The 63,213-nt window shown below is 54.8% G+C and overlaps 4 protein-coding genes and 1 pseudogene across 5 annotated transcripts; 2 read left to right on the forward strand and 3 right to left on the reverse strand.

Annotated features, from left to right (window-relative positions):
• The first annotated feature begins 9,944 nt into the window (after positions 1-9,944).
• Positions 9,945-25,350, forward strand: MRPS18A (mitochondrial ribosomal protein S18A). 2 transcript variants are annotated; one of them, XM_056125972.1, is made up of 6 exons: positions 9,945-10,071; positions 17,400-17,431; positions 20,076-20,183; positions 22,862-22,985; positions 23,099-23,168; positions 25,144-25,350. In XM_056125972.1, the coding sequence occupies exons 1-6, from the start codon at positions 9,960-9,962 to the stop codon at positions 25,286-25,288; spliced, it is 591 nt and encodes a 196-aa protein (XP_055981947.1). In that variant the 5' UTR covers positions 9,945-9,959; the 3' UTR covers positions 25,289-25,350. The 2 variants fall into 2 exon arrangements, with proteins under 2 accessions (XP_055981947.1, XP_055981948.1); XM_056125973.1 differs by lacking the exons at positions 9,945-10,071; positions 17,400-17,431 and adding an exon at positions 19,142-19,191 and having other exon boundaries at positions 25,144-25,346.
• A 438-nt stretch (positions 25,351-25,788) lies between these two features.
• RSPH9 (radial spoke head component 9) lies at positions 25,789-38,285 on the reverse strand. Its single transcript, XM_056125971.1, has 5 exons — positions 37,955-38,285; positions 35,060-35,225; positions 30,561-30,690; positions 29,907-30,053; positions 25,789-25,949 (listed from the first exon to the last, which is right to left on the reverse strand). Exons 1-5 carry the CDS (start codon positions 38,179-38,181, stop codon positions 25,789-25,791), a joined length of 831 nt encoding a protein of 276 aa, XP_055981946.1. The 5' UTR covers positions 38,182-38,285.
• Positions 38,286-43,560: 5,275 nt separating this feature from the next.
• On the reverse strand, positions 43,561-47,470 carry MAD2L1BP (MAD2L1 binding protein). Its single transcript, XM_056125898.1, has 3 exons — positions 47,323-47,470; positions 46,723-46,991; positions 43,561-44,456 (listed from the first exon to the last, which is right to left on the reverse strand). The coding sequence occupies exons 1-3, from the start codon at positions 47,468-47,470 to the stop codon at positions 43,950-43,952; spliced, it is 924 nt and encodes a 307-aa protein (XP_055981873.1). The 3' UTR covers positions 43,561-43,949.
• On the reverse strand, positions 46,146-46,631 carry LOC130034676 (small nuclear ribonucleoprotein E-like; annotated as a pseudogene).
• Positions 47,471-52,277: 4,807 nt separating the features above from the next.
• GTPBP2 (GTP binding protein 2) lies at positions 52,278-59,880 on the forward strand. Its single transcript, XM_056125970.1, has 12 exons — positions 52,278-52,509; positions 54,393-54,419; positions 54,658-54,842; positions 55,550-55,658; positions 55,773-55,970; positions 56,219-56,393; positions 56,517-56,736; positions 57,008-57,143; positions 57,230-57,288; positions 57,674-57,845; positions 58,325-58,489; positions 58,684-59,880. The coding sequence occupies exons 1-12, from the start codon at positions 52,324-52,326 to the stop codon at positions 58,858-58,860; spliced, it is 1,809 nt and encodes a 602-aa protein (XP_055981945.1). The 5' UTR covers positions 52,278-52,323; the 3' UTR covers positions 58,861-59,880.
• Positions 59,881-63,213: the final 3,333 nt, after the last annotated feature.

The raw sequence follows: 63,213 nt of genomic DNA on the forward strand, positions 1-63,213 counted from the left end.
ATGAAGGAAGGAAAGAAGAAAGAAAGAAAGAAAGAAAGAAAGAAAGAAAGAAAGAAAGGAAGGAAGGAAGGAAGGGAGGGTGGAGCAATAATAAACCAAGAAGGGCATTTGCCCAGCATGTGGTTGACCTGGGTTCAATCCCTGGCATCCCATATGGTCCCCCGAGCGCCGCCAGGATTAATTTCTGAGTGCAGAGCCAGGAGTAACCCCTGAATATCACTAGGTGTGATCCAGAAAGGAGAAGGAAAGAAGGAAGGAGAGTGTGAGAGAGAGGGCGCTGAATGTGGGGTTTGGACCCTGGCCCCTGAAAGCCAGGGAGGGACAGCACTGACGTTGTTCAGGCACTGCAAGGAGGTGGCTGACAAGGCCACAGTCATTGTGTGCACTTTCACCACAACCGAACAGAAAGTGTATAGCCTCAGGAGCGGCGTGTGGCCAGGCAGTGTTGTGGCAGTGTTGGGAGGGTTGGATGAGGACCTGAAAGGGAGCTCAGGGGGAGGCAGTGAGAGACAGGGGCTGGACTCCCAGGATGGACCTGCTACTACAACCTGAAAATGTACTCTGGCCAAATGTGACCTTTTTCAGTTGGAGAAACTGAGGCACAAGGGCACGATGCCCAGCAGTAGACAGAGGTGTGGTTCATTCACTTGCTGTTGTGCACCCCGGGGGGGGGGTGCATGCAGTATCCCCTCAATGACGCTCTGTCCCCATTAGCAGAAATGCGCCAATGGTGCCAACATGTTCTAGGAGGAGTGATAGCACATCAGGAGGACACTTGCCTTGCATCTGGCTGACCTGGGCTCCATCTCCGGCATCCCATATGGTCCCTGAGCATTGCCAGGAGTAACTCCTGAGGGCAGGGCCAGGATTAACTCTTGAGCATCGCCAGGAGTGACCCAAAAGCAAGCAAACAAACATAAAAGTCCTGTCCTTATGCAGAACTGGATTTGGGCATCAGGAGAAGAAAACTGGGTCAATTTCCCATCTGATAGGGACAGGACCACCTCTCTGAGACTGGAGGAAACAGTGGGAAAGGTAACTCTGAGTGTAGAACCAGGAGTAACCCCTGAGCATCGCCAGGTGTGATCCAAAAAGCAAAAAAGAGAGAGGAGGAAGAGAAGAAAGGAAGGGAGGGAGAGAAGGAAGGAGAGAGGAAGAAAAGAAAGGAAGGAAGTGAGGGAGGAAGGAAGGAAATAAGGAAGGAAGGAAGGAAGGAAGGAAGGAAGGAAGGAAGGAAGGAAGGAAGGAAGGAAGGGGAAGAGAGAAGGAAGGAAAGGAAAGAGAGAAGGAAGGAAAGAAATTAGGAAGGAAGAAGGGAAGAGGGAAGGAAGGAAGGAAGGAAGGAAGGAAGGAAGGAAGGAAGGAAGGAAGGAAGGCCGGCCCAGTGAGTGCTTGGGTGAAGTCAATACCGGCCAAGCCCTGCGGGTTCCCACAAGGGCACACCCACTCAGGGGCGTCCGGCCTGTCCCTGTGGCATCACACCAAGGGTACAGTAGCCATCTCTGCTGCACAGACTCCTTTGGGGTCTCCTGTCCTGGGCCTTACTTCCCTGGAGGCCCCCAATGCTGCCTCTCACGAGTTCTGCTTCTTTTTTGTCATTTCTCCACACACACACACACACACACACACACACATCTGTATTGGGACTACAGCTTGCCATAGGGACCCAGCACAGGAATAAAACTCATCAGTTTTACCTTAGAATTATTTTTTATTTTTGCTTTTTGGGTCACACCTGGCGATGCTCAGGGTTATTCCTGGCTCTACACTCAGGAATTACTCCTGGCGGTGCTTGGGGGACCATATGGGATGCTGGGAATCGAACCCGGGTCGGCCTCATGCAAGGCAAACGCCCTACTCGCTGTGCCCCACCTAGCATTAAAGTTAGATGGGATGTTTTTTAAAATGCTTTGGGACTTTATGTTTGGCTTGGGGGCCACAAATGTCAGTGCTCAGGACTTACTCCTGGCGGTGCTCAGAGGCCCAGGGGGAACTGGGTCAGCTGTGAGCAGAGCAAGGGCCTTATTCACTCTCCAGCCTCAGGGTGTTTACATTTTCATGTTCTTGTTTCTGTGTTTGTGTTAACAAACTAAAGAAAGTTTGTTAAAGGGAAGGGCGGGGAGAGATGGAGAATGGAGAGGATGGAAATGAGAAAGAGAATAAATAAATCCTGGACAATCACCCAATGGATAAGCGACAAGCAGAGAGAGAGAGAGAGGGAGGAGGAAGGGAGGAGGGGAGAATTATCGTCTCCCTCCAGGGCAAGCATCTGGTTGATACATTGTTTCTTTTTCAGAATTGTATCCTAGAGCCCAGCTATGGATTTGCTTACAAAGGTACAAAGTATCTGCTCATGGCTACTTGTTAGAGACCCAAGTCAGTGAAGGGGCAGGAGACTGATGAATGAATGGGCAGGGAGGAGACCCAGGGTCCAAGCCCTAGTGACATAGGACCAGGAGACACTCTCGGTCAGGGCATCAGAGAGGCCATCAGAGAGACCATGGGAGTCTTTGTGCAAGCTCCACCCAGGCCCTGTGCTGGCAGCAGCTGCAGACAGACAGCACCTTTTACCCACGGACCGGAAAGCAGGGTGAGGAGCAGGGTGCCTGGGAGGGGGCCCCTCTCCTCCTTCCCCACAGCTGCACAAAGCCAGGGAGAGGGGCCTGGATGACTGGGACTAAACCCTCCTAGGAATACTCGGCCTACTGCCTGGTGCTGCCCAGCTGGGACTCGGCAGGAGGCCTGCAGGAAACCACATCAATGAGGAGAAAGCGAACCAGCCTGTCACTCACGTTGCTGGCCCTTTCTCCGGCGCTTCCCAGATCCGCTCAGTCTCCCGGTCTCTACTCAGGCTAACATCTGCAAGCCTCTTGGCTCTGACCCCCGCTTCCGGGTGAGGTGGGAGGAAAGCTGGAAGAGCACATTCATCACAGCTGGGACCAGAACTTCCCCAGACCCTCTGGGCAGCACCCCTCCCCACTGCCTGCCCTGGGTCGGTTTTCCTTGGCAATCTGGACACTCTGGATGAGTCTCCTGTGATTGGTCCCCTTCTCCAGGAACCTTTATCTGGAACTTGGTTGATCTGCAGGTTAAGTTCTCTCAGTCCAGAGGGGGAGGGAAGGAAGACTTCATTAAGCAGTGGGGTGGGAGGGAGGCGCAGAGCTCCTGCGAGGGGCTGCCTGGAAGCCTGTTTGGTGGGGGAAGGAGTGGTTTGCCGCCTCCCCTCCCTCACATCTGCGTTTCCAGGGTCACTGCAGCTCTCCATGCTCAGGATTGCTCTTGCAGCTGGAAATCGTCCTTCCACTGTCCAGAAGGACTGCCAACTGCCCCAGAAACTCGGCTTCTGCAAAGCCCTTCCCTCCCTGGCAGCTACTATTTTGTAGCTCCCAGATGAAGGCCCTTATTCCCTTAAATACCACAGTAGAGAGCTGTTCGTAACACACGCAGACATATGCGCGCACACACATACACACACACACACACACACACACATACTCCACTGAAGAGATACAGTGATTAGAGCACTTGCTTCGCTGCCTTGCATGTGACTGACCTGTGTTTGAGTCCCAACACCATACATGGTTCCCCCAAGCACTGCCAAGAATGTTCCCTAAGCACGGAGCCAGGAGGAAGCCCTGAGCACAGACAGATGTGGCCCCAAGTCCACACATACACACATACACACACACACACACACACACACACACACACACACACACAGAGTGCACAGAGCACCCAGCATATAAGACACACTGACAAAACAGATAGTGTGTATGTAAGGCTTGGAAAATGTGTTTCACGTCCTAGAGCACGAGACCACATTCGCTAACCCGCTGATGTGCCAAAAGTAGCACACATTTGTTTGGGTTTAACATACATGTTTATAATCTCGTATACCAGGGCTTAACTGACTCCAGGATGAAATACAACAAACTTCACACATCTTCCTCTTATACTGGTGGGAAGGTACATGGTGATGGGATTAGTGTTTGAATATTAACTGTAATGAGCTATTGTGAACAACTTTATAAAAGTAAAATTACATTTAAAAAATAGAAAAATAAAATACATTTCAGGGGCTGAAGGGAACAGTGGATAGGGCATTTGCCTTGCATGCAGCTGATCTGGGGTCAATCCCCAGTATCCCATTTGGTCCCCTGAGCACAGTCAGGAATAATTTATGAGTGCAGAGCTAGGTGTAAGCCCTGAGTATCACTGGATGTGGCTAAAAAATAAATAAAATAAAATATGTTTAAGGGTCTGGAGAGAGAGTACAGTGAATAGGGTGTTTGCCTTGTACACAGTTGACCCAGATTTGATCCCTAGCATCCCATATGGTCTTGCAAGCACCACCAGGAGTAATTCTGAGCACAGAGCCAGGAGTATCCCCTAAGAATCACTGGCTGTTTCCCAAAAACAAAGAAAAAAATAATTTGAACTTTCAGTGCCTTAAATTCCTAGCAACTGGATATTGATTAAGCATATTAAAGAAGAGCCAAACAAATAATACATAGCCTTTTTATTATTATTATTATTATTATTGCTTTTTGGGTCACACCTGGCGATGCACAGGGTTTACTCCTGGCTCTGCACTCAGGAATTACTTCTGGCAGTGCTCAGGGGACCATCTGGGATGCTGGGAATCGAACCCGGGTTGGCCGCGTGCAAGGCAAACGCCCTACCTACTATGCTGTTGCTCCAGCCCCAATAGATAGCCTTTTTAAACGGTGCTGGGGCTAAGGATATAGCACAGCACATAAGGCATTTGCCTTGCACACAGCTGACCTGAGTTTGATCCCTGGCACCCCATAAGGTCCCCTGAACCCACCAGGAGTGGTTCTCAGACACAAAGCCAGGAGTAAGCCCCAAGCACAAAAAATAGTGATGCTAAAGGACATAAAAAAGAGACCAATGAAATAAAATAGAATTTAAATAGATACACAACAGATAAATGCAACAAGGTGAAACATGGCATTTTTCATGCAAATGAAACAGGATTTATTAAATGTGTCTGGGTTTGTTTATTTGTTTAAGAATGAGTAAGGTATTTGCTGCATATGAACAACAGGGTTTGATTCTCGGCACTGCTCATGGCCTTGCAAGCATCTCCAGGAGTGATTCCTGAGCTCAGAGCCAAGAGTAAGCATTGAGCTGACTCAGTGTAACACACCCCTCTCACACACCCCTAAAATAATGACTCGATCCTGATCTGAAGTATCATAAAATGATTCCTGATTAACAGAGGTCTAAATGGGAAAAGGTAAACACCAAAACTTCAGGGCAAAAACACAGAAGACCATCTTCATGATCTTGAAGGCAGAAAATTTTGAGAAATCAAAACAGCCAATCATGGGGTGGGGATGGGGAAAACTGAGAACTTTCATGGAACTAAAAACTTTCTTGTTTTGGGGCTGGAGCAATAGCACAGCATGTAGGGCATTTGCCTTACACGCAGCCAACCTGGGTTCAATTCCCAGCATCCCATATGGTCCCCCAAGCACCGCCAGGAGTAATTCCTGAGTGCAAAGCCAGGAATAACCCCTGAGCATTGCCAGATGTGACACCCCCCCCCAAAAAAAAACAACTCTTGTTTCATTTTTTTTTTTAATAATGACATTAACTTACTGTTGTCGAAAATACCAAGTTGGGTTTTTTTTTTCAGTTGTTTAGTTTGGGGGGGCCTCACCTTGCAGCAACAAGTTGGGGCTACTCCCAACTTCCTGCCTCCAGGTGCTGCACAGTAAGCACGTGATGCTGGGGGTCAAACAGGGGCTCCACATGCGAAGCAGGAGCTTCAGAACTGAGGCATCTCCCTGGTCCACAAGCTGTTTTCTAAATACAATTGATTGTTAGGATGAGATCATGAGGAGAGGGTTAGCACTCAGATGCAGCCATTAGAACCAGAGCAAGGGTTGGTGTGTACACTGGGGTAAGACAATACGGGGTGTTGGGAAACTAGGGACATTGGTAGAGGGATTGGCACATTTGAGGTACGACTAGTTTTGGAATTTAAGGGGTAGGGTCATACCCAGTGATGCTCAGGGGTCATTCCTGCCTCTGCACTCAGGAATTACTGCTGGATGAGTTAAGATGCCAGCAAATGAACCCAGGTCAGCTGCAAGCAAGGCAAACTCCCTCTCCACAGTACTATAGCTACTATCACTGGAAGTGTTGCAATACTGACTACCTGAAACAAGTGTGTTGTGAACCACTTTGCAAATCATGGTGTTTAAATGAATAAAATTACAAAAAGATAAAGGAGAAACGTCAGAATGAAGGTCAGCCGGCAGACAGGCCCCTTTCAATCGGCTGAAAAGTCCCAATGGGCTATACTGAAGGAACACTGACACTTTGATGGTAGACATGGTACACTAACTCTGTAACCCTTAAATGTCTAAACACTATACCCTTATCAACCAATGTTACCACAATCAAAAATAACTTTAAAGGAGCCAGAGTCAGAGTACAGCAGGTAGGGCTTTGCATGCAGTCAACCCAGGTTCAATTCCAGGCATCCCATATGGTACCCTGAGCACTGCTAGGAGCAATCCCTGAATGTAGAGCCAGGAATAGCCCCCTGAGCATTGCCAGGTATAACCCCAAAAGCCAAAAACATTTTTTAAATTTTTTAATATTTTTAACTTTTTGTTTGGGGAGAGGGGCTGAGGGATAGTTCCTGTCTATCCTTAGGGATGCATGCAGTACTACTGAACAAACCCTAATCTCCTGTATGCAAAGCATTCATTCAACACCTTGAGCTATTTCTGCCCGCCCCCCAGAGAAACATTTTAATTTTTTTAAATTTTTATAACAGCATGATTTAATATGGAATTAAAAGTGAAAAGAGAAAGATATCTGGACATTTCCCAAATATTTGGAAATTAAGTAATACACTTAAATAAAAACAATGCTCAAATAAAAAATCAAAACAGAAACAACATCTTGAAATTGATGCAAATCTAAACGTGACATCTAAACGTTTGTTGGATGATACTAATATTATACTTAAATATGAATTTAAATCACTAAATTTAAGCATCAAATAAGTGGAAACAACTAAAAGCAATGGCCTCAAATTTTACCTCAGGATATAGCAAAGTAAATCCAAAGTAGAAGATAAAGATCAAAGTAGAAATTAATGAAATGAAAAGAACACATTTTAAACTAAAGAGAAAATGAGGAAGAGGGATATCATTCAACTAGTTTTGCTTATTATATCCAATTATGTTGGAACTATTCTGCTGCTTTGATCTCTACTAGATCCCAAAAGTCAGGGGCTGGGGCCAGAGCAATAGGACATCAAGTAGGGTGTTTGCCTTGGACAAGGCTGACCCACGTTCAATCCCTGTCATTCCAAATGGTCCTCTGAGCACTGCCAGAAGTAATTTCTGAGCACAGAGACAGGAGTAACTAACCCCTGAGCATTGCCCAATGTAGATAAAAGATTAAAAATTAAAAAAAAAAACAAAAGTCAGGGACTAATAAAGAAAGGAGATAGTCCAAGCAGAAAGGGCCAAGTCACTTATAGAGAAGGAAAGGGAATTACAAGGAGAGTCAAGGCTTTCCTGTCCCACCCAACACCTAACCCCACAGACTGTCTGCACCACACCTAACCCCACAGACTGTCTGCACCACACCTAGTCCAGGCCACTCTTACACACCCAGACTGACTTTTCTCTCAACTTTTCACTTTCCAGGAATAGACGTTCCCTTGCTGAAGGGTAAGGCAATTACCACGGTCACGGTCCTCCCATTGTTCATCAATTTGCTCGAGCAGGCCCAGTAACATCTCCATCGTGAGACTTGTTGCTACTGTGTTTGGCATATTTGACTACGTCACGGGGAGCTTGCCTGGCTTTGCCATGCAGGCAAGATACTCCTGGTAGCTTGCCAGGCTCTCCGAGAGGGGCGGAGGAATAGAACCCAACTCAGCTGGGCCAGCTTCGTGCAAGGCAAACACCCTACGACTGTGCTATCGCCTCCAGGCAATTACACTGGAACTATTTTGCTGCTTTGGGTAAAGCACCAAAAGCACATTTCTCCTGAACTCCAGCTCTGCACCCAGCTGCTCTGTACCCTCGAGTCCACCAGCCAAGCAGTTTCAGCTGAAAGCCCAGCTCCTGCCCTCCCCGCCAACAGACAACATTCTGTGCCTGTTTGTGAATCTGCGTTTCCTGTCTATGAATCAGCAGGAAAATCTGAAAAGCCCCTTCAGGTTTGTAATGGGGAAAAATAGATAGGGAGCATACCCTGGCCACCAACGAGAAGAGGTGAGCAGTGAATGGCTTTTCCTTGCACCAGAGAAGTAGCCTAGATGTTCCACAAGTCCCAAGGAAGGAAAACTGGGCCCTTGGATTTTCTCTGGGAACCATTAGCTTCTGGCAAGCCATCACACCTGTGAAAAGTGCTCAGCACACGGCCCATCTCAGTAATTGCCCTATTACATAATCTGGTTTATTGTGCACTTATATCTTACTTCATCTAATCTTCCCAACAACCCTATAAATATATGCTCGACTCATTTGCTCCACAAGAATATATAGCACCGCATGCTGGACACACAAGCATCAACAGAGCACAATGTACCTGCCTTCCCGGGGCTTATAGTCTGATAAACACATTTAAACAATGTAAATCTAAAACTGGCAACGTGCCAGGTACTAAAATGAAAAGATGTCTAGGGCTGAGAACCAGCAAGAGGGAGGCTACGATTCTACTGAGACCAGGGCAATAGTAGAGTGGGTAGGGCGCTTCACCCGGGTTCAATCCCCAGCATTCCAGATAGCATTGCATATAGTGCCGTGAGTACCAGCAGGGGTAATTCCTGAGTACAGAACCAGGAGCAGTTACCCCTCAGTAATGCAGGGCTTTAGAGAAAAAAAGGAAAGGAAAGGAAAGGAAAGGAAAGGAAAGGAAAGGAAAGGAAAGGAAAGGAAAGGAAAGGAAGACTGCTGACCCAAAAGGAGAGAACAAAAGGGAGTACCCTGGCACAGAGGCAGGGTGGGATCGGGGGATAGGGGGGTGGGAGGGATACTGAGATCAGTGTTGGTGGAGAATGGGCACTGGTGGAGGGATGGGTACTCGATCATTGTATAACTGAAACCCAAGCACAAAAATTTGGAAGTCTACAACTGTATCTCATGGTGTTTCACTAATAAAAATTTTTTTAAAATAAAGAAAAAAAGATTTTTAATTGTCAAATATTAAAAAAAAAAAAAGACTGCTGAGGCAGAGAGTTGAACAAACTCTGGGGAATTGATCTTGCTACCATCTGACTCCTAGAGCACCACCAGGAGTAACTGCACCTGTCCTTCTGTCCCAGCACTAAGCCAGGAGAAGTTCCTGAGCACCTCTGGGTATGAATTCAAGACCAAAAAAAAAAAAAAAGAAAAGAAAGAAAGAAGCTGCCGTGGAAAGCGAAGTACGAAATGAGCGCTGAGAAATTAAAAGGGCATTAACTAGCAGCAAAAAAGCAGGTAGAGAAAATAGCTAAGCAAATGTCCTGGAGCCAAAGGGAAGCGTTAGGTCCGTGTTAGGTCTGTGCCTAAGGAGTGTGATAGTGTGAGGAGATGCGGAGAGAGTGTGTGTGTGGTGACGTAGGAATTCATTCCAGATCTGCTGGCCACCTGATGCTTCTCCCATCCAGGCTAGGCCTAGGCACAAGAAACAGAAAATCCACAGGGGATTCGCAGAGAAGAGAGAGCTTCACGAAGACCACAGTGTGGAGGTGATTTTAACCAGGAAGCCTCGGAGACTTGGAGGACTGACAGCTCGGCCGCTCCCCCAGCGAAGCCCAGAGGATGCTGCGCGGTCCTGATGGAGAGGCTCCTCGGCGAGGCTCCCAGCGCGACGGGAGAGGGGAGCAGGGGGCGGAGCTTCGGTTCCCCGCGCGCCACTGCGGCTGCGCGCGCGCCGCTCCGGAAGCGGAAGTGCTTAAGAGGTCGGCGTGGGCTTCCAAGATGGCGGCGCTCACTAGGTTGATGTCTGGCTGTGGACGCTGGCTCCGGGGGCTGGTGGTCGGCCCGGCCACGACCAGCTGGGCCCGGCCGCCGGCCCGCGGGTTCCGGGAAGGTGAGTGGGAGCCGAGCGGCGGCGGCTGCGCCCTCTGGCTGCTGAGAGCGTCCGAGACGCCGGCGCTCCGGCCGGGCACGGACGCCTCTCCCGGGGCCAGGGCCGGGCATCCTTTCCTCCCAGCTCTCCAGAGGGTCCCCACGGGCTGGGGCGGGGTCGGGGGGGGGGGGGGGAGAAATCATCTGTTGAGCCAGCAGGGCCGGAAGAGAGACCCACCCTGACGTGGGGAAGTTTTCTGCCAAGAAACGCTCTGAACCAACCTCCACCTCCTCACTTAAAGAATCCTTAGGGAGGGTCTTTGTTGGCTCAACCCCCGGCCACACACGCCCTGGGCCCACCCCCACCCAGGGCCCTCCTGGCACTGTAGCTCTGTCCTCCCGTTGTTCCTCGATTTGCTCCAGCGGGCTCAGTAACGTCTCCATTGTGAGACTTGTTGTTACTGTGCTGTTACTGTGAGATTTCTTGTTACTATGTTGTTACTGTAAGATTTGTTGTTACTTTGTTTGGCATATCGAAGACACTACAGGGAGCTTGCCAGGCTGTGCCCTGCGGGCGACGTAGCTTGCCGGGCTCTCCGAGAGGGGTGGAGGAATCGAACCTGGGCCAACCGGGTAGCTGCGTGCAAGGCAAACGCCTACTTCTGTGCTGTCGCTCCAGCCCAGGGCCCTCCTATTCCCTGAAATCTAAAAATGCTTTGATCTGACGTGGCTGGTTCCCCCACCCCCCACCCCGTCCCTGGGAAAGAGAGAGCTAAACCTTGGCAGCCCCCAGGTGGTTCCTCTGCTTTGCATTCCTTTTAAATCGGGAAACCCGGGGCGGCATTCAAACATTTAACAGTTAGCCGAAGGCGGCGAGGGGGGGGGGGGGGGCGCTGGACTTAAGGCGGCCAAGGAAATTAAGGTCTCAGCAAAGCGAAGATGCAGCTTCATGTCTGAGAAATTCAGTTGGAGTGATGTATATATGCTCATGGGTTAAAGCAGGTTATTCACCTGATAAAGTACAGGGAACTTTTATTACCAGAAATTGTAAATCCAGGGGCAAGTTTCCATCAGGGGCCCATGTCTTGACTCATCCTGTAGAAAAGAACGGAATCTGGGTGAGAGGGAGGACGGAGACTTCTTTGTGTGCAGCTGGAAGTGGGAACGAATGTGTGGAATGCAGAAGTGGTTTGGATTTGCATGGTTTTGTTGTTAAGATTTGGGTGTAATATTGACTGACAGTGAGGAATACCTTAAGCAATCATTGTTGTCAGAGGGAGAGAAAAGGTCCAAATAGAAGAGCTAAATGAAGAAGGTCCTGGAGGGTGGGGAGAGGTACCCAGAGTCTCACACAGGCCAGGCAAATGCTGCTTTAAGCCTCATCCCCAGCCCAAGAGCTCCCTCTTTACACCTTCAAACAGCACTTAGAGGGATAGGGGCCAGAGACTTAGTACAGAGGTTAAGGCACTTAGCCTGACAGGAGCCTACTTTATCCCAGCACCCCATGTAGTCCCAAGTACTCTCAGGGGGTGGTGGTCCTGAGCACAGCTGGGTGTGTTTCAGCCTCCACCAAAATAAAATAAATGGCAGGAAAGGAACCCAGTTTGGGGAAATCAAAGAGTCTGCAAAGAAACAGAAAGTGCAGCTATATTATATATATATGTAAAGGTAAAGGCCCTCCCGTTGTTCATCGATTTGCTCGAGAGGGCCCAGTAACGTCTCCACTGGAGACTTTGTTGTTACTGTGCTTGGCATATCGAATACGTCATGGGGAGCTTGCCAGGCTCTGCCGTGCAGGCGAGATACTCTCTGTGGCTTGCCGGGCTCTCCGAGAGGGGCGGAGGAATCGAACTCGGGTCTGCCATGTTGGCTGCGTGCAAGGCAAACGCCCTACCGCTGTGCTATCGCTTTTTTTTTAAAGAGTTTAGCCATGAAGAAAAGATAGAACATTTGTTAGAACAACAAAATGCAGCAACTGTCTGGTCAATGTTAGATAAACTAATTTGTTAAGAACCAAAGGCACCAGAGAGATAGTACAGACATTAAGATACTTGCATTGTACATGACTGACCCCACTTTGAATCCCCGGCATCACCAGGTGTAGGGGGTGGGAGGGGGATGTCCAGTGAGATCGTGCTGATGATCATGATTTAGAGAAGGGTCACATCTGTTCTGCCACTGCAAAAGAAGCTCTTGCCCATAATATTTTTAGGGGTTCTACCAGATGTCTGACACAAATAGCTGGATTTACATCTCTTGGTTTTGTTTGCTTGTTTGGGGGCCACATCCGGTGGTGCTCAGGGCTTATTCCCGGTTCTGCACTTGGGATCACCCTGCTGTGAAGTTTGATAAGAAAGAGAAAACATGGAGGGACAAAGAGAGCTCAGGTTGCTGGTGTGCAGGAGGCCAGGGATGGATCCCTGGCACCACATAGTCCTCTGAGCACAACTGGGATCAGTGGCCCAAATCACCCGCCACCCTTCTACCCCAAAAAAGAGGGACACACACAAAGCAAAAAAAAAAAAAAAAAAGAGTATGATGGTGCCAGGAGATACTACAGTAAGGCATTGCCTTGCATAAGATTGACCCGGTTTGAATCCCTGGCCCCACACTTGGTCCCTGCCCATCACTTCCGGAAGTGATCCCGGAAAGCAGAGGCAGAAGTAAGCCCTGAAAACCCTAAAAAGTAAATGGAGGGCCCAGAGAGATAGTCCAGGTAGTACAGATACATGCATTTGCCTTGCACGTGGCTGAGCCTGGTTTGATCCCAAAGACATGTGGCTCCAGACCACCACCCTACCCCCCAAATAAAATATTTTGATGGAAGAAGACAAAAGTCAAAAATGTGGATTCCTAAGTATCTGCTACCAGCACAACACTGAATTGTCCATGTCCGTGTATCCATCTTCTCACTAATCCTTAAAGGTGGGTGTTACACTTGCCCGGCTGAGGAGATGTGGCCTGGTGGTTTGGAAGCTGCCTGGCATCACACAGCAGGAAGTAGGGCCTCACTCTGCTTCCTGCCTGCCCAATCCCGTGCCAGATTGAGCAGATTTTGCGCTCAACACCCCCATTCCCTCCCTTTTTCTTAGAGCCCTCGGGAAGGAAATGTATTTGAAACGAGAGAAATAAACACACGTGATTGTGTGAATTAACAGTAATAAGCTGTCAGACATGTGGAGTGATTGTGTGCTTAAATGAGTGAGGCTAAGGGGAACTCCTCACCCCTCTCCTCCAGTTGGCCTGCAGGGGCTTCCTGGAGGGCCCCACCTTCCAGAGAGCCTGGCAAGATGGGCACCAAACAGAGCTCTGGGAGGGAGGGCAGTGGTTGCGTTTGAAGCCCAAAAGAATCAGAAGACAGCCCAGAGTAATCTGGTGGCGACAGGAAGAGGTTTTTGTGCAGCTACGAGACTCCTCGGACTGCAGCATGAACGTGTGGTGAAAACGGGAGGTGGTAGGAGAATCTGAAGCCTTCGGTGGTAGAATGAAAGAGATGGAGAAGCGGGTGGAGCCGGAGCCAGGAAGGAGTTTGAGAAGGGCGGCACACACCTCTCCCTGGCCCCACGTGAGACTGTTGATTTGCCCTTGAACCATCAGGCCCTTCTTCCGCCCTTCCCTGCAGGCGTTGCTGGGGGCTTGGTTTCTGTGGCTCCTTTCCAAGGACTTTGGTTCCAGGGCACCTCCCGCAGCCACCGCACCCTCCCTCTTTCGTCTTCCTCCTGGACGAACAGTTGGGGCTTTATTCCACCACTGCTGTGCGCCGTGTCTGTTTCTGTGGTCTGCGAGGCCCGTGAGGTTCGCTATCATCTCGCCGCAGCGCTGTTTGTGATGACAGTTACGGGTCAGTTGGACTTGGCCTGCGTCCTAGGCGAGGATTTACTGAAGCACTCAAAGGACCTCTTTACGAGGCTTGGACTTTTATGACGGTGGTGTTCCCAGGCTTTGCTGTAGTTCCCTTTCTCCCGGAGTCCTCGTCTTCCTGGCCCGTGCAAGGCGCCACAGTAAGAGGAGTCGGGCCGCGCCTGCCTCCGGGGCCCCAGCACGGTCCCAGAGTGAGACACACTGCTCTTGAACCCATTTAGCCTCTTAATCCTAGTTTAGAGGGTGATTCCACCTCTTTCTAAGCAAGTTTTCCGGTCCATGGTTCCGGCGTCTCTTTACACACACACACCACTTCTCCTGGATGGTGAGGCAGCCAGGAACACACACACACACACCATGGTTCCGGCGTCTCTTTACACACACACACACACACACACACACACACACACACACACACACACCACCACTTCTCCTGAATGGCGAGGCAGCCAGGAATGAAATGGAGCCCCAGGTCTGTTTGGTTTTTGCATGCACACTGGAAATCAATACCGTGTTGATTCCTATCTCCTGTTTTCAGAGACTGAAGCTCAGGGCAGCCCTCCTCAGCCCCTCTGCCCCTGCTCGGGCCACCCCACCCTGGTCAGCCTCCAGCCCCTGTGAGCTCTCAGGTTATTCCTTCTTAGTTTGACAAATCATCCCTTGCCGATAAGCATCTGCCTATTGTTTTACCCACTGGCTTGTAGTAAGATGATTCACTGGCTAAGGAGCCTCCGAGTTTGCCACCAGCTTTGATCTCCTTTCCAGGGGCCGGCGGGATGACTTCAGGGCTTGGGTCTTTGCCGGGAGTGATGTGTGTTTTGTTAGACTTGTTTACCTCATGGTCAGGGGCCCAAGTGTCTCCACCAAGCTGGGCAGCCACATGTTTATCCGTTTTGTGGTTCCAGGCATTGTTCTGGGGATTGCTGGGAGGCATGTAGCCCTCCTTTTATTTCCTCTAGGGATTCTTCAAAACATTTCCCCCTTGGGGTTGGGGAGATAGCAGGAGCCCTGGCTTCAGTCTCAGTCAACCCCCTGGTGTATCCCACACACACACACACACACACACACACACACACTCACACCAGCACACCAGGAGCGACCCCTGAGCACTGTCATATGACCCAAAGCCAAAAAGGGCAAGGGGAAAAAAAACCCACACTTCCCCCCCCACACACACACACACACCTGTTGTTGCTCAGGTTTGGCCACCCTCCCCCCTCGCCCTCATTGGTTTCTGTACATTTGCAGCATCTCTGCGGATTCCAGAAGCCCCGCTGGGCTGGGCCCGGGTTCCCCTGCTCAGGCCAGTGCTGGCCTCCAGACTCAGCACCAGGTCGCGTCTCACCCACATCCCGTTTGGGCTGGTCTCTGTTCGGAACAAGTAGATCCGTGTGTGGGGTGACGCAGTTTCTTTTACAGGGAGCAACCCTCGTCTGCCTCAGAATTGATCAGGGACTGCAGTGTTCTCTGGAGAAAGCCTCCGGGCCTTTCTGGCCTTTGTGGCTCCTTTGTGTGTCCGGGGTTGGACCGGGTCAGGCGCTCAGGTTGGTTGGAGTAATGAGGCTTTATGAATGGCCTTGCCCAGAAAACAAACGGGGAACCCGTCCAGCAGTCTGGGTCCAATTAGGTGTCGGTCACAAAGCTCAGTGAACACAGATGCTGCGTTGGGCCTCTGGCTGGGTTCGAATCGCCTCACATTTTTTCCCCTCTTCTTCTCCTTCCCTCTTCATTGTTTGCTTTTTAGTACCAAAAGCAGTGTCTGTTTCTTCTAGACTTTAATACCGACCAATAGCAGTGCAGAAGAGATGACAGTCCCCAGGGTGCACCATCATACCATTTAGGGTCGAGCCCCTCCAGTCTGCTTGCCTGGCGGCCGTGGTGCTGGGCAGCTGTCTCCGTGAGGTCTGGGGCCCCTGCTGGGTTGCCACAGGAGAACCCGAGGCTCTTCCTGATCTGTGCCTCTGCTTTCTAGGGCTGGCGACTGAGGCACACGGAATAGTGGTGGCCAAGCTGGTACAATACAGTGTCCGTATTTTGGGGGTTTTCATTTTTGTTTCGGGTTTTTTGCTTTTAGTTTTTTGGTTTTTGGGGTCACACTTGGAGATGCTCAGGGGTTACTCCTGGCTCTGCACTCCAGAATGACGCCTGGCGGTGCTCAGGGAACCATATGGGATGCTGGGGATAGAACCCAGGTGGCTGCATGCAAAGCAAACGTCCGACCCGCTGTACTGTTGCTCTGGCCCCAGTGTCGGTATTGTGGAAGTCAGTTTTTCTCCTGCTTGTGAGCCTGAATTTTCTGTTGTGCTAATTAGCTGTCCCAAGAGGACTATGAGAAGTTTGTTCCCCAAAATTCCATCTAGCGTTTCTTGAGCATCTGCTGGGTGCCAGCTCTAGGCTTTCAGTTATGGTTTCTCTCAAAGAAATGAAGAACGGGCCGGAGTACTAGTAGAGTGGATTGGGTGTTTGCCTTGCATGCAGCTGACCTGGGTTCGATATCCCATATGGTCCCCAAGTTCTCCAGGAGTGATCCCTGAGCACTGCCAGGTGTGATCCAAAACCCTAAACCAAAACACAGACTTCTACCAGCTTGTGCTAATTTGATTTGCCAACTGGACTGTCCCCTTGGGTGCACTGTGGTGTGGCGTGTGGCAGGAGCTGTCACTGCAGCCAGAGTGGTGAGAGGAAATTGGTGCAGCCTGGGGCCTGGGGAGCCTCTTCACTGGCTCTCAGGCTCTGCTCGCCTCCCTGACCTGCTTAGACAGAGCGGGGCATGGGGCGAAGCCTCAGTTTGGGGGTCAGCACTGTCCTTGAAGCCTGGCCTGCACCCGGGGCCAATGGACCCCTCCCCCCCCCGGCCCCCTCCTATGTGGCAGACAGGGGCACTGTCCATGCCCCGTGCTCCAGAGCAGTGTCTGTCCACTGCACTCTGCAGGGACCTGGAGTATGCTTGGTCCTTCCCGTGGGGGCTAGCCACTCCTGCCACACCCCCAGCATCCCCCCCCCACACACACACCCAGCATACGCTCACACATATACAGGTACATGCATACACACATGTACACACACAGACCCAACATACACACACCAAACATACACTCACATACGTTCACATACAAACCCAGCATATACTCACATCCCTATGTACACACACATCCACATGTACACACATACAAACCCAACATACACTCACACATCACACATATATGTATCCCCAACGTAGATACTCACGCACACAAAACCTAACACATACGCACGCACGCGTGGCCACTTCCCTGGGGCAGAACCAAGATGAATGAGGCACAGAGCGTGGGAAAACTGACCCCTGTGGGGAGGGGGGGATCTTGCATGGACATCCGAGCGCACGTTGTCATCCCCATCCCCAGCCTTCGCCCTGAGAGGGGGTCCCTGCCTGCTGCGTCCAGGTGGGGCTGTCAGAGAGCAGACCTGTTAAATGGCTGGCCTAATGCCCCCCCGCCTTTGTCTCTGCAGTGGTGGAGCACCAGGAGGGGAAGACGACTATTGTGAGTATCACCTCCCGAACGCTCGGAGCCGCTGCCTGCTGCGGGGGGTGGGGTTAGCCCCCCCCTTCCCCTTTGCTGTGCTCACGCACTGCCTGGCAGTTAATCAGGAACAGTCGCAGGCCTGGGCCGAGGCACAGAGCAGCCTCTTTCATGGCAGGGTCTCAGAGGCCTTTGCTGATAGTGTCTTTGGCAGGTGATACACCCATCTCCCAAAGGGGAAACTAAGGCAGTGGGCGAGAGAGCCAGAGGAAGCTGAGCCAGGCCGGCCTGAGCCTGGCTGCTGACGGGAGGTGACTCTCGGGGCCTGTGGCGCCACAGAGAGCACTTAGCCCTGAGTGTGTGGCCCAGAGCCCCGGGACCCCTCTCCACCTCCCCGCCTCCCCCTGGCTCAGGAGTCATGGGGCCCAGCTTATCCCATAATCCCTGCACAGCCGTGCTTTCCCAGGGCTTTTGGAGCCTCCAAGAAATCCTTGAGCCCCCTCTGCCGGGCTCCCAGGGGCCGCTTGGACTCCCCCCTTACCGGGGGCAGAGAAGGAGGCACTTAACCCTCTAGGGGCCCCCCGGCTAGGGCTGCCCTCAGGACAGGCCCCTCTTGGGGTCTCCCCCGGGGAACACTGCACGGTTTCCCAGCTCTGTCTCCGAACACTCCATTTTAGGGAGCTCCCCTCCTTTGGGGCCCTGTCTTGGTGCCCCCTTCCCCAGGGAGACAGCCTGCACTCTGTCCTGTATCTCTGCCTGGGCCGGGGAGTGAAGGGTGCTCTGTGGGTTTGCATGCTCGAGAATGAAAGGGGACACAGGGGGGTGATTAAGCCGTAAGCTCCCCACCCCCCTCCTGGCATAGGTCGGCAGCTGCCGGGGGTTCTCAGCAGCTCCCTTCCTCTCCCCCAGCCCAGCCCAGCGCCCCTCCTTGGCCTCCCGCACCCCCACCTCCGTTCCACCCCCAGATGCACTGTGGCGGTTTTGCCCATCACAGCACCCGCACAGCCAAGTGTGGCTCCCAGCCCCCTTCTCCTTTGCCTGCTCCCCTGCTCCCCCGCTTCTCTCGTAGACCCTCCCAGACCTGTCCCCACCTCATCACATTCCTGGGCCTCAGTCAGTGACGAAGTCCACCCCCCATCCTTGCTTTATTGTGCTCGTCACAGGACACAGCTGTGCATGGGGGATTGGAAAGGTGACATCCAGATTAGAGAAGCAAAAGGGAAGATGGGAAGCGCCCTCCTGGGCATTGTAGTTTGGTTGGGGGTTTCGTTTGTTTGCTTGTTTTTGCTTTTTTGTGTTACACACGGTGATGCTCAGGGGTTCCTCTTGGCTCTGCACTCAGGAATTACTCCTGGTGGTGCTCAGGGGACCATATAAGATGCTGGGGATTGAACCCAGTTGGCTGCGTGCAAGGCAAACGCCCTCCGCCACACTGTACTATCGCTCTGGCCCCATTTTTTGTTTGGTATAAGTGTGTTTTCCATTGCTTGGGGGCCACACTCAGCTGTGCTCAAGCCTTAGTCCTGATGGTGTGCAGGGGCCCGTATGAGGTGCCAGGGACTGAACCCGGGTCAACCAAATGCAAGCCAAGAGAGCCATAACCCCTGTATTACCTCTGGTCCCTTCTGGGTTTGGTTTTTGTTTTTAATTTTCTAGGTACTTGGGTTATATCCGGCAATACTCAGGGGTTACTCCTCGCTCTGTACTCAGGAATTATTCCTGGCATGCTTGGAGGACCGTATGGGATGTCGGGGATCAAACCCAGGTCAGTCGCATGCAAGGTAAACCCCCTACTCACTGTGCTATCGCAGTGGTCCTGCCGCTTCTGGGTTTTTTGAGAGCGAGGAAAGGCAGGTGAGCACCCAGATAACTGCCTACAGAGGCCCAGCCAGGACATCATGTCCTCAGCACTCTGAGCAACAGGGGTGCACGCATTCTTGGTGGGGGCCATCCTGTGCTCTGGTCATCAGCACCCTGTTCTCAGTTGTGACCATCAAAAGCGTCATGGACAGAGGCTGGAGAGATAGCACAGCGGGTAGGCGCTTCCCTTGCACTTGGCTGGTCTAAGTTCACTCCTGCATTCAGCACTTTCCTGGAGGGCCTGCAAATGAGGCTTCCTTGGGATGCTCCATCTCTATGCAGTGTGACACTACCCTGTGCATTTTGTCGTTGTTGTTGTTTGTTTTTTGGTTTGGGAGCCATACCACGCAGTGTTCTGGGCTTACTCCTGGCTCTGCACTAAGGCATTACTCCTGGCATCCTCAGGGGACCATCTGGGATGCCAGGAATCGAACCTAGGTCACCTATGTGCCAGGCAAAAGCCCTCCCTGTCCTGTGAAGTCATTGCTCCTTCCCAGTGGGTGGGGAGGAGGCCTGATGTCCTGCTGATGTCCTGGCGTTTGCTGAGAAGGAAAGGTAGCATCCCACTGATGGAGCAAACCCTCTCTCTCGCCACCAGCATGAGGTCCTGTTTCCTCTGCAGGCCACCCAACCCCATCTCCATCCTCCCTACCCCCCGCCCAAGGCCTGACAGAGGGCAGCATTAGCAGCCCGACCAGGCCCCCGAGGGCACCTTCACTGGCATCCCCACTGTTTTAGCGGGGAGGTATGCGCAAGGATTGGGTCTGCATAGCCTTTGCCCTTCCTCACTCTCTCTCTGCTCTAGATCGAAGGCCGGATCACGGAGACTCCCCGGGAAACCCCCAACCCCCCTAACCCCTCTGGTCAGTGCCCCATCTGCCGGTGGAACCTGAAACACAAATACACCTACGAGGTGAGTTATGTGATAGGGTGCAGTTGGGCTCCATGCCATCAGCTCTGGGGGTCACTGAGATGGGGCATGTTCACCCCCAGTCTCCCATCCCACACTGCGTGCAGGACTGTGCGGGCGCCCCTCAGAATGCTGCCCAGGGCCGCTCCAGGCACTCATCCTGCTGGCTTGGGCTGGGCAGCCCCTGTGGGATTTGAGCCTCCCCTGGTGACTGGGACCAAGGCGGTCCGCAGCTTCCCTCCTGTCCAGCTGCCTGGGGGGGTTAGGCTGGGGCTCAGCACGCCTCCGGCTCTGATGACGAGGGGTATTTGAGGCCCTCTGGGAGCTGGGGTGGCCACTGTCCTTAGTGGGGTTACAGGGCCCCTGTGTTAGCTCTCTGCCAGAGGAGGGGGTGAATCCTGACTAGATAGCAATGAGCTGCATAGGCCCCCTGCATAGAACCCGCGTCCCATGCCCCACACCACGGCAGAAATATTCACGCACATCCCAGAGTGGGGGAGGGGAGCGCGTAAGGCACTTGCCTTGAGTGAGCCCCAGTGTGTTGCCTGGCACTGCACAGCGGTTTTTCCCCAGCTTCGCCAGGGGTCACTCGGGTCAGGGACAAGCCCTCAGCCCTGCCGCCTGTGACCCCCTCCAGAGCAGGAGAGTGGCTCAGAGGGAGAGACATGCCCTCGGCCCCATCCCGGGCACACCCAGAGGAAGAGAGCAGACGGGTTTGGATTCATGGTGTCCCTGTGAGAGGTGCTTCTGTCAGCCTCATTTTCTCCCCGAGACCATTCAAGGCACGGGGAAGTGTGTGGCCATGTGATCCGAACTCTGCGCGTTCATGACCCTGACGAAGATGCCTCCCCAGGAATGGGGAGCGCCCGCGGGAAGGGACACAGCGCCGGCCCTGGGGAGAAATCCTGCTTATTCTACAGGATTCCATGGGTGACATTGCGCACCTTGGATTTAGGCTTCCGGGGATCCAGACTCCGGGCCATGTGACCTGCAGGCCACCTCTGTGTGCCTGGGTGGGATAAGATGACTAAGGCAGAGATCTGGTCAGCCGGTCAGCGAGGACAGGCCATGTGCCCATGGGATGTGGACACAGAGACCCAGCTCAGCGCCCGGGCTGGGAGCCCTGGGTTCCGGCCCCCCAGCGGGGGCTGTTCTCTGGCCTTCCCGGTCCTTCTGCTGATGGCAGGATGGTGCCGTGGAAGCTTGCCCCGGGCCAGCGTTCCCGCGCTGGGGACATGGGAGTGAGTGGGGGTGGGGCGTGTGTGGAGAGGCGAACCCCAGGTTTCCCAGGCCGCCCTGGGCAGGCACGCCTTGACCAGCCACTTCCAGGAACTGGATTGGGCCCTGTTTATCCAGCCAAAGAAACCCAATCCCCTCCGAGGGGGGAGGCGAGGGGGAGGCGAGAGGCGTTTCCCTGCCCGCCCTCGCTCAGGACACGGCTCTCCTGAGCCCCACAAAGCCTTCGGCTTGCTTGGCAGCCAACGAGGCCCGCGGCGGGGGCAGGGCTGGGGCCCCTGAGCCGGGTTTATTAGCCCTGGATAATCCCATCCAAGTTCTTTTCATCAGATTCTGGAGATTACAGGGATGGGAATTGGGGGCTTGGGTCCCTCGGGAGCTGTTCGGTGATTAAAACAAATCTGCGGTTCTGTAGCACGGCGCCCGCCAGGGCAGCAGATCGGTTAGTGGAACATGACTGCTCCGACTGGCGTGTCGGGCCCTCGGGGCTGGGCGGGTGGGGCTGGCGGTCTGGTTTAACCCCCTCATCGGCCCTCCTGGGGTGGTCTCACATCTGTCCTCGGCTCACACAGAGCCCCGTCCTGAGGGCCCTTCCTGAGAGGCCGGAGATGCCTCCTGCCTCTGGTCACTGCAGCTTTGAGGGTGCAGAGGTTAACCTTGCAGCCCTGCACCCCCTCGGCCGGGAGCCCCGGGGCCCTGCAGCAACAGAGGCCGAAACCAGAGGGGCTGATGACCTGCAGGTCATCAGACCTGCGCCGTGTAGACACAGGATGGGGAACGGCCCGGGGTACCCCTGACCTCACCCAAGGAAGGGAAGGCTTAGGTTCCGGAAGAGACACTGCCAAACAGATGCACGAAAGTGTGTGGGCACTGGAGGTGGGGGCACTCCACGCTTCTCGGGGGACCTGACGGGGTGCCAGTGTCTCACGTGTGCAGGCCCCCAGGTCCATCCTGCACTGCATGGTGGCCTCCACCACCCCAACTGTCCGGTGCAGCCCGCTTTTTTCTTACAAGTGCCTGTTCTCTAACCTGGTCATCTAAAGATGACCTCCCAGGGCCAGAGAGAGAGCACAGCGGGCAGGGCGCTTGCCTTGCCAGCAGCTGACCTGGGGTCTATCCCCGGTTTCCCATAAGGTCCCCGAGCACAGAGCCAGGAGTAAGCCCTGCGCATCACCAGGTGTGCCCCCCAGCCTAGAAAAAAAGATGACCTCCTGGAGCTCCTGGGGTTGGCGGTATGGTCAGGAAATCATACTGAGTTGGGATTTCTCTTCTGCTCGGATGGCAGCAATGGACGCTGGACAGTGGTCAGGGGGTCAGTTCCCTGTGGAGCGTTCACCAGCTCTTGGCAGGCCCCAGAGAACCACAGCCCAGCAGGCCCTCTGGCCCTGCCGCTGCCCCCAACACCCACCCAGGGGCCCCTGTTTCCTGTCTCTCGTTCCCATTAGGACGTTCTGCTGCTCAGCCAGTTCATCCGGCCCCACGGAGGGATGTTGCCCCGGAGCATCACGGGCCTGTGCCGCCAGGAGCACCGCAAAATCGAGGAGTGTGTGAAGATGGCCCACCGCGCGGGTAGGGGCGCTGCGCGGGGAGGGGCTCTCCGAGTTGTCCAGTTTGCCAGCCCCGCTTCCCCGCTGTCCCTGGCCACTGCCCCTCATGGCTCTGCCTCCCCCCCCCCCCCCCAGGTTTGCTGCCGAATCACAGGCCTCGACTCCCTGAAGGGTTCGTCCCAAAGAGCAAACCGCAGCTCAACCGGTAAGAGCCCAGCACTGCGGGGCGTGGCCTGTCCCCTCCCACCCTTCCCTTCACAGCTCCCCGAGTCCCTCCGCTGCCCGGGGGTCAGCAGCACCCAGGGAGGCTCTGGAGACAGGCAGGCTCAGGTGCTCCCCGGAAACAGCGCTGCAGGGGTGGCCTTGAGCTGCACGGCTCACCTGGCTGGCAGTGTGGTGCCAGCCTCCCCTCTGCAGAGCTCCTGGCCCTGTCACAGCCCTGTCCCCGCCCTGTCCGCCCCCTGCTGTGATAGCCCTGTCCCGTCCTGTCATGCCCTGTCACGGTCCTGCCCCTCCCCCCCCGCTGTGACACCCCTGTCCATGTCCCCACCCCCTCAGCCCTGTCCCCACCCTACCCCTGCTCTGTCACAGCCATGGACCCTGGGGACCCTCCTGCCCTGTCCCCCGCGCAGCCTGCCCTCCTTTCCCTGTCCATCGGCCCCTGGAGCTGCGGAGCCCTCAGGACAACCCCCTGCCGCCGACAACCCCTGAGCCCCGCTAGAGCACAGGTGTGAGTCCAGCCCTGGGTCTCCGCACTGGGGTGCCAGGGAGCCAGGCCACTCTGTCATCTGCCCGCCTCCTGGCCCCATGCCCACCTCCACCCGCCCCACCCCCCCCCCATTGCCAGCTGGGCCCTCTGCCAGCGCCCCGGGGGAGGGGCAGGACAGGTTAGCCTCTTCCTGTCCTCCGGAATGTGCGGTGTGGACCACTAGGGAGCTGAGCCCCCAGCCCCGCCCTAGCACAGGCAGGAGGCACCCTCGCTCAGAGCAGCAGCAGGCCTGAGGACACGATCCAGCCTGCCCCCGGGCCTTTGAAGCCGGGCCAGGCTCCCTGCCCTCCATCCGGTCCCCTCACGCGACACGGGATTGATGATGTGTGGGGGCAGGCCCCAGGCCCACCCTGCCCCCAGCCCTGCCTGCCGGAGAGGTAGGAAGGAGCCGTGGTTCTTCCTCGAGCTGGGACGTTTCCAGAGAAGGGCCTGGAGCCCGCCCGGGCCCCCCTGCCAGCTGGCTGCTCTGTGTGGCACGGGCACCGGGCCCAGGGCTAGCTGCAGGCCAGCAGTGCTCCTGAGCTCCTTGACTCCCGGGGTGCGCCCGGGCCCAGCTCCCCGCCCCCCTGCTGTGCGCTGCCTTCCGGGCAGTGTGTCCCTTTACCTGTCCCCTGCTGAGCGAGCGTCACCAGCCCCGGCCTGCGAGCAGGACCATGTGGCCAAGGCCAGGTCTCCGGCGCCTGCAGCTATCCATGGCCCTGCCCTCCTCTGTGCACAGGGCCATCAGCAGTAAGGGGTGTGTGTGTGTGTGTGTGTGTGTGTGTGTGTGTGTGTGTGTGTGTGTGTGTGTTTCACTTTTATATCAGGGTTTGTGGTGAACGTGATTGATTGGTTTCATTTGGAAAGCTGCTCTTGCAAGTGTCTCTGGAGGCCGCCGGGTTGACCCCCAACCCAGAGTGGAGCTGGGGAGGATCTGGCCGTTGCCAGGGCTGAGCTCTCAGGATGCAGGGTGGGCCTCTCTGGATGGGCTCCAGATTCCATTTCTGGACGGAGTGAACCCCAGTCCCAGCCGGCATGAGCCACTTTTCCGGGAACTAGCGGGGCCCGGGCCGTCCCTAGAAGAGGCCAGATCCTGGGCGGCAGCCATGTGTCTGCTCACCACCCCCCTTCCAGGACCCTTCCCAGGCCAGGAGAGCACCCGTGGGCCCTCACCCTTGGCTCCCATCGTGGGCTGGCTGAGGCGCAGGGGTCCTCCACCAGTTCCAGCTGCCCACCCCAGGGGAGCTTTGGGGGCCAGGGCGGCAGGGGGAGCTCCTCCCCAGCTCGCACGCACACAGCCCGGGACCCAGGAGCGCGTGCCTGGCCCCTACCACACACACTCGCAGGGGCCCGCCCGCCTGTCGCTCCCCCAGAGAGGCTGGGCACCCCGCCCAGGTTTGCCGCTTGGCCGCAGCATCACCTCCCTCCACAGGTACCTGACCCGTTGGTCCACCCGGTCCGTCAAGCCCATCTACAATAAAGGCCACCGCTGGAACAAGGTGCGCATGGCTGTGGGGTCTCCCCTCCTCAGAGACAACGTCTGCTACTCCCAGAGACCCCTGGTGTACTACCAGTGACCCGGCGCAGAGCCCTTCACCCTGCCGCATCCCTCGCGCCCCCAGTGTGACCCAGCTCCTCCGACACGGACAGCATGAGGGACCCTGTCTCCCGGGGCTCGCTGCTGTGCTCTTGTGATGGGCCGGAGACCAGCACTCGGTGCAGAGGACAGTCTTGCCCAGGCATGCCATAAACCAGCCTTCCGGACTTGCTGTGGGTGTGTGCTCGCCGCTGTGGGGTGGAGGTGGGGGGGAGGCTATGGGCTACTTCGGGCCGGTTCGCAGACTTCCTGCGCGGGTCCCCTGGATGCAACGGCAGCAAGTTCCCAGGCCCGTCAAGCAGCTCCTCCACGCCCAAGCGCCCCAGCCCTCTGCTGCCTCGTGCGTGCTGTTCCCCCCACTCAGCCTCTCGGAAGCATAGTCCAGAGGGAACCTAATTCCCTGAGCTTTATGGGAATCCTGTTTGGACTCGACACGAGAGATCCCCAGGCTGCTGCCCCGCCCCCCACACACACACTCCCCTACAACATGAAGGGCAGGTCGATGTTCTTCTCGCCGGTGCCCACATAGATGTAGCCGCAGTTCTTGGTGTGCGGAGTGTGGTAGAAGGTGAGGCCCGGCCAGAGCAGGCTGCGCAGGACCACCAGGGCGTTGCCTTTCTCCATCTGGATGCTCCAGGACCCTGGGGGGAGGCAGCAGGGAGGGCAGGGTGGTGAGCGGGGCCAGGCGGCACTCCAGGACAGCTTCTCCCTCACCAGGGGTCACCTTCAATTGCAGGCGTCCCCACACACACACACACCAGCCGTCCAGCCCCAGAAGTCTCTGCTCGGAGGCTCAGTAGCTCGTCCTGGGTGGGAGGAACTGGGGTGGCCTCGAGTGCGCCTTTGTCCGCCCCGGGTTCTGCCCTGGTTTCTGTTCCTCCGACAGGAGCAGCGCGGCCTGGGGCTGAGCCGCGCAGCCTTGAGGGCTTGGCGGGAAGGGCCTGGTCCAGCTCCAGGGCCGAGGGAGGGAGCCGCTGTGTGGGAGGAAGGAGCCTGGGAAAATCGCCTCTGGATGCAGATCTGGGGCTCCGATTCCCCGCGCTGAGGCCTCTCCCCGCCCGGCCCTGCCAGAAAGGCAAACGCTTTGAAGGTTCTGGTGCCGGCCGGCCAGCGCTGCAGAGCGCACGGAGGCCTTCATCGGCTGCCAGCACGGCCCGACTGCTGGCTCCCACCAGCCCCACTTCCCACGGGCCACCCGGCCACTCCACGCCCAGCTGCCTCCTGGCCCACCCTGCGTCTGAGCCCAGGACCCCGGGCCAGGGTGGCAGCTCACCCCGCCCAGGTCAGCATGTGGCTGAGCCGCCTGACAGCCCCCTGGGCACCGTGCAGCCACTGCCACAGCCCACTGCCCTCTACGCAGTGGCACATGGACCGCCTGCAGGAGGCCCAGGACTTGGTCCCTCGTGTCCTGTGGCTCCCTGATCACCGCTGCTGGAAACCCAAAATCGAAGGAGCTGGGACTGTCCCGGGGGATCTCAGCATCAGACTAGTGGGTCTGCATTGCTGGCAGTGGCCTGGCGGGTTCCCTGCAGTTCTGAGGAGGCCCCTGGTAAACGTTTTTTTTTTGGGGGGGGGCCATGCTCAGTGTGGTGGGAGGCAGCCACGCCCATCACATTCAAACCCACTGAGCATCTCTCCGGCCTTTAAGAAACTTTGGGGCGGGGGATGGGTTTAGGACGACACTCTCAGGAATTAATCCTGTGGGGTGCCAGGGATAGTGCCCAGGTTAGTGTGTGGAGGCAAGTACCCTCCAGCCCTGAGGAAGCTCCTGAAGAGGGCCCTGGGTCCCAGGGTCAAGGCCAGGCTTTGCGGGCTCTGCTCAGGAGGATCAGCCTTTCCTGCCTGCAGGCCGCGGGTATTGCCCCGGTCTGCCACCTCCCCCTCGGAGCCTGCCCTTTCCCGGGGCATGGTGGGGGGACTGTGTTGGGGACTCTGGGAAGATGTCCACCCGCCCTGCCCACAGAGCCCACATCATGCCCCTCTGCCCCTGGCTGGGAGGTGGCATCCAGCCTTCATCCTTTCTGGTCCCTCAGAGCTCACCAGCACTCCGAGCACGGTTGGCCACCCCTTGCCAGCTCGGCGCCATCTGCAGGGGCTCCCCTCCACACACCCGGGGCCAAGGGACTGCACTGCTGCTTCCTCGCATTCCTGTCACACTCCTGGCCGCCTCTCCCTGTCCCTGCTCAGCTGGTTGCCCAGGAAACACGCGGGCTTCCGACGTGCCCAGAGTCACGTAGCGGCTACCGGGGAAGCCAGCCACTGGCTGGCCCTGTCACCCCTTTTTTTTTCTGCAGCTGCCGGGACCGCCGCCTCTTAGGCTGAGAAGCAGTGTGTGCTGTCCGCTTCAGGCCCACGTCTCCCCTGAGCAACGCCTCCCACTGCCTTGCCACAGCTCTGCTTTGTGAGGGTGCCCAAAGCTTGGGCTTCCTGCCGCTGGCGCGTTGGGCTGGGGACACCCAGAGGCTGATGGTGCCTCCTGGTTCCCACCGCTCTGCAAAGCCCGGTGCTCCCAGCCACCAGAGCTGACCCCTTGGCGCCCTCTGCTGTCTGCATTGTGCACTGCCGCCAGCTGCCTTGGGAGGGACCGACCCCAGCATGGATGGCCGGCAGGGTGGGCCTGCCCTGCACAACCCCTGCCCCTGTTCTGCTCCCTCACTCTTCTGGGTCCTGGGTTCCACGCCCCCGCATTAGCTTCCTTTGCTGGCTGTTGGCAGATGGAGTGACAGGCTGTGGAGCACATGGCCCACGCGACCTAGCTCGCTGGCCGCCTGCCCTCGTGCCTGGCCACGGTGTCTGCCAGGAGGACAGCTCTGTCCCCCACACCGCAGGCACGGGCCACGACAGGATGGCTTAGGAGGGTTCGGGGTGACCTTGACCACATCCCTCCTGGTCTTGGTGACCATCAGTGCTGGCCCATCAATCACCCAGCACTGGAGCGGGGAGCCTCGGCAGCGAGGCCGGGCAGCTGCCCCCCAGGTGAGGGTCATGAAGAGACTTCTAAGCCCACCCTCCGGTCCTGGCGCGGGGTCCCATCGCCACGGTCCTGGCTGCCTTTATCGGCGGGATGTGCAGCCCCTCCAGATCCTGGCAAGGAACACAGTTGGAACAGATAACGGGTCTGGGAAACGGCGTCTGATATCCGCCCCATAAATCTCTCCCAGGGGTCCCTTTCTGAGCTCGGCTGCACTCCCGCCCCCGTGCATGGCCATTCCTCACTGGCGACTCTGACCCACTCAGTGCTCATCCCTCAACTCAGGGGGAGGCCGCTGCAGAGCCCCTGGAATGGCCTCCTGCTCCCGAGTTTGCCCCTCCCCCATCCATACATGCACACACACACCCGCACATACCCTGTCACCAGCCCCCTCTGCACCCACCACCAGCCAAGACCTGCAAGGCCCCCTTGAGTGTAAAAATGCCGGCAGTGATGGTTCCTCTGTAGTGGGCCCCTCACTGCCTGCTGGCCATGATGGTCAGCATTTTGTATCTGTTCACTTCGTTAATTCTCCTAACAACCCCATGGGGTAGAGAATATCGTGATTCCCCCCCTTATGAAAGAAGGAAACGGGCTGGAAAGATGGTTACAGGGCTTAAGGTGCGTTCCTTGCATGCCAGGTTCGAATCCCAACACCATTTGGCCCCCTGAGCACTTCCAGAAAGATCCCTGAGCCCAGCTGGTATTGCCCGCAAACTCCACGCAGAACAAGGAGGAAACTGAGGTAGGGGGGAGAGCTCAACAGGCCGCGTGCTTTGCCACCAGCACCAGGAGTGACCCCCTCCCAGCATGGAGCAGGCGTGACTGCCCCCCACGACCAACTGTGAGGAATCCAGGAGATGCTGGGTTGCCCAGCTACTGATTGAAGGTTCGGACCCACATCTGGTTCCAGAGCCACCTCTGTCCTCCCACCCCACCCTCTGTTCCTGCCCAGGGGGGTGGCTCACAGCCCCTCGCAGTGCCCTCCCGGTGGTGGAGTGGAGACCGGAAATGATACAGCTATACAGGGACATCCAGGAAACAGATTAGAGAGTGGCGGGGGGGGGGGGGGGGGGGAGGAAAAAAAGTCCTGGGGCCAGAGCGATAGTACAGCGGGAGCGGCGTTTGCCTTGCACACAGCTGACTCAGGTTCAGGGCCCGGCATCCCATATGGTCCCCTGAGCACCGCCAGGATTCCTGAGTGCAGTGCCAGGAGTAACCCCTGAGCATTGCCAGTGTGACCCGAAAAGAAAAAAAAAAAATCCTGAGAAAGGGCCCACAACACACAGTGAAAGTCATCCAAAGAAACACTGAGGAGCTGGGGAGCCGACTTCAGCCAAGAAGCACGTCTCTGGCCTTTGAGACCCTGGCCTGGGTCCGATCCCTGACACAACATACGAAGATGCTGAGCAACTTCCTGTGTGTCAAGGCACTTGGGAGGCAGTGGCACCTGTGGCCATTCACCAGCGTTGGTGGGATGTTTCCTCAGGGCTGAGATCTCTCTGGACCTGGGAGCTGCCCATTTCCACCCAGGCCTGAGGTTCCACTCTCCTTGAAAAATGGCAGGTGGCAGCACCTGGGCCCCCCACTGTGACCTGGGACAACAAGCCGGAGTCCATGAACTGACCTTTGGGGATATCGTACTCCAGGGAATCCAGGAAATCCAGAGAGGGGTCCAGGTCGGCCTTCTCCAGCAGGGTCTTGTTCTTCAGTTCGATGGGTTCCCGGAAGTGGAAGTAGGAACTGAGCTTCTTGGCTTCTGACAAGGAGAGTCCTGGAGAAGCGGGCGGGGGAGGGGGCAGACAGGGAGCCTCAGATGCCCACCCCCATCCCACGGTACCCACTCTGTGCTCAGGAGAGGAGCTCGGAAAGGGCACAGGCAGCAGCAGAGAAGAGGGACGTGGATTTCCCTGGGCCCAAACCACCAGCGTTTGCATGCACGGCGGTCAGGAGAAGTGGGCGGGGGATCGTGAGTCCACCAGACCTATGCAAAGCCCAAACACCATCCCACCCCTCGGACAGAAGAGCTCAGGGACTTGTAGCCAGTGCCAGCCACCACGCCAGGCCACGGGACACAGCCTTCCAAGCGAGGTGACAGGCGCTGTTTCTTCTGCACGTATTTCTTTTGGCCTGGTGGGCTACACCAGATGGTGCTCAGGGGAGCCTCCTGGTGCCCGGGATCAGGACCAGGCCTCCCGCACTCTTGACTCTCGGTGCCGCCTTCCTGGCCCTCCAAGGGAAGGGGCAGTCCTGTCCTGGAGAGGGACCCCAGAGAACTCACCCTCAAAGGTCCGATTGACATGGACGGGTCCCAGAGGGGTCTTAAAGAGCGCGCCGCGCGGAGTGATCGCCACCTCCTTGTCAATCTGGTCGATGACAGTCACCAAGCGGGTCTCTTCCTTCACCTGGACCTGGGAACACGGAACACGAGCCCCGCTGGAAGCTGGGCCCTCAGAGAGCCCACCGCCGCTGCCCGCCCGGGCTCTGCACTGTGAGGCACTGCCCAGGAGAGCCCCAACCTCTGCCCCGCCAGTCACAGCATCCTTAAGGGTTGGGAGGGCTATCTCCGTGGCCGAGCGATACTCTGCATGCAGGAATGCGTCGAGGTGTGATCCTGGCATCGCAGGGGTCCCCCAGCAAGGGCTTCCCCTAACCTCTCTCAAGGGACACAACCTCACGGGGGACTCCCAGAGGGCTGCCCCCACTCTTCACGCTGTATTCACTTATTTTGCTTTTAAGTACATATTTAATATATATATTTATATATACAAGGTGAGAGGGGTGGAGGAATTAAACTCAGGTCAGCAGTGTGGGCTGCATGCAAGGCAAACGCCCTACCCGCTGTGCTACCGAGAGTATCTCGCCTGCACGGCAAAGCCTGGTAAGCTACCCATGATGTATTTGATATGTCAAACACAGTAACAACAAGTCTCATGATGCAGACGTTACTGGGCCCGCTCAAACAAATCGATGAACAACGGGAGGGCAGTGCTACTAATATAAGCAGGTGAGAGCGATAGTACAGTGGTGACAGTAATTGCCTTAAACGTGGCTGACCCGGGTTCGATCCCCAGCACCACATATGACACCTGTGCACCACCAGGAGTGAACCCTGAGCAGAGCAGAAGTGAGTCCTAAGCACTGGGTGTGACCAAAAGAAGAGAAAAAATATAAAAATCAATCAAGCCTGGATCTGGAGCAGGAGTACAGCAGGTAGGAAAAAGAATCACTTAGAAAAAGAAAGAGGTGAAGACCGGGTAGTACAGGGGGGAGGGTGCTCACCTAGCATGTAGAGACCTGGGTCTGAAACCTGACCCCCCAATATGCCCTCCAACTCCAACGCCCCTCCTACCCCCAGCCCTGCCAGGAGTGATCACTGAGTGCAGAGCCGGGAGAAACCCCTGAGCATCACCAGGGGTGGCCCCAAAAGCAAAGTTAATATTTAAGGGCTGGGGAGAGAGCACAAAGGGCCAAAGAACGTGCTTTACACATAGAAGGGTCAGGTTCTGTCTGAGTACCAAAAGGAGCGACCTCACACAGTACACTGGGCATAGCCCCTACGCACCTCAGAATGTAGCCCCCACTTTGTAAAAATTTTTTTATTAGTGAAACACCATGAGGTACAGTTGTAGACATAAATTTATGTGCTGGAGGTTCAGTTATACAATGATTGAGTACCCATCCCTCCACCAGTAGCCATTCCCCACCTCCAATTTTTAAAGTGAATTTATATATATATGGGCTGGAGCAATAGCACAGCGGTAGGGCGTTTGCCTTACAAGCGGCCAACATGGCCGACCCGAGTTCGATTCCTCCGCCCCTCTCGGAGAGCCCGGCAAGCTACCGAGAGTATTCCATATGCCAGACACAGTAACAACAAAGTCTCCAATGGAGACGTTACTGGGCCCGCTCGAGCAAATCGACGATCAACGGGAGGGCCTTTACCATATATATATATATATATATATATATATATATATATATATATATGGTAAAGCTGTGCTATCACTCCAGCCAGCACAGCGGGTAGGGCGTTCGCCTTACAAGCGGCCAACATGGCCGACCCGAGTTCGATTCCTCCGCCCCTCTTGGAGAGCCCGGCAAGCTACCGAGAGTATTCGATATGCCAGACACAGTAACAACAAAGTCTCCAATGGAGACGTTACTGGGCCCGCTCGAGCAAATATATATATATATATATATATATATGACTTACAAATCTTTGTGCTTGGGGTGGGATGGGGGGATGGGGTGTGGGAGGGATACTGGGATCCGTGGTGGTGGGAAATGGGCACTGGTGGAGGGATCATTTTATAATTGAATATTTGATCATTGTATAATTGAAACCCTAGCCCCCTCTTTAAACCAAAGACAGGGAGAACAGGAAGTGAGCATCTACTAAAGTTGGTATTTTCACATTTTTGTGTATAAGCACTTGACACTATAGATATTTGAAGCAGAGACATGTATTTTTATATTCGTTATTTGTCTCTTCATTCATTTGGTCTTTGGGCAACACCCGGCAGTGCTCAGGGCTTACTCCCATCTCTACACTCAGGGAGACCCTAGAGGATGCCGGGGAATGAACCCGGGTCAGCTGTATGCAAGGCAAAAGCTGTACTATTGCTCCGGCTCCTGAGCCACAATGACTTGTAAGGAAACCAGGTCTTCGAGGAACCTGGTTTCAGTCTATGTCAGCTGGGAGTCTCATGAGCCTGATAAGGAAACGGGGCTGGGGTAACACCTCCCCAGAATGGAGCATACACTTTGCCTGGGAGAGCCCCGGGGTTGGTCGCCAGCAATGCACTGTGTCCCAAGCATGGCGAAGAGTTCTTGGAAGTGATTTGAATTCAGTGATGTTCCTGGAGAGTTTGCAGTTTATTCAAATCCCTGGGGCTGCTGTGAAGAGCCTCAGGCCCCCTGAGAGGCTGCTGCATTTCTGGCTCCTGGGGCATTGTGATGCTTTGTATCTAGAATGCACTTGAGTACCAAGATGTGAAACTCCATCACTATGTGTGTGCAAAATTGTAACATTAGCGTTCTCTCAGAAAGAAGCCCTGGATACAGAGGGACAGCTGAGGTGACTTGACCAGGGATGAGGGGAATGTTATACCCTTGAATACCTTTGAACTTTGACCCATGTGGCAGTATTATTTAATAAGACTAGCACTTATCACAAAGAACATAAGCACCATGGAGATGGGCCAGAGTAATAGTACAGCGGGTCAGCACTCGGCTTATATGTTGCTGACTCTGGTTTGGTCCCCATCATCGTGTACAGTCCCCAGAGCCCTGCCAGTGCCCAGAGTACATCCTGCACACTGCCAGGTGCGACCCCAAATACCATGGAGGAAACAGCAGAGTGGGTAGGGGGGACCCTGGGACACTGGTGAAGGATGTGATGGTGGAACAAAGTATTCCTGAAACTCTGTCAGAAACAGTGATATAAATCATGGTACCTACATGAAAATGAAAAAGAAAGTTCTGGGAATCCTCAGGGATTTTTTCCAAATGACTCCTTTTTATTTTTTTGGGGCGGGGGCATGTCTGGTGATGCTCAGGGCTTACTCCTTACTCTGCACTCAGGGATCACTCCTAGAGGTGTTCAGGGGACATATGGGATTTTGGGAATTGAACCTTGGGTTGGCCACCTGAAAGGCAAATGCCTGAGGTCTGGCTGGAGCGATAGTACAGTGGGTAGGGCATTTGCCTTGCACGTGAACGACCCAGGTTCGGTCCCTGGCATCTCATAGGATCCCACGAGCACCTCCAGAAGTGATTCCTGAGTGCAGAGTCAGAGTAACCCCTGAGCATCGCCATGTGTGACCCCACCCCAATAAATAAAAGGCAAATGTCCTACCCGCTGTACTATTGCTCCAGCCCAAATATAAATATATATATATATATATATATTTGCTTTTTGGGTCACACCCAGAGATGCACAGGAGTTACTCCTGGTTCATGCACTCAGGAAACTCAGGAATTACTCCTGGCGGTGCTCAGGGGACCATATGGGATGCTGGGAATCAAACCTAGGTTGGCTGCGTGCAAGGCAAATGCCCTACCCGCTGTGCTATTCCTCCAGCTCCCCCAATTTTATATTTTAAAAATACCATTAGACATGGGCTGGAGCGATAGCACAGCGAGTAGGGCATTTGCCTTGCCATATAGCTGACCCAGGTTCGATTCCTCCGCCCCTCTCGGAAAGCCCAGCAAGCTACCGAGAGTATCCCACCCACACAGCAGAGCCTGGAAAGCTCCCCTTGACATATTGATATGCCAAAAACAGTAACAACAAGTCTCACAATGGAGACATTACTGGGCCCACTCAAGCAAACCTATGAACAACAGGAGGACAGTGCTACTGTGTTACCATTAGACGTGTGTTCTTAGAATAATAATGTATGAGCACAGAGCTACATCCACACACGTTGTGCTCAGATGTAAGACCCTGTGCATGTGCCCACCGTATGGTCAGGGTCTCCCCTTGCCACTCTAGAGCTGCCTATGGTGCCCCCTCTACTTCCCACCCTGTCCCCCAGGAACTATGTAACGTGGGGCCAGTCACTCCCTCCCTTGAAGCTGCACCCCTCTCTCCTATTCCACCGGGCAAACGAAGTGCCCAGTCATAGCACTGTGAGGGTGTGGGATGACGGAGCCGCAGGAGCGCCATGCCCCCTCGCCCACCTGCCAGGGAGGAGGTAACCTCGCACTTGCCGCCATCGTTCCTACCTGGCTGGGTTTGGGGTGCCCAGCTCCGCCTCCCCCATCTCCACTCACCACCACTTCTTCTTCAAAGACCTTATCGCCCTCTCTGATCTTCTGCATCTCAGTGTGTTCATACTCATGCGAGGGGTCCCCCATGAAGCGGCCCTTCACCATGGCTGTCTGCTGGGCCATCTCCTCTGTGGCGGGGGGCAAAAGGCTCCACTCCATGCAGTTCAGGCTGCCAACAACACCCACATCACCCACTGCATCCGCACCCACATTCCCCCCTCCCTCTGCCTTCCAGCTGCCTCCACTGTAGGGGGTCATGCCTTTTCCTCTTGGAAGCACTTGGCAGCTGTGCCCAGACCACCCCCCGCCCCCCGTCATGCGACTTTATTCACAAGGTTTTTTTTTTTGTCATTACCACATCTGGCTATTGAACACGTGTTGTGGTGCCAGGGAGCAGGAAGCATTGTCCTCGGCTTGTGACAGAGCTGGACACCAAATGCATGACCTCAGACCGGCAAGACAGGGGCTCTACTCATGAGCCACATCAGGGGTCCTCATTTTTGTTCTCCTTTTATTATAACTTTGCTTCGTTTTGTTTTGGGGTCATACCTGGCTGTGCTCAGGGTTTACCCCTGGCTCTTTGCTCAGAAATCACTCCTGGCAGTGCTCAGGGAACCTTTTGTGATGTTGAGGACTGAATCCAGTGCACGTAAGCAAGTGCTTTACCTGTCGTACTATCTCCATCCCCTGTTCTACTTTTAACACATCTTGCAGTGATAACTGGGTTACAGGAGGTCTTCCTCCCTCGGGGGTGAATAATATGGAGGCAGAGGTCTAACCTCTGGTTTACAGGAGGCATTCAATCAATGTGAATTGATACACAGATACAGATTAATGGAGTCTCCAACTCCATTGGCGAGTACAGACTATTTTGTAAACCCTCCATTATCACTGAAGGGGATGTAATAAGGGGGGAAATGATGGAGTGATCCTACACAGTATCATCCAGGGAAATTCCCCCATTTCTGTATTTCCTCTCTCCTATTCCAGATTTGTCTACGTCTTCCCAGAGCTCCTGCTGGCAAGGGATGGAGCCAGCACCTTGGCCTGAAATCCAAACTGAGCTCTTCAGAGAGTGGGCCTGAGTGGTAGTACCAGTGGTAGTACTGGTAGGGCACTTACTTTGCCAACCCAGATTCAATCCTTGGCACCCCATATGGTCCCCTGATGCACCAGGAGTGACCCCTGAACATTACAGGGTATGGCTTCCCCAAACCAAAGAAAACATGAGGACATCTGGAGAGATAGTACAGAGGGTAAGGCACTTACCTTTCACTTGGCTGACCAGGGTTCAATTTCTGGTACCACATAGGGGCCCAAAAGTACTGCCAGGAGTGATGTCTGAGCACAGAGCCAGGAATAAACCCTTAGCACTGTCGGGTTTGGCAAAAAAAAAAAAATCCAAACGACATTTATGGGGCTAGAGCATTATTATACTGCTAGGGTTCTTTCCTTGCACTTGCATAGCTGGGTTTAATTACAGGCACTCCATATGGTCCCCTGAGCCCTGCCAGGAGTGATCCCTGAATGCAGAGCCAGGAATAAGCCCTGTGCACAGCCAAGTGTTGCCCCCACCCCACCCCTGCATAAAGTGTGAGGCCCCGGAGGGATAAGACAGTGGGTAATGCACTTGCTCACACACAACTGCCCCAGTTTCCATCCTCGGCAGCCTATATCGTCCCCAGAGCACCGTCAGGTGTGATCCCTGAGCGTAGAGCCAGGAATAAGCTCTGAGCAAAACATAGTGTGACCCGAAAACAAGAGTATGGATTCCAGAGATAGTTCAAGGGGGAGATGCGGTTGATCAGATCTGCACCAATATCGTATGGTCCCTTCGAACACCGCCAGGAGAGTCCTCACTGCGGACAGGAATAGTCCCTGAGCACCGCTGGGTGTGGCCCTCAACCCCAAAACAACAGACAGCCAGTCCGCCCTCCATGCATTCTGGAACTTTCACCCTGGTCCAACAGTACCAGGACCTCTACTATAAATCCACCCGCTATTTCTCCTGCTACCAATTCGACTACAAGCCCCGCCCACCCATCCGCGGGGCCCACCCACAGCAATGCCCCGAGCCACCCTCCCCGCCCCTTCCCCGCCCATCAAAGGGCGGAGGTCCAACCGCATCAACGCGTACTCCCAGACCCCGCCCCACCCCCGCATGCCCCGCCCACCCAGTGGCGGAGGTCCAACCACATCAACGCGGACTCCCAGACCCCGCCCCATCCCCGCCTGCCCCGCCCACCCAGTGGCGGAGGGCCAACCGCATCAACGCGGACTCCCAGGACACGCCCCCATCCTCGCCTGCCCCGCCCACCCAGTGGCGGAGGTCCAACCGCATCAACGCGGACTCCCAGACCCCGCCCCACCCCCGCATGCCCCGCCCACCCAGTGGCGGAGGTCCAACCACATCAACGCGGACTCCCAGACCCCGCCCCATCCCCGCCTTCCCCGCCCACCCAGTGGCGGAGGTCCAACCACATCAACGCGGACTCCCAGACCCCGCCCCATCCCCGCCTGCCCCGCCCACCCAGTGGCGGAGGTCCAACCACATCAACGCGGACTCCCAGACCCCGCCCCATCCCCGCCTTCCCCGCCCACCCAGTGGCGGAGGTCCAACCACATCAACGCGGACTCCCAGACCCCGCCCCATCCCCGCCTGCCCCGCCCACCCAGTGGCGGAGGGCCAACCGCATCAACGCGGACTCCCAGGACACGCCCCCATCCTCGCCTGCCCCGCCCACCCAGTGGCGGAGGTCCAACCGCATCAACGCGGACTCCCAGGACACGCCCGCAGCCCAGCCGGTGGGCTTCACCCCTTTCGAGACCTCCACGCGCGGACCCCTCTGCCCCAGCGAGCCTCCGGAGGCCGCCGCCCGCCCCGGCGCCAATCCCCACCTGTACAGCGTCTTGCGCGGGGCGAGCTGGTCGGCGCTCAGGCCCTGGGCGATGTAGTAGTCGGCGACGATGCCGAGGATGCGGCCCCAGAAGAGGACCCGATCGTAGCGATAATCGCGTTTAACCAGCTGGAGGGAAGTGAGCAGCGAGGCTCGGCGATCCGGGCTGAGACCCTGCCCGCTGCCGGACGCCAGCTCCAGCGACAGCAGAAGGCTCTCGGCGTCCATGGTGCCCGCGGCCCTGCTCAACGCCTCCGGTTGCTAGGAGACGCGGTCTCCAAGGAGACAGAAGCCCCACCCCCACCGGGCGGGAAGCTGGAGCCGGCTTTGCTCCTCTGTCCCGCCCGGCGCTCTCGGTCCTGCTCTTCTCAGAGCCTGGGCATTTCCCCCAGTCGGAGACAGCTTGTCACGGCAGGAGTGGTTTCCCCTCACACAGGTAGGCGCCGGCGGTCGCTGGCAGGTCCCCATCCGGTCCAGGTCCGCCCTCCCACACTGCCGGCGTGTACTGAGCTTGGCAAGGACAATAAACCTGTGACACTACCCGGACTCACTTCTACCCCGACTCACTTCTGTCACGTCCCTTCCGGGCTTAGAATTGTTGAAAAGGAGGCCGGAACCATAGTCCAGCAGATAGGGCGCTTGCCTTGCACGCGGCAGCCCCAGGGTCCATCCTCGACATCCCCCATGGGCCCCTGAGCTCCACCAGGAGTGATCCCTAAGTACAGAGTCAGTAGTAAACCCCAAGTACCACCTGGCTGGCCTCAAAACAAAACAGAAAGAATTGTGGGAAGAGTTTGAGAGGTTCTTAAATTAGACAGCTGCCCCCCACACACACCATGCACACACAATCAGATCTTGTAGAATGAGGGGGGTCTCTGTTCTTTTTTTGGGGGGAGGGATTCTTGGGAACAGTGCTCAGGTAATTACACAAAGTTGGCATTGAAAGAATGTCTGTGAGCAAGGCCAGCACCTTACCTTCTGTACCATCTCTCCAGGCTGAGGGGGGCCAGCACCATCTCTCCAGCTGCTGATGGTTCAGTGCGTTCTCAGATGTCTCCTTACCTACCCATTCCATAGGGTTAGTACACATAAATGGAGACAGGTACTAGGGCAAGTCATGTGACAACAGGAAAAGTGAGTGTAAAGAGTGATACAAAAAGGTGATATTTGGGGCCGGAGTGGTAGTACAGGGGGTTGGGCATCTGCCTTGCACTGGGCAGACCGGGGTTCAATCGCTGCCATCCCATAGGGCAGAGCTAGGAGTAAGACCTGATTGCTAGGTGTGGCCTAAAAAGCCAAAACAACAACAACAAAAAAAAAGGGATATTTAAAGGTCACTTTCTGGGTCAGGAGCACAGTGGGTAGGGCGCTTGCTTTGCACATAGCTGACCCAGGTTTGATCTGCAGTACCACACATGGTTCTCGGAGCCCTCCAAGTGTGATCCCTGAGCACAGAACCAGGAGTAAACCTATGAGAGCTGCCAGGTAGCACTGTCCACTGTCCTCCTGTTGTTCATCGATTTGCTCGAGCGGGTCCAGTAACGTCTCCATTGTGAGACTTTACTGTTGTTACTGTGTTTGACATATAGAATATGTCACGGGTAGCTTGCCAGGCTTTACATTGTGGGCGAGATACTCTCAGTAGCTTGCCGGGCTCTCTGAGAGGGGCGGAGGAATCAAACCTAGAATGAGTTGGTCGCATGCAAGGCTAACGCCCTACCACTGTGCTATCGCTCCAGGTGTAGCCTCAAAACAAAGAAACAAAAACAAAAAAAGAGATCACTTTCTAGGTATAAAGAAAGTAAAACGAGGATTGGAATGATAGCACAGCGGGTAGGACGTTTGCCTTGCATGCGACCAACTCGCTCCGGGTTTGATTCCTCTGCCCCTCTCAGAGAGGTTTGATTGCCAGCATCCCATTTGGTCCCCTGAACACCGCCAGGAGTAATTCCTGAATGCAAAGCAAGGAGTAACCCCTGAGCATTGCCAGGTGTGGCCCAAAAAGAAAAAAAAAAGTAAAACGATACAAAAATGGCAAATAATGAGACCTTGAGAGTCAACTTGAGTCTGAGAGTCAAGTTGAATTTCCTAAGTCGGAGGGGGGACCTTGAGACAAAGTAAGAAGACTTTGATACTACTGTGCTGGGTGTGGCAACTTTGTATTCTTGAAACATGTCCATTACTGCTAACATGGTAAATCACAGTGAACTAGCCTGTAAATGAAAAAAGTAAAAATAAATCCAGGCCAGGGTGTTGCTGGGAGGACCTGGGTTCCAGCCCTGGCACCACAAAGATCACTTTCCCATCAGCTATCACCAACACTGCCCTTCCTTGGAGGCATGTTACTTTCAAGTCCAGACCAGAGAGTACCAGCAAATAAACATCACTCCCTGGATAGAGGCTGCTCCTCAACTCCCCCTTGGGAGTCCATGGCTAAGCCTCAGCAAGTCTGTTGTCAGGGAAGATGGGCTTTGTTAATATTGTGACTAATCTTTTAATTTCTGGATTCCTGGGGAGAGGACTCATGAGCTCAGAATGATATGGGCCTCCATGCAAAGTCATCAGGGAAGTGTCTAAATGACGCAGATAATTACTTTGTTTCAGCTGTCTAGGCATTGTTTATGGAGGCCTTTAACTTTACTATTTGTGGGAAGCTGACTTGGCTTACAGTATCTTCCATCTGAAAAGTGTATCAAAGCCCCACTCCCTTGGGTTAGGTATGTAGCTTCATGGTAGAAAGCACTTGCCTTGCAGGTGTGAGGGCTGGGTTTTGCAATCCCTGACACCACAGAAAAACAAAACACTCCCTACCTTTTTGGCCCACTTGTCAGCAGGGAGCTAATTTAAAGGTTGGAGCACATGCTTTGCATGCAGGATCCCTGGATTCAACCCCTGGCACCACATGTTCTCCCAAGCATCTGGAGAGTGATCTCCCCACGCCCAGCAGTGTGACCACCCAAAAGACAGAAAGTCAAAATTCTAGCTGAAATAATATGGTTAAGATAATTTAGATCAGGGCTGGAGCGATAGCAGTAAGTAGGGTGTTTGCCTTGCATGCAGCCAACCGGGGTTCGATTCCCAGCATCCCATATGGTCCCCCGAGCACCGCCAGGAGTAATTTCTGAGTGCATGAGCCAGGAATAACCCCTGTGCATCGCCGGGTGTGACCCAAAAAGCAAAAAAAAAAAAAAAAGATAATTTAAATTTTTTATTTTCATTTATTCCTTTAGCTAGTGGTGAAATTTTCTCTCTCATGTTCCCTGGCCACCCATCACCTTCTATAGGGCAAATCTTAATTATTTCAGAGTGAAACCACAAGGGATAGGAAGTTCTACCGTGTTGGAGCTGGAGTGATCATACAGTGGGTAGGGCGTTTGCCTTGCATGTGGCTGACCTGGATTTGATCCCTAGCACTCCCATGTGGTCCCAAGCTCTGCCCAGGAGTGGTGCCTGAGCACAGAGCCGACGACGAGTAAGCCCTGACACCACCAGGTGTGACCCAAGGACAAAAAGATAAAGGAAAGCTGTACAGCATAAAGCACGAAGGCTCCAGAGTCATGAAGACCACATTTGAATGTGTTTCACCAGTTAATTCAAGCCAGTCCATTTTCCCCAAGCCTCATTTATAAAAAATAAGGATGGAATTACAACATAATATAAAATAGAAACTATTTTGTTTTCAAAAAAAGCTTCCCAATGACACAAAAAAAATAGGATATATTGTCACTATGTAGACTCCTATCTCCAGCCTGAGTGGATTATGCCTTCAAATTGCTTCCAAGAAATGAGCAGGTTTTCTCCAGGAAAAGAGCATCAATAAGGGGCCAGAGAGAGAGTACAGTGGGTAGGGAGCTTGTTTTGCATGCAGCTGACCCAGGTTTGATCTCCAGCACCACATATGGTCCTCTGAGTACCACCAGGAGCGGTTCCTGAGTGCAGAACTGGGAATAAGCCCTGAGCATCACCAGGTGTGTGTCCCCCCCATCCCCCCCCCAAAAAAAGAACATTATTTAAGACAGCAGCATGACTGTGAGTCTAAGAGCACACACTGGCATGGCCTCGCCAGCAATGAGCTGAGAGGAACTGCCACAGGCAGGAGGGCAATGCTGGCAGGGCCGTGAGCTGCCAGCACAGTGCAGTGGAAAGAGGCTGGGCAAACTTGAGACAATGAGATACTTGGCCTCAGGGAGCTGATAGCACTGGACACCGCTGGGGCCTCAACTCAGGCTCTGCAAAGACTGTCTTCTCTTCTCAGCCCCGTCTATAAACCCCTTCTTCAGAGTGGCCTCTGCTTTGGGCAAACATCAGAAGGTGCCAAGGACAGAGAATGCCATGCTAGGAGTTAACGGATAAGGACTTCAATCCCTACTGCACTATCAAAACTCTTCTAGAGCTTGGGACCAGAGCAATAATCTAGTGGGTAGGGTATTGCCTTGCGCACAGAAGACCCAGATTCGATCCTCAGCACCCCATAAGGTTTCCTCAAGCCCCTCCAGGAGTGATCCCTGAGTGCAGAGCTAGGAGTAAGTCCCAAGTATTGATGGGCGTGGCACAGAATACCAGGTAGGGGCCAGAGAGATAGCACAGCGGGAAGGGCCTTTGCCTTGCATGTTGCTGACCCAGGTTCAATCCTCAGCATCCCATATGGTTCCTGAGTACTCCCATAATTCCTGAGTGCAGAGCCAGGAGTAACCCCTGAGCATCACTGGGTGTGGCTCAAAACTGAAACAAGCCAAAGAAAAACCAAAGAACAAAGACTTGGCCAAGTCACTTCACTTCCCAGAATGGCCTGGGGCAGCTTAAAAGAATTATTAAAATTTCTGGTAGGCTGGGGGTTTTCTCAAGGAATAAACCATTAATTCCTGCATTTGGTGGCTTTACTCCACCCCCAGGGCTGTGGGTGTGGCCCCTGAGCATGGCACCAGAAAGCTGCACTGTCTGCATCCAACCCCAGCACCACTGCATTTGATTCATTTTTATTATTTTTGTTTGGGGGGGCCTTAGGGGTCACACCTGATAGTGCTCAGGTGTTCTTCCTGGCTCTATGCTCAGGGGTCACTGCTGGTAGTACCGAAGAGACCCCATATACAGTGGCAAGGATCAAATCAGGCCACATGCAAGGCAAGTGCCTTAACTACTGTACTGTTTCTCTGCACCCTCTCCTTTTTGGCGGGAGGGGGCCCTCACCATACTCTGCTCCAGGCTTACTCCCGGCTGAGATCTGGGATCACTCCTGATAGGGCTCAGGGGACCTTATGCAGTGCTGCGGATAGAACCCAGGCTGATCGTGTACAAGGAGAGCCCATAATATGCCGTACTATCCTCCAGCCCGTACGGCATCTATTTCCATTTTGCTGTTTTTGGGGTTAAACTCAGTTGTGCACAGGGCTTACTCCTGGCTCTGTGCTCAAGGATCGTTCCTGGTGGGGTTCGAGGCACCATATGGGGTCTGGGGATCGAACCCAAGCCTGCCACGTACAAGGCAAATGCTGTACCTTCTCTGGCCCGACAGTTGCTGTTTTTCCCCAGAATTCTTCAAAGCCCTGACTCATAACTGGCCAAGAAAGACAAAATACTCAGCTTCCAGTCTGAAGTCCTTGTTTTTTTAAAAAGCTAAGGATTTGGGGAAATTTTAATAAAAATTCATTCATTTTATATTTCAGTTCATGAGTCATACCCACATCATAAACCTGGTTCAGAATCCTGAAAAGGCACAGCAAAGAGCAGAAAAGAGTCACTTCCCTAAGTGTGTCTACCCGTGAGCCCAGATTTGCTTTCCAAGCCCAAAGAGCAGTGCCTGGGCCGGCACCCACTGGGAAATTCCATCTCAGACTCTAAGAGCCGCTTGCAGTCCATGACGTCCCCCACCTGAAGGTCAGAGAGGACGCCTGAGCCCGAAGGCAGCAACTGAAGCAGGAGATGGAGAAGACTTGGTGCCAACACACAGGGGAGAAATAACTTAGCAATTGATTTCATGGTAAAAGCAGCAGCTTTCTTCATTCGTGGAAACCTTTCAGAGTCACCGGCGCCTGGAACCAAATGTAATCCTCCCACGCCGTGGCTGGAACGGAGGGGCGGCCGCAGGACAAGGTCACAGTCAGTTTGTGGCCCCGGCTGGGCACTCTGTAGTTGAGCTTGGGTCGGAACCAATCCTCTCCACAGTCGCGGTGGCCCAGGGCCATGACAGTGGTGCTCATAAGCGGAGGGGCCTGCAGCTCGCTGAAGGCATTAGCCAGGAAGATGGCTCGGAAGAGCCGGCGCAGACAGGCCGCGGTGCTCAGACTCTGGTCCATGCTGCTGGGGGCCAAGCAGGACAAGTCCAGCTCGTAGAACTCCTTGGGACTCAGGGCACTGCCTCCCAGGAGTATGAGCACTCGGGGCACTCGCGTCCGGGCAAAGAGCCCCTCCAGGTGGCTAAGGACGCTCTCCAGTTCCGTCAGGGTTTGCTGGCATCTCCTGCTGTTCGCCTCGGCACCAGCCCGAGATTTCTTCTTCACCGTGTCCTCTGCCTGAGAGGACAAACAGTGGTGAGAGGAGGCAAAGAGCAGAAGGCTAATGCCATCGCAAGAGCACTGCTGGGCTGAGGGAAACTCACAACACGGGAAATTCAGGGACAGTCTGGCCTTCCTCAGAGGGCAAGGGCACAGACGGAAAACATACACTCTTGGCGCAAAACCAAAATTCTCCCAAGCTGAGAAAAACAGACAGTGTTCTGCAGCCAGTATCCAGAGACATGCGAAAATATAAATATATTTTTTAACAGCCGTCAAGATTTGGCGAAATGACAGGTAGCAGGTGTTTGTCATGCTGGGAACGAGCAGAGGAATGAAGACACTCGGGTCTAACAAAGGTGATTCTGGAGAGCTGGGTCTTCTAACAGAACAGCAAACTGAGCACATGCTTACTTGTGGTCCCATCTGAAATACTTCTAAACAAAAGAAGGACAGGTAGGAGGGAGGAGAGAGAACTTGAGGATAAAGAAACGGAAAGCAGGGCCGGAGCGATAGTACAGCAGATAGGGCGTGTGTCTTGCAGACAGCTCACCCCAATTCAATCTCCAACACCCCACGTGGTTCTCCAAGCACTGACAGGAGTAATTCCTGAGTGCAGAGCCAGGAGTAACCCCTGAACATAGATAGTGAAGCCCAAACACTTATATATTATATATAATAATGTTATCTCCAGATATATAGTACAGAAATAGTACAGAGGATAAGGCACTTATCTTGAACCTGGCTGACCTGGAATCAATTCCTGGAACCCATATGGTCCCCCAAGCCCCACCAGGTGCGACCCCTGAGTCCAGAGCCAGGAGTAAGCCCTGAGCACTATGGCCCAAAAAGAAAATTGGAGAAAATACAGTAAAATGGGTCTGGAGAGATAGTACAGCAAGTAGGGTGCTTGCCTTATAAGCAGTGGATGTTGGCACCATATATGGACCCCCACAGGCCCTGCCAGGAGTAATCTCTGAGCACCGTTGGGCATGGTCCCCAAACAAAAACAAATGCAAGTTCTGTAATGAAAGGGTCAGTTTCTGGAAAGTTAAAGGCATTTCAGAAAAAGACAAAAGGGGCCGAAGTGATAGTACAACGGGGAGGCATTTGCCTTGCACACGGCTGACTCGGTTGTGATCTCCAGAATCCCATATGATCCCAAGTACCACCAGGGATAATTTCTGAGTGCAGAGCCAAGAGTAACCCCTGAACATTGCCAGATGTGACCCAAAAGACCAAAAAAAAAAAAAAAAAAAAAAAAGTAAAGAAACCCAGGAGCTGAAACACATTCCTTACAGCTGCTTAGGTTAACATGCAGGAGAAGATTTCTTAGATTTGATTTTTTTTCTTAAAAATAAAACAATCCCGAGGGCTGGAGCAATAGCACAGCGGGTAGGGCGTTTGACCCAAGTTCGATTCTCAGCATCCCATATGGTCCCCTGAGTACCACTAGGAGTAATTCCTGAGTGCAGAGCCAGGAGTAACCCCTGTGCACTGCCAGGTGTGACCCAAAAAGCAAAAAAAAAAAAAAAAAAAAAAAAAAAAAATCCCTCAGCATTTATTATCATGTTTATCATGTGGCAATAAGATAACAGAGATCAAAACAAGATGAACAAATGTTATAATACTACTTTCCCAAAAGAATCACCAAAGAAACACACTTGTGCCTTCTTAACAACTTCTCTTCACCAATCATTTCTAAGTGGAGACATTTTGGAGCAGAGTAACAGCATGAGCTTATGATCTGACCTAGTTGTTTCCCTGACTTGGTTTTGGAATCTCTTCTGCATATCTAACATGAGGTTCATATACTCAACAAAACCGTTGACACAGCTCTCCCGCTTCAAATTCACTTGCTCATAAAGCCACACCTGAATCTGCGATCAGTTTTGCAAGTATCTGAAGAGGAGGTGGATGGGCTACACTGTTACCTTCTGTTCTTCCTGGCCCTGCCCGGTGGTAAGCCTTGGTGGAAGTTCACAAAGACCTGACCTAAATTTCTTCAGGGCTTCGTATGCTTGTTTTTGTTTTTGTTTTTGTTTTTTTGTTAAACATCTAGCGATGCTCAGGGGTAACTCCTGGCTCAGTACTGAATTAATACTCCTGGCTGGAAGCCCATCTGGGATGCTGGGGATTGAACCGTAGTCGGCTGCACGCAAGGCAAACACCTACCCACTGTGCCATCTCTCAAGTCCCTGGACCTCGATTTCTCAGACGACTTTTCCCCACCTTTGGGGGTCTCGCCACCGACTTTCTCCCAAAGCCGGCCGCCTACCTGAGGGGTCGGCTTTCGGTAGAAGAACTTGAGCTGTTCGTATGGCAGCGGGAGTTGCTGGCGTTGGTACATGATATGCTTTAGGAGTTCACAAGTGAAGCGACAGCAGCCTTCCTGGCTCACAGGCCCGGGAAACACCACCGGCACCAAACAATCCCTGGGGCAGAAGTGTTCCAAGGGGGTGGGGGGCTCCTGGGCAGAAGCGGCGTCGAGTAGCTCGATCGTGGGGGCGCAGGTCTCCTCCGACTTCTCCTCGTACCACTCCGAGTCTGCAGGAGTCCAGAGGGATACGGAAGAGAAACGGGAAAGGGCCGAGTGAGTCCTCCCGGACTCGGGGCGGGCCCCTCCTCCTCGTCCTCCCGCGGTGGCGGGGAGGTGCCGGCTGTCACCGAAGCGGGCGGCGGGTCCGGCTCCGGGGCGGATGCGGGACAGGAGCTGAAAGGCGAGGGCCGAGCGGCCGCCACGGGGAAGGGGGCGACGCCGCGGGGCCCGGGGGATGGAGGAGGAGCCGCCGCCGCCGCCGCCGCCCGGCGCCGGGAAGAAGCAAGACGGAGACGGGGGTGGGGGGGGCGCGCGCGGCGGGGAGGAAACGGGCCTTACCGGGGACCGCGGCCGCGGCCAGCACCTCCGAGTCCGGAGCCGCCATCTGGGTCTCGTCCTCTCCGTCCTCCCGGTCCTCCTGCTGCCCCGCCCGGCTCCCGCTCCGGCGCCCCCTCCGTGCGGTTTGAATGGGCGCGCCGCGGGGCATCCTGGGAAGCCGAGCCTCACTTCCGGCGGGCCCGGGCAGGGCCGGAAGCGGCCGCCGCGCCGCCGCAGTGGAAGCCGGAGGCTCGGCTGGGCTGCAGACGGACCCCTCCGGGCTGACCCCGCGGCGTTCTCGGCCCCCCACCCTCACCCCCAGCCCCAGGGTGCCCGGGCTCTCCCCGCAGCCGGACGTGGTCCTCGCGCCTCTCTCCTAGCCCGCCTCCACCAGACCCCGCGCGCACCCTCCCGCGGACCGGACCCCTGTCCTAGGTCCTGGAAACGGCCGCGGGGGACTTCCCCGACCAACGGTGCAGCGTTAGGTGTTGAATTTTTTTTTTTTGCTTTTTAGGTCAAACCCGGCAATGCACAGGGATTACCCTGGCGGTGCTCAGGGTACCACATGGGATGCTGGGAATCGAACCCTGGTCGTCCGCGTGCAAGGCAAACGCCCTACCCGCCGTGCTATCGCTCCAGCCTCAGGCGTTGTTGAGTTTTACAACGGAGCTGGAGAGGCGCGAAGAACATTGTCGCCTAACCTCGGGTGGGAACGAGAGGTGGGCCCGGAGGAAATGTGCCCGCGAAACTGTGCCCTGTAGGATGCGTACGTGAGCGAAGAGAGGGTCCTCCAGGTCCCGGAGCCCTTGAGAGACAGGAGCATCCTCCAATGGAAGAATGAAAAGACGGACCGGGGAGAGCGCTCAAGGGCTGAGGATCTGTAAAGCATACACGAGCCCCAGAGTTCGCGGGCTCCTCTCACCGCCCCACCCGAGAAAGGAAGGGCGGGAGAAGAAATGAAAAGCGTACAGGTGATAGAGTTAAGGCAGCGGCGCCTAAGCAGGAACCAGCTCATGCCAAGGCTTTGCAAGCTAGTTGAAAGAGTTTAACTTGATCCTGTAGAGGAATTGGGGAGCTTTAACGGGTTTCAGTACTGGAGTGGCATAGCGTATATATAGTTTGCAAATTTAACCTCCCTACTGGCTGCAGTGTCAGGGTTAGATTACAGGGAGGATAAAAGGAGGCAGAGATACCAGTTACTGCTTAGCCACTGTAATTACCCAAGTGTATGGTAAAGAGGTTTTGAACCTCCTCTTCTGGGAGTCATATTGGGCTGGGAGAGAACTGGGAGACACTAGGAGGGAGCGCCAGTGCGCGTGACTGTTGATCCCAGGGAGAGAAAGAGGATAGGAGAATGCCAAGAAAGCACGCAGATGTTTTCTCTTCAGTCAATCCATGGCCAGTTGTGCCTTTCGATGAGAGGAACCGCTAAAGGAGGATTACATTCAGATTCGGTGGGGTGCAAACTTGGTGGTGCTCCAGGGACCATGAAGTTCCAGGAATGGAACCCAGGGCCTCATGCATGCAAGGCGAGTGCTTCACCACCTACTAACAGTACCTGCTCATAAATTGAGCTTTTGACAGACTGTTTTTGCCATTCTAGAGGAAAGTGAAGAGATACTTAGATACACCTGAAGAAACAGGCTCAGTTTTGAAAAATCATCAGCCCCCATCCAAAAAAGAAAATGATCAGCTTATGTACAAAACAGATATACACATGGGGATGAAGGGGTCAGAGAGAGTACAAGGGTTAGGAACTTGCTTTGCATGTGGCTGAGCCCAGTTTGATCCTTGGCACTGCATATAATCACCCACCCAGGAGGGATTCCTGAGCATAACCAGGTGTGGCTCTCAACACACGTGCTCCCCGAATATGAAGTAAAATATAAGAAAGTCAAGAATCAGATCCGTGTAAATGCAGATCTCATGTAAATGCAGTAGGAAGGAGGGTGACTTGTCAAATCAAACAACTACAGACATCTCTCCACCCATTTAGAAGGAAAAATGAAATTACTTCCTACTACACAATCTATAATTGGGACAATTTTCAAGTGAATTAAAGAGCAAAACAAATAAAACTGAATGTAAAATAAGCGTCAAAACTCAGAAGAGAAATACAGGAAAATAATTTATAATCAAGAAGTGAAATTTGGCCTAGGCATGATATAAAATGAAGACCGTAGAAGCAAAAGATTGCTAACTTTAAGTTTAAAACATATGTCTCCCCCTCAAAAAACATGTCCCCCTTGGGCTGAAGATAGTACAGTGGATAAGGGCATGCAGACCACAGTGTCCAATCCCCAGCACCCTTTATGATCCCTTATGCTCCACCAGGAGTTATCCCTGAGCACAGAGTCAGGAGTAAACTCTGAGCACAGCTGATGTGGTCCCCAAATAAAAATCAATAAAGGTCTGTATCCCTGGGGGTTGGAGAAATAGTAGCAATGTCTTCCCGTTATTCATTGATTTGCTCGAGCAGACCCAGTAACATCCCCATTGTGAGACTTTGTTGTTACTGTTTTTGGCATATCAAATATGATACGGGTAGCTTGCCAGGCTTTGGCGTGCGGGCAAGATACTCTCAGTAGCCTGCTGGGCTCCCTGAGAAGGGCGAAGGAATCGAACTTGGGTTGGCCGGGTCAGCTGCATGCAAGGCAAACGCCCTACCCACTGTGCTATCGCTCCAGCCTGAGCATCACCAGGTGTGGCGCCAAGACCCCCAAAACAAACAAAAACAAAAAATATATGTATAACAAAATATATTTGTGTATGTGTGTGTTTGCACCCCTGAGCACAGGTAGGGTTGCCCCTAAGCATCAATGGGTGTGGCCCCCATTTTAAAAAATGTATGTAAAGATACTATACACAAAGAATAAATGACTAATAACATACCAGGAAAAGTGTGTTGTGTTGTGTGTACATGCCACAGCCAAGCACCTCATAAGTATCCCCTCCAGGAACTAAACACACACACACACAGCACCTTTCATCCACCAGCAGCCTCATCGCCTGGACAGACCGACTCCTCAGGCAGCCTTTACTTCTCCATGTGGTAAGCCAGGATGTGTAAGAATGGGCTATCAAAATGGGTTACCCCTTCTCCTTGCTTAAATGAAGTTCTCCCCTTAGGAGACAAGGGGGTTGGGATGGATGAAGTGAAATTGTGTGTATTGGGGTGGTTGAAAGATCTGTGAAGATGAGAGCACATGTTATCAGGTGAGTGCAGCAAGGCCCTCGTTATCAGGAGAACCCAGAGCTGATGGTGGGGAAAATGTTGGTGGAAAGATCTTAGCTCTTCCTCCCAAACTCCAGTTTCTCACTGGGTCTCACTGACTTCTTCAGTCTCAGTCTATAAGTAGCAGTTTCCCCACCAGGGTTGTGCCCCTGCTAGGGAGGCCGGCTGCAACATAACCTTCCTTCAGCTGAACAGGGTTGAGAAGAGACAAGTCACAGGTGTTTCAAAAGCACCGAAGACCCCACAACTGACTGGGTCCACGAGGTCCTTTTGCAGATTTTTCTTCTCCTGCTCCCCCTTCTTTTGGGGAGTGACGCTACCTGGACAGCGACATGAGCAGTAAACTGCCTCTCTGCTTGTGATCTTGGGGGCCATGGACTCCCCCAGGTCTGAACCCCTGAAAGAATCGCCAGAGGTAAGCCACTAATCGTCGTTTCTCGTTTTCCAAGGAGCAAGAAGGGTCTGGAGGGAAGCGTGGCTGTAGTTCTTGCCTTCGTGTTGCGTGAGCCGGTAGTTGTTTGTGAAGGGAGGGGAGTGGACATATGGCGAAGTGGTGAGTCAGGGAACAGCCACGAGGCTGGAACTTGCACCCCCAGCGTCCTGACTCCTGGTCGGATGACACTAACTGCTTCTCTGTCCTGCCTTTTTAGTATCCTGAAGACGGGTTGATGTTGCTAAATGTGTTTACTCTTTGCTAACTCCAAGAGCACAAAGAGTAAGAGAGGTGCCCGGGCAAGAGAGTCAAAAAGTCAGCAATTCCCCGGGGCCGGGGCCAAGTTTCTATTCCCGGCCACGGTCCCCGCCTTCGCAGCGGGTGACGTAACGGGAGCCCCAGCCCCGCCTACCGCCCCGGTGGTTTTAAAACCGAGCTCGGTTCTCCCTGATTGGTTCGGCTTCAAAACAAAGGGGAGGGGAAATGCTCGCGACTTGCATCCTCGTAGCCCACAGGCAGCAAGACTGGTTTATGGGTTCGGGCCTCGTGTCGGAGCCAACGCGGTGTCTCGGGCTGCTAAAACCAGCCCCCGGAGGGTGCCGGCCTGGTAATAAAGCAAGAGACTTACTCTGCAAAGGCGGCACAATAATCGCAACAATAACAGCCGTAATTAAGCCAACCACCATCCCGCCTCCGCCCTGGCATTTGCCTTGACTCATGCCAATGGCATGCCGGCCGTCGGGGAAGAAACTGAGGCAGGGGCGGAGCCAGCAGGCCGGAGGGGCCCTGGCTCCTGGAGTTGCCCTGAATTCTGCAGCTCTCCAGATCCAACCAAAAACGTGTTATTGCCAGGGATCGAGCAGAAGGACGGAATGGGGAGCGTCCACAAAGCTTGATTCTGGTGCCAGCTTTCTGCTTCCAGTGACTTATGCGCACCCCCCGCCCCCCAGATCGCGGGGTTTTAGAACTTCTGCCCGAGGCCCTTAGACCCACTCAGAGCGAGCCGCTGAAGAACTGGACTACATCTCCCTGGGCCTTTGCGCGCAAAGGCGCGCGCGTGGCCTAAGCCCGAAGCCGCCCGCGCCCCCGGCGCCGCGATGCCTCCTGGGAGTTGTAGTTCGGGCTCCATAGCTGCCGACGGAAGTCTCGGGCGTGAGGACTCCACGTCCCGTGGCGCCGCGCGGCTGCCTCTGACGCGCCCGGGGCCGGGGCGGGTGGGGGCGTGGCCTGCCAGGGCCCCACCCCGCTCCCCTCCGGCTGGCCCGACGCGGCGGTGGCAGTAGGGGCGGTGGCGGTGGCTGTAGCGGTGGCGGGGGGGAGGGGCCGGGCGGGGGGCTGGCGGCGGCGGCGGCGGATGGACTCGCGGGTCTCGGAGCTGTTCGGCGGCTGCTGCCGGCCCGGAGGGGGCCCTGCCGTGGGCGGAACCCTCAAAGCCAGGGGGGCCGGCGGCGGCAGCGGCTGCGGGGGCCCGAAGGGGAAGAAGAAGAACGGAAGGAACCGAGGGGGCAAAGCCAACAACCCCCCGTACCTGCCCCCCGAGGTGAGCAGCGGAGGCGGGGCGGAGTGAGAGGAGAGACCCTCCCGCTCCCGGGACGCCGGGAAGGCGGCGCCGAGAGTGCTCGGACCCCTTTCCGGCGCCGAGACCCCGGGAGAGACTCCCCCTTCCGGTCCCGGGACCCCGGGGAGAAGCAGCAGAGAGGCGGGACCCGCGCCCCCCGGCTACGCGCCCCGGTGGTGGTGGGGGCGGAGTGGGCTGAGAGAGACCCCCAGGGTCATCGCGATCCTCCCATGCCCCTCTCCCCTTGGAAGGAACAGGGTCGAAAGCCCCGATGCCCGTCCTGGAGTGAGGAAGGGGCAGTTTGCTGAACTTGTTTGGGAGGTAATGCCGGGACAACGGGAAAAGAGCCACATTCGGTCCCTGACCCTGAGTGCGCGCCTTGGGAGACAAACGCATACAACAACAGACACACACACACACACACACACACACACACACACACACACTCACGTCAGGCTTAGTCCTCCGCCCTTTGCCTGTCCAGGAGGAAGTGGGGACAGTTCTTCATATCACTCGGACACTCCCTAAGGCAGAGAATAGCTGCTACTTTGTATCTCCCTCCCGGGAAGGGACAGGAGTGGATCAGGGTCTGTCAGAGCAACCGTGTACCAGATTCACCTGGATTGCCATCCTAGCCCTAGACTTTCTCACTGAGTACCGCAGAAGTGTCCCGGGCAAACTGAGCTGCTTACAAGTTCCTGGGTGATGTTCATGCTCCTGGGCCAGGGACCAGACTTTGAGATCCATCAGTTCTGTGCCACTTTTTCTGAAGTTCTCCATCCTAATTCTTGCATCTCTAGAGAGTTGAGGGGGTTGGAGGAGTGGAGGCTGGATTGCTCCCAGCGTGTGATCTGCTGCTTCTGATTCTTCTCTGGGGTCACTCCTGGCGGGGCCCAAGGGACCGGATGTTGTGCCCGGGGTTAGAGCAAGTACCTTGGACTTTCTCCACTGTACAATTTCTCCAGCCCTGAGAAAAGTGATTTTTTTAAAGGAAGATAGTTGTTGGAGGGAAAAGGTTTCTCTTATATTCCATGAGATGAAGATTTTCTGGGAAGACCTTTGTGGCCTGGGAGCTGGAGGCCTGGAAGGGCTGGAATAAGGACAGGAAAGGACGTAGAAAGAGAATGGCTGGGCCAGAGCGGCCGAGCATGCAAATGTGCTGTGGCTGGCACCCAGGAGGGCAGGGATCAGGCAACAGGTTGCTTTGGTGTCGGGTCACCTGACAGAGGGAAGCAGTGGGGGAGATTGTGGGGTGCACTCAGCTGAGGGGAAGGGGGACAGGAGGCAAGTCACGGTGTGCTTGGCTTGAGGGGTGCAATTCCTTTAGTATCTGGCCTGCTCTTGGTATCAGCTCCAGCTTGGATGCCCTGCCCCTTGTCCCCTGGGCTGTCTCTTGCGGACCTTAGGGTGACCATTGGTTGACTCACCCCGTGGCCCTGGTCCAGAGCCCACGGCAGCCTCTTACTCTAGATGACATCAGCTGAGGGGAGCAGGGAGGAAGGAAATGGTGTTTCCCACCCAGATAACTAAAAGACCCCAGCAGCCTGGACACAGATGAGGCTTCGATTTTGAGGGCACCAGTTGGAGACCCTGGGGAGAAGGAAGGGGTGACCTTGCATCTAGGAAGAAGTTGCTGGCCAGCGCTCAAGCTGGCTATGTGCCCCAAAGGTCTTCACCCAAAATCTTCATCTCGTGGAATAGAAGAAAAACCTTTTCCCTCCATCAACCACCTTCCTTTCAAAAAGACGAGTGTGTGCACCCGGCGGCCCTTCTGAGGAGCCAGGGGGGCTGGGGTGAGGGCTGCTGCCTGGTCCTGGTGGGGGGTGTTGGTCTGCTGCTTTGGTGACAGCCCGGTTTCTTTACAGGCTGAAGATGGAAACATCGAATATAAAGTGAGTCTTGGACTGGGGAGGGGCAGGTTGCGCTGGAGGGCAGTGGGAGACGTCCCCAGGCGCCACAGGGCTGTTGGCTCAGAGTAAGGGCCCTGGACCTCACCTGGGAAACGGATACCCACATGGGGCCAGGCAGGAGGGGTCATGGCAGTGGAGGGGAAGATGCCCTGGGGGACTTGGGCACCGGCTCTGATCTTGCTCCCGCTGGCTCTGATCTGCTCCCGCCGTCCCCCCATAGCTGAAGCTGGTGAACCCGTCCCAGTACCGCTTCGAGCACCTGGTGACACAGATGAAGTGGCGGCTGCAGGAGGGCCGCGGTGAGGCCGTCTACCAGATCGGGGTGGAGGACAATGGGCTGCTGGTGGGGCTGGCCGAGGAGGAGATGCGGGCCTCCCTCAAGACCCTGCACCGGATGGCAGAGAAGTACGAGAGTCTCACTCAGGCCTCGGACCGGGCGCTGAAGGGGGGGCCCTGGCAGCCTTTGCATCCTTGCTCCTTGCTGTGGACCTTCCTTAGCTTTTTTTTTTTTTTTTTTGCTTTTTGGGTCACACCTGGCAATGCACAGGGGTTACTCCTGGCTCCATACTCAGGAATTACCCCTGGCGGTACTCAGGGGACCCTATGGGATGCTGGGAATTGAACCCGGGTCGGCCGCGTGCAAGGCAAATGCCCTACCCGCTGTGCTATTTATTGCTTCAGTCCCTGGACCTTAGCTTTTGAGGTAGTGCTGGTAGGGCAGTTGTGGGGGACTCCCAAGTTCAGGGGCTCGGGGTGATTCTGGTGATTCTCAGCCAACCAGGCTAGTGGTTCAGTGAAGGGGGCTCCAGGGCCACATCTGACAATACTGGGGGGGAGGGGGGACACATGTGATGCCAGATGGAACCAAGGTTGGGCATGCTTGTCACACCCCTAATGCTGTACCATCTCCCACCCCGGACCCTGGCTTTGTCTCTCTGGCCCATGGATGGGAGATAACATTGAGTGGGTGCCACGGCTGTGGGGTGGTGGTGACAGTGGGAGGTGACGTGAGGTGCTGGGAGCTGCGGGGTGAAGGCCACGGGCCCCGAGACATTTGGAGCTGGGGGGAAGAATGCAGGGCTGAAGTGGCAGCTGTGGCCTTGCCGTGACAGAGTCGGGGCAGACATCACTGTTCTCCGGGAGCGAGAGGTGGATTATGACAGCGACACGCCCCGGAAGATCACTGAGGTGCTGGTCCGAAAGGTCCCCGATAACCAACAGGTGAGCACCCCGGCATCCTGCCTCCCTGTCCCGCTCCCTCGGCCCCCGTCCCACCCGCCGTGGTGAGGGGAAGGAGGAGATGGGTTGCCCTGACCAGTGGCCGTTCACCTACAGTTCCTGGACCTCCGTGTGGCCGTCCTGGGGAACGTGGACTCTGGGAAGTCCACTCTGCTGGGCGTCCTGACCCAGGGAGAGCTGGACAATGGCCGGGGCCGGGCACGGCTCAACCTTTTCCGCCACCTGCACGAGATTCAGTCTGGCCGAACGTCCAGCATCAGCTTCGAGATCCTGGGCTTCAACAGCAAGGGCGAGGTGCATGCACTCCCCGGGACCCCGCGGGCCCGGCCCCAGGAGGGGCTGCGAGAGGCGAGGGGCTGTCCCGCAGGCCCTGCTCAGCTCCCCCTTCCCTAGAGAGCGGCGGGGTGTCAGCGGAAGCCCCTCAGCCATGGGGGTCCTGGGGTGAGAGGCGGGATCAATTCTGGACTGGTCGTGGGCCTGGCCGTGCTTCCAGGCTTGGGGGGCTTGGCCGGGGGCGCTGAGCACCCTGGGCTCTGGGCCAGGTGGTGAATTACAGCGACTCGCGGACGGCGGAAGAGATCTGCGAGGGCAGCTCCAAGATGATCACCTTCATCGACCTGGCCGGCCACCACAAGTACCTGCACACCACCATCTTCGGCCTCACGTCCTACTGCCCTGACTGCGCCCTGCTCCTCGTCAGCGCCAACACCGGCATCGGTATGCGTGCGTGGCGGGGGGCCGGGCCGGGCCCGCCCCAGACCTGGGCACCCAGTGCATGTGCCCCACCCACCCGCCTTCTCACGCTCTGTCCCCGCCACCCCTGTTCTTCCTTGGAGGCAGCCGGCACCACGCGGGAGCACCTGGGGCTGGCTCTGGCCCTCAAAGTACCCTTCTTCATCGTGGTCAGCAAGGTGGACCTGTGTGCCAGGAGCACCGTGGAGAGGACCGTCCGCCAGCTCGAGCGGGTCCTCAAGCAGCCTGGCTGCCACAAGGTCCCCATGCTGGTCACCTCCGAGGATGATGCCGTCACTGCTGCCCAGCAGTTTGCTCAGTCACCCAAGTAAGCCATCACTGGCCGGAGCCCTTGGCCGGGACAGCCCCTCCCCGCTCCCGGCCGCACCCACCACTCCACTTCTGACCCTGGAGCGCTGGGTGTCTGGGGGAGGCTCCCCCACCTCTGACCGGGATCCTGGCAGTGAGGGCAGGCGCCTCTCCCTTGGGTTTGGGGGTGGGGGGCCTAGCCCCCTGAGACACGCCCCTCTCCCTGCCCTGGCGCTTGTCTCTGCTTCCCATGGGAACTCTGCTCCTGTGCCCGCCTTTCCCCTCTGCAGTGTCACCCCCATCTTCACACTGTCCAGCGTGTCTGGAGAGAGTCTGGATCTGCTCAAAGTCTTTCTGAACATCCTCCCGCCGCTCACCAACAGTAAGGAGCAGGAGGAGCTCATGCAGCAGCTGACCGAATTCCAGGTATCCGGCCCCCTGTAGACCCCCGCCCCCGTGTCTGCCGCTCGCTCCGCTCAGCAGGACACTGACAGCCGTTTCTTTGGCTTCAGGTGGATGAGATCTACACAGTCCCAGAGGTGGGGACGGTTGTTGGAGGGACCCTTTCCAGGTGAATGGCCCTGCCTGCTCCCACCTTGCCCCAGAGAGGAGCCCCCCCAAGCACACAGGCAGCTCTCGCCCAAGGAGAGCCGGGAAGGAACAAACAGGATGGCTACTTCTGGGGAGTCTCGGAGTCCCCAGGCCCAAGGAAGAGACCTAGAGTCTTGTCAGCCCCCGGAAAGGGAGGTCCCTTCACGGTCCAGCATAGACAGTGGTGCCCCAGGGGCTCTGTGCCCTTGCCCTCGGGCTGCTAGCCCTCAGGGCCGCAATCTGCCTGGGGGCCTCCCCAACCTGCCAGACCCCACCAGGAAGGGAAGGGGGGCTGGGGGACCCTAGCAGAGGCGGCAGGCGAAGAGCCTCGACTGACGCTGTGCCACCTGCCCTCGGGACCACAGTGGGATCTGCCGAGAGGGGGACCAGCTGGTGGTGGGCCCCACGGATGACGGCCGCTTCCTGGAGCTGAGGGTCTGCAGCATCCAGCGGAACCGCTCTGCATGCCGGGTGTTGCGAGCCGGCCAGGCCGCCACGCTGGCCCTGGGGGACTTTGACCGGGCGCTGCTTCGCAAGGTGAGGCGGGAGGGCGGGCTGGAAACTGGTCCCCGGGACTCAGAAGTCTCTACCCCAAAAAGCTGGGTGCCCAGACTGATGGTGCGTGAAAGAAAGACTTAGAATTCTCAGGAAGCGCAGGCCGCTAACTAGGAACCACCCGGCGCCAACCAGAGGTTCCAGGGCTCCTAGGGTGCAATGCAGCAAAAGGCGGGAACACATCAAAGGGGCTCCCTCCAGGAGGAAAATTTCAAACTTGTTTTGGGGGGAGGGGAATCACACCCATGCTCAGAGGTCACTTGTGGTAGTACTCAAGGGACGCGCAGTGCCAAGGGTGGCCCCTGCACATAAAGCATGTGCCCCAGCCCTGGAGGCTGTCTTCCGTGGGGAGGGGGGGACATCGTGTTCAGATCTCTGGAGAAGTTTAAGAGCTGAGGAAGGTCTGGGGATGACCAACTAAGAGTCCTGTCCTGCCTGAGTCTGGGATTGCGCCTCCCCAGGGCATGGTGATGGTGAGTCCCGAGATGAATCCCACCATCTGCTCAGTGTTCGAGGCAGAGATAGTCCTGCTGTTCCACGCCACCACCTTCCGGCGAGGCTTCCAGGTAACCGTCCACGTGGGCAACGTCCGTCAGACGGCAGTGGTGGAAAAGATCCATGCCAAGGTGAGTGGGTGGGGGGGGACCCAGCCACAGCTGTTTTCCCAGGGAAAAGTCAGAATTCCCCTCGCTCCTCGAATCCGAGAACTGATCCCACAGAGGGAGCAGAGCCCCACCGAGGGTGGGAAAAAGCTGCTAAGACCCAGCTGGAGGGAAGCTCGTGGGATAGGCCAGGGCCAGTGACCACCCGTCTGCTGCAGGACAAGCTGCGGACAGGAGAGAAGGCAGTGGTCTGCTTCCGCTTCCTGAAGCACCCAGAATACCTGAAGGTGGGTGCCAAGTTGCTGTTCCGGGAGGGTGTCACCAAAGGCATTGGCCATGTCACGGACGTGCAAGCCATCGCGGCCGGAGAGGCCCAGGCCAACATGGGCTTCTGAGCCATCGCAGCAGGCCCAGCTCTGTCGCTGTCCCTCCAATACATAAGGTGAATTCCGGCACGCTGCCCCCGCTGACGACTGTGTATTAATAGGCTCGGGAGAGCCATGCCCTCTGCCACTTGCTCCCAGCCGGCTTTCTAGAGAGGTGCCAAGCTTGGCGTGGCCAGGGAGAGAGATGCCAGGGCACTCTTCAGCAGCTGCGTGTCTACCTGGTGGACTCATCGATCCTGGTGACCTCCCCCCACCCCCCGCCCCCCATGGCCTGTGCTGGAGGGAGCTGACCACCGCCTCAGCCCCGGGACTTGAGGCACTGGCCTGGCCACCAGCACTCCTTTTCATTACCTCTTCTTACGGCCATGTAAGTTGCCTGTTGCTACCCGACTCTGGACAAAAGACATTCTCTTCTGGCCCTGGGATGCTCCAGAGCCTCGAAGAAGTGGCACAGGAACTGTGAATGAGTGTTCCCACCCTGCACTTGGACAGAAGCCTGCTCCTCAACTCAATCTCCCTCCCCTCCATTCAAGGGCCACGTTCCCAGTTTCTGCTGTAAAGGCCCCACAGGTGCTACTTGTCGTGCTGGCCCAGGCGTGGGGCTGCCGAGCTCAGGCTTGGCGACCAGGTCAGCTGCTTGTCCACCGGCCCCTCCTCTGCCGTGACGCTGGTTTTAGTATTGGGTCAAACAGTCTGTTTCCCTTTCCCCCAGCTTGGTGGCTGGGGACCTGACCCACATCTCACTGTCCTGACACCCCTGCACCTCCACTTCCAGCCCCCATGTAAGTCCTCTTGTTTTCGTAATCTGCAGTGAATTATCCCTTTCCCTCTGTTGCAGGGAACCTGGAGGGAAGGGAAAGCAGTTGCCATATTTCCTACTTTTTAGGGGATGGAGTCCCTCCTTTCCCTTCATAGTGTCCTGGGTTCCACGGACTCAGGGATTTGTTGATTGATGTGTCTCTGCATATATATATATGTGTGTGTGTGTATATATATATGTGTGTGTGCATGTGTATATATACATATACATACATATGTGTATATATATAGTGTGTGTATATATATACATATTTAAAATCACATATATATTGTACAGAATAAAAGTTTTATTGAACACACTGTGCTGGTCTTAAGACACAGACTCAGAGCTCCATTCCTCCCCAAGATGGAGGGACGTGAAACCCTAACAGAACTCAGGCCTGAAGGGGGAGAAACACATCTGGTCCCTATCTGCCCGTCTTCCTTTGCTCCCCACATCTCCCACAAGCCATCAGTGTGCCAACGCTGTGACCAAGCATTCTGAACGGCTTGGCATCATTCTCTGAGCAGAAGAGAAAGTGAAACCAGCACCTCTCCAGCTGGTAGAGGAAACACCCACGCAATTGCCGAGTTGGTCCCTGACTAAAAGGTTCCCATTGTTAAGTAACCTGCTGCTTCTGTGTCCTGTTAAGAGAAGATGCCAGTTAAGGAACTAAGAGTAGCATTTAGAGACTTGGTCATTTGGTTCTCAGCTTTCCTAGTAATGCAAAATAGCCTGGAGAGAGGTTTAGATGGGCTAAAACTGGCTGTTGGAGCTGAGTGCCACCTGGCCAACTGGTAAGTATACTCAACTGCCATATTTCTTGGGGAGGGACAGACCAAGACTAAAGTTATCTGCAGAAAGGGACTATATTGTTATCTTGATAAAAGATCTAAGAAATGTGGGGCTGGAGCGATAGCACAGCTGGTAGGGCGTTTGCCTTGCACGGGGCCGACCCGGGTTCAATTCCCAGCATCCCATATGGTCCCCCGAGCACCGCCAGAAGTAATTCCTGAGTGCAAAGCCAGGAGTAACCCCTGTGCATCACCGGTGAGACCCAAAAAAGAAAAAAAAAATGATGTAAGAAATGTGACTGAGGTCCCAGTGAGCCTTCTGCCTCAAAGGTATTGATAGCGTCTCTACCGCTTAAGCTCAGCTGCTTTACAGTATTATGGGTTTTACTAAGAAACCTGTGGTAAAAGAACTTCCTCCTGTGTTGAGAACTAAGCGGTTCACTTCCTTCTGTACAGCTGACAAACAGCTGAGGAAAGGTCATGTTCAGCAATAGTACTACTGTACCTCTCAGCGTCTCGTCTGCTGTGTGCTCCACCTGCACACTGCTAGCATGCAATCAACATTGGTAATTCTCAGAAAACGGAAGGCGAGTTAGCCACTGGCAGCCTTCCACCCCCAATCATGCACACCTGCATGCATGCCACCCATTTTGGCCATCTAGGAGTCCAATGAAACAAGCTTTCTACACGGCTTTTTTTTTTTTTTTTTTTTTTTTTGCTTTTCAGGTCACACCTGGCGATGCTCAGGGGTTACTCCTGGTTTTGCACTCAGGAATCACTCCTGGCAGTGCTCAGGGGACCATATGGGATGCTGGGAATCGAACCTGGGTCGGCCGCATGCAAGGCAAACGCCCTTCCTGCTGTGCTATCACTCCAGTCCCTCTACACTGCTTTTCTGTATGACTAATCCCCTTCCACTCACTATACCACTGTCCTCCCATTTTTCATAGATTTGCTTGAGCGGGCAACAGTAACGCCTCACAACAAATTGTGAGACTTGTTACTGTGTTTGGCACATCAAATATGTCACGGGTAGCTTGCCAGGCTCTCTGAGAGGGGCGGAGGAATCGAACCCAGGTCGGCAGCATGCAAGGCAAACACCCTACCCGCTGTGCTATCGAAGTGTTAAAATGTGGTTCCACTTGGTATAGATAGCACCCAAAGGAAAAGACTTTATTATAGCTCCCCGCCTCCCCCGCTTCCTCCTCTTTCTTTCTTGGAACTAGCTTTAAGGGCCAGAGGGCACTGCCTGGCATGCAGAGCCTGAGGATGATCCCCAGCACAGTTTGGAAGGCCAAAATAGTTTTTTAAATCACCTCAGAGATCTCCAGGAAACAACCACTTTGCTACATTCATAGAACATTTAGTATCAGGAGTCTGAGTGCAGTACTTTGGGTAGGACGCTGGCCTTGCACACCACTGATCTGGGTTAATCGCAGGTACCCCAAATGGTTCCAGCCTGCCAGGAGTGATCCGTAATTGCAGAGCCAGGACTAAACCCCAAGTACACCGAGTGTAGCCCCCAAACAAAAAAGAAAAAAGAACATTTAGCACCAAGAGCATAAAAGGTTGGCTTGGGCCCCCAAACAAAAACCAGGTCCAGAGAGATAGACAGTACAGAAAGTATGGTGCTTGATTTGCATGTGAGCTGCTTTGGCTTATCTTGTTTTGATCCCTGATCCTCTGAAGCCAAAGATATTGAACCATTGTGTGTGGCTCAGAACTCTCAGCCTCAGTGGTTGTATGCTAGTTTACTAAGCAGTTATTCTGTATAAGGCAATATGGAGAATTCTCACCTTCAAAAAATTACAAACCAGGGGGTCTAGTGATAATACAGTGGGTAGGGTGCTTCCCTTGCATGCAGCTGACCCTTGCACCCCTTATGATCCCCCTGCACTGCCAGGAGTGATTCCTGAGTATAGAGTCAGGTCCAAAAGCAAAACTTTAAAAATGGAGGGGCAGGAGAGATAGTAGAGGAGTTAAGGCACTACTATTCTGTACCCAAAAACCTGAGCACAGTGCCCGGAGTGGTCCCCGATCATCTCAAGTTGTGGCCCATAAACAAACAAAACCCCATCAATCCAGACCCTGAGAGATGGCTGGAATACATACTATGGATGCAGGAGGCCCAGGTTTTATCACCAGCACCCCACTGTTCTCAACACTGGCAAGAGTAACCCAAAAAAATTCCACAGTAAATTACAAAAGCACAAATCTAGAAAGGGTCATATACCCAGTGAATACTATAGATTTGGTGGAACATTTTTTGAAAAAACATTTCCTGGTAAGGCCCCATAGGTTTTCAAACATTCCACTTTTCAAACAATACATACCAATTTATAATCAAGCCTCTGCTTGTGTGGGGGAGTGTACACTGTTCTGGGTTCTCTACACATTTCAAGAAGGCTTCCCACACCAGAGAAGTCAAAAACCAAAACTAAAAACCAAAAAGCCCCAACTTTCCACCTTTAAGAACAGAGATCAACAAAGTACTATAAATAGACAAGCACAAAACACTAAGTACAACATTAATTATAGCACTGTAGCACTGTCCTCCGTTGTTCATCAATTTGCTCGAGTGGGCACCGGTAACATCTCCATTGTGAGACTTGTTACTGTTTTTGGCATCCCAAATATGTCACAGGGAGTTTGCCAGGGTCTGCCGTGCAGGCGGATACTCTCGGTAGCTAGCCGGGCTCTCCAAGAGGGACAGAGGAATCGAACCCAGGTCAGCAGCGTGCAAGGCAAACGCCCTACCTTCTGTGCTAT

Source organism: Sorex fumeus, unplaced genomic scaffold (genome assembly GCF_029834395.1).
Source record: "Sorex fumeus unplaced genomic scaffold, SorFum_2.1 ptg000061l, whole genome shotgun sequence".
NCBI classification, from domain to species: domain Eukaryota; kingdom Metazoa; phylum Chordata; class Mammalia; order Eulipotyphla; family Soricidae; genus Sorex; species Sorex fumeus.

What these genes read in the sequence shown, in the direction of transcription:
- RSPH9 (XM_056125971.1), bottom strand. Translation starts at nt 38,181, where the DNA reads ATGGACGCCGAGAGCCTTCTGCTGTCGCTGGAGCTGGCGTCCGGCAGC. An exon ending in TCTTTGAAGAAGAAGTGGTG is followed by an intron (nt 30,691 to 35,059) that starts GTGAGTGGAGAT and finishes CCGTGTTCCCAG; the next exon opens with GTCCAGGTGAAGGAAGAGAC. An exon ending in TGTCAATCGGACCTTTGAGG is followed by an intron (nt 30,054 to 30,560) that starts GTGAGTTCTCTG and finishes CCGCTTCTCCAG; the next exon opens with GACTCTCCTTGTCAGAAGCC.
- GTPBP2 (XM_056125970.1), top strand. Translation starts at nt 52,324, where the DNA reads ATGGACTCGCGGGTCTCGGAGCTGTTCGGCGGCTGCTGCCGGCCCGGA. An exon ending in AGGTCCCCGATAACCAACAG is followed by an intron (nt 55,659 to 55,772) that starts GTGAGCACCCCG and finishes GTTCACCTACAG; the next exon opens with TTCCTGGACCTCCGTGTGGC. An exon ending in CAGTTTGCTCAGTCACCCAA is followed by an intron (nt 56,737 to 57,007) that starts GTAAGCCATCAC and finishes TCCCCTCTGCAG; the next exon opens with TGTCACCCCCATCTTCACAC.
- MAD2L1BP (XM_056125898.1), bottom strand. Translation starts at nt 47,470, where the DNA reads ATGCCCCGCGGCGCGCCCATTCAAACCGCACGGAGGGGGCGCCGGAGC. An exon ending in GGCCGCGGCCGCGGTCCCCG is followed by an intron (nt 46,992 to 47,322) that starts GTAAGGCCCGTT and finishes GGACTCCTGCAG; the next exon opens with ACTCGGAGTGGTACGAGGAG. An exon ending in ACCGAAAGCCGACCCCTCAG is followed by an intron (nt 44,457 to 46,722) that starts GTAGGCGGCCGG and finishes TCTCAGGCAGAG; the next exon opens with GACACGGTGAAGAAGAAATC.
- MRPS18A (XM_056125972.1), top strand. Translation starts at nt 9,960, where the DNA reads ATGGCGGCGCTCACTAGGTTGATGTCTGGCTGTGGACGCTGGCTCCGG. An exon ending in GGCCCGCGGGTTCCGGGAAG is followed by an intron (nt 10,072 to 17,399) that starts GTGAGTGGGAGC and finishes TTGTCTCTGCAG; the next exon opens with TGGTGGAGCACCAGGAGGGG. An exon ending in AGCAAACCGCAGCTCAACCG is followed by an intron (nt 23,169 to 25,143) that starts GTAAGAGCCCAG and finishes CTCCCTCCACAG; the next exon opens with GTACCTGACCCGTTGGTCCA.